General features: G+C 45.7%; 1 protein-coding gene and 1 non-coding gene across 2 annotated transcripts; one reads left to right on the forward strand and one right to left on the reverse strand.

The window, feature by feature from the left end:
* Positions 1–7,092: 7,092 nt before the first annotated feature.
* On the forward strand, positions 7,093–7,687 carry LOC109147369. The gene is made up of 2 exons (XM_019295028.1): positions 7,093–7,579; positions 7,650–7,687. The coding sequence occupies exons 1-2, from the start codon at positions 7,093–7,095 to the stop codon at positions 7,685–7,687; spliced, it is 525 nt and encodes a 174-aa protein (XP_019150573.1).
* A 35,067-nt stretch (positions 7,688–42,754) lies between these two features.
* TRNAM-CAU lies at positions 42,755–42,826 on the reverse strand. The gene has a single exon. It is a non-coding gene; the product is annotated as a tRNA-Met (tRNA).
* Between the last annotated feature and the right edge of the window lie 8,911 nt (positions 42,827–51,737).

A 51,737-nucleotide genomic window follows, 5' to 3' on the forward strand; every position in this document is an offset into this window, starting at 1 on the left:
ACACGGGGTGTTACACTTATACCCGGTACAGTGCCTATATCCAAAGCTCCCTATCGTTTAGCGCCCAAGGAGATGCAGGAGTTGGAGACTCAGTTGCAAGAATTGTTAGACAAAGGTTGCATCCGGCCGAGTACGTCACCGTGGGGAGCGCCAGTGTTGTTTGTGAAGAAGAAAGATGGAAGCATGAGGTTGTGCATCGACTACCGCGAGTTGAATCACGTCACAATCAAGAACAAGTATCCCCTGCCGCGGATAGACGACTTATTAGATCAACTCCGAGGTGCCAAGGTGTTCTCCAAGATTGATTTGAGATCAGGTTACCAGCAATTGAAAGTGGGAGATCAGGATATACCTAAGACGGCGTTCCGAACGCGCTACGGCCACTACGAGTTCACGGTAATGCCGTTCGGGTTAACCAACGCGCCAGCAGTGTTCATTGATCTAATGAATCGTGTATTCAAGCCTCATCTCGACGACTTCGTGATCGTGTTCATAGACAACATCCTTGTGTATTCTCGGGATAAAGAAGAGCATGTGGGTCATCTTCGGACAGTACTGCAGATCCTGAGGGAAAAGCAGTTGTACGCCAAGCTTTCAAAATGTGAGTTTTGGAAAGATAGCGTAGCATTCTTGGGCCATGTGATAGACAGCAGATGTATATCAGTGGATCCAGATAAGATTCGGGCGGTGAAAGAATGGACCGTGCCGACAACCGTGTCGGAAGTAAGAAGCTTCTTGGGTTTAGCGGGTTATTATCGAAGGTTTGTGTTGGACTTCGCGAAGGTAGCTCAACCGTTAACAGAGCTGTTGAACAAGGATATGCCCTTCCAATGGAATCAAGCATGCGAATTAGCGTTCCGGGAGTTGAAAGGGAGGCTCACGACCACACTAGTGCTAATCCAACCATCCGGGACAGAGGGGTTCGAGGTATAAAGTGGTGCATCTAAGAAGGGACTAGGTTGTGTGTTGATGCAAAATGGGAGAGTGATAGCTTATGCATCGCGACAGCTTAAAGTACACGAAGAGAACTACCCCACGCATGATTTGGAGTTGGCAGCCGTGGTTTTCGCTTTGAAGATTTGGAGGCATTATTTGTATGGCGTGCGCTGCAAGATCTTTACGAACCACAAGAGTCTCTAGTATATCTTCACCCAGAAGGATCTCAATATGCGTCAGAGACGGTGGTTGGAACTCATTAAAGACTATGAGTTGGATATACAATATCACGAAGGAAAGGTAAATGTTGTGGCGGACGCTCTGAGCAGGAAGACCAAACATGCCGTTAGTTCCATTTGGGTAGTGGCTGATGAGCTTTGCAAGGAATTGCAAAGGTTGAACCTAGAAGTGGTGGAACAAGGTGAAGTTGAGTCGGAAACTCGTCTTTTAAACCTAAGGGTCATACCTACGCTTTTGGAGGAGATCAAACCGGAACAATGGAAGGATGTTAACTTGATGAAGGCAAGATAGGACCTAGAATAGGGAAAGGGGGGACCGTTTGAGTTGTCCACGGATGGAGAGTTGAGGTACGCAGGCCATCTATGTGTACCTACATCTTGTGATCGGTTGAAGCGTCAGATTTTGGAAGAAGGCCATAGTACACCCTATACTGTACATCTTGGAGGCGACAAATTGTATAAAGACGTGAAGAAGCTTTTCTGGTGGCCTAACATGTAGAAGGAGGTGGCGGAGTTTGTGGGCAGATACTTGACTTGTCAAAAGCTGAAAGCGGAGCGTTGCAGGGTCAAAGGCTTGGTACAACCATTGGAGGTTCCATAAGGAAAATGGAACTCCATATCTATGGACTTCGTGGGAGGCTTGCCAGCAACCCGTTTCGGTAAAGATAAAATCTGGGTAATAGTTGATCGCTTGACCAAGACCGGTCGCCTTATCGCGATGAAAGAAACATGGACAATGACGCAGTTGGCCCAAGCCTATGCTAGTCAGGTAGTGAAGTATCAGGGAGTGCCAAAAGATATAGTCTCCGATCGGGATTCAAGGTTCTTGTGTAACACCCCCTCAAAATAAGCTATAATAAAAGCCTTAACGCATGCAGATACCATAACAAAACACTAGCACAACGGAAGATAAAAAGGGTAACTGGATAACATAAAATCAAAAACAGGGGTGTTATGCCACGCTTATCAACACGATAAACGCTACGGCCAAATCTGCATGGTATACAACTATCCAAAAACTCATAGTCTAAAGCTAAATCGGCTCACAGGCCGTAAAGCAAGGGAAAGATACTACACTATCGGGCACTAGACATCGCGCTCGACTAAACATCACCTGAAAGAACACAAAGATAAACATGGGATGACGCCCGGTCAGCGATTAATGCTGGTAACCCACCAATACATGTGAAATAACATAAATAGGTAAGATATAAGTTGTCAAACCATTTTCGAAACGGAATACAAATATATAAGTGTAAAACCAAGAGTCAAAGCCAACATAAGACTCAACACTCTCAACAAACAACACGGGAACACATCCCAAGACCACAAGAACAACACGACTCACAAAAGAGTTAAGGCCTGATCTATCATCACTCACTAGATCAAAACCCGACAAGTACAACGCAAAAGAATAAGACTTACACACCTGGCAACACACACCAAAGCAACACATGCCTCTGTGACTACACACGTCACAAGAGAAGAACACACAACACCGGCCACAATAGCCCTCGCGACATCACCCATCACGAGTTGGTATGCCTGCCTTATGCCATGTTCCAACCTTATGGCTACCCCCAACCTTGTTTCTTCATTCCAACCATTACCTCCAGGACCCCTGTACTTCTTACTCCAACCTTTTCCCTCCGGGACCGTCGTCCCCAACCAACAAACCACCAACAAAGCCACCAATTTCATAGTACACGAGGTACCGTACACAAACACACGGCAACACATGCCTTCCCAAGAAATACGTGGACCCATCACTCAGGCCACAACTCCATAATCACGTCAGGGCCACCACGAGGACCACTGCAATACCTTGGTGACTAGTGTCCCATGCCACTAATCGTGTAATCCAGGTAAGGCCACACATGCATCACACCTCAACGGGAATCAATCAACGGATTACAACGAAGGTATGAAACATACTCAATCAAGGAATGGGTCACAGCCCAACAACAACAACGATGAATAACACAAGTTATCATCAACCAATAGGAAAGTACAAACAACACACATGCTAGCATTTAGACACCAAACTAGCATGTTTATCAAACGGGTAAACCAAAGATAGTTCCGAAGAACACACAAGACTCATCACGATTCAACGAAACACAATGTTGAACACTTAGCACGATTCAAGACACCAAAGTCCTACATGGATACCTACCATATAGTTCTAGACATACGAAACATCAAGAAGACACTCAAATAGTTCCACAAAAGAACATCGGGAAGTCAAAAGACCAAATACCGAGTCAAAAGAATCACGGGGAACAAATCCCCCATTCATCTCATCATGTTCCCCGCGGGTGGACCCACGGGTAGGCTCCCACCCGTGGTTCCGCCCGCAGGTACACCACCCACTGGCCACGTTCCCCGCGGGTGGGCGGCGGGTGGAGCTCTCCCTGTCATTCCGCCCGCGGGTACATACACCTGTGCAAAAAGATCCCTTCGGGGATTTTCAACTCCAAACTCAAATTCAAGTCCAAAACATGCCAAATCTCACCCAATACAACAAAATGACTTGAATCATAGGAAATGCCAAACAATGGCACACAAGAACCCTAAACACAAGCTCTAGATATGCATTTTCACAAGACAAATGCATAAACACTCACATTTCATAGCAAAACACAAGTAGAATCCAAGAAATCACATATAGGTAAGCAAAATAGGTTTTGTAGAGCATGGGTTACCTCTTGTAGACTAAAAGACTTCACTTTACACCTCAACAAGCTCCCCACAAGGTTCACTTTCCAAACCCACTTCAAGAACAAACCAAAAGATCATAAAGATCCTACATTTAAGAAAAAGACATCTAAGATGGAACAAAAAACACAAGATGGACTTAGATCATACCCTCCTAGATGCCCAAATAGGTGAAAGGTTGAATCTTGGAAGCAAATCTTGAAGTCTTGGCAAGGTCTCAACTTAGCTTGGAGGAAAAGCTACTCACCTTTCTAGAGAGAAGGTAGAGCTAATGTTTTAGAAATTGTAAAGGGTAGAATGAAGATGTCTACTAGGTTAGGTTACAATACTAACACTAGGTGAAAGGTCAAGAATGCCCTTACCAACATTAGAAAGTGTAAGTGTAACACCCCAGATTTTCAAGACATTTAAAACTTATAAAATAAGGGTGAAATCTCATTAAATCCCAAAACATAATACAAGAGTACGGGGTGCTATGCCACACCTGAGCTAGAGAACTCAGGTGCACAGGCTAACTAACTAATATCCTCAATAATGTAAATGCATAAGCATGGCACGCAGGCCGAAAGGGAAGCTATCTACTTCTACGTTCCAAGTTCTAGCGCGCTCCAGTGACTTATTCTTCTGTGCCTGAAAGCCAAATATATCTGTTCAGCGAGAGATGCTGGTAACCCACTCCAATGCGTTGAAATACATTACATATAGAGATATATATATAGATATACGAAAACCATTTTGAGCAGGAAGATATATCCTACGAACTCTAGCTTTTAAATCCGGGGATGACTCGACAGATAGGGCTAGACACAAACAACAGTTATAACAAGCTAATACAATCCACAGCAGGCAAGACAGATAAGGCTGAGCACCATTAATAATCATAACCCAACGTAAACAATCCCCAACATAAATCCCATAGTCATAACCCCCAAGATACTCATAATCACAACTCATCCATATCTCAACACATAGCACACTTTGTTGGCGCCACAGGACCAATCGCATGCCCATACATGAGGGTCAGCGCATATAGCTCTGACACGGCCCCGCAGCACCCTGCCCCGTATCGCAACACGGAGGGGTCGATCGCAACCGACCGATGAACCGCAGCTAATCATAATGTTTGATCGCAACCAAACAGTGGACCGCAGCCCAAGAGGATGTCATCTGACCGCAGCCAGGAAAATATGAACCGCAGCTCATGTGGAAACGTTTGATCGCAACCAAACGGTGGACCGCAGCCCAAGAGTATAAATCTGACCGCAGCCAGCTTCTGAACCGCAGCTCAGGAATAACCAATCCGATCGCAACCGAATTGGGGTATCATGCACACATAACACATAGCAAGCACATGCAACCCACATTAACACATTGGGAAGGGGGAGAAAACGTATAACAAAACCTATGCGTGATCCTTCACATACTAAGAATAATCCTAAGGGGTTCATGCTTCTTCCACCTAGGTCAACGGGATACCAATTCAACTAGCATGCAATATATAATACTCATACAACCTACGAACGGCACCCGAAATATCCAACTAGACATAGGCACGATAGACGGAGTCCGTTGGGACACCACGGGGATCGGGGAAACATCAAACGGGGAAGCCGGGGTCCCGAATGGGGATGATTTCCTGCAGGTAGCCGGTGGGTGGGGGGCCACCCGCCGGCTGCCCGCCGGTAACACTGCTCCGGGCAGCGGGTCGTCGGCGGGCAGCTGCCCGCCCGCCGGCTGCCCGCTGCCGGGACTGCCCTCTTTTGACCGCGGGTAGGTGGCGGGTCCCCTACCCCCCACTGACTCTTTATACACAAAACGCCCCGGGCACCATTGTGGAACCCGAAACCATGCTTAGACACTTTACAACGCAATTAACGATCAACACGTAGACAATTAACGGATCAAATACGAGAAACGTACGGCACATAACCTATCATGCTTTTCTAAACATAATTGTCACCCAAACATGCGATTTCCCCACCCGATATACCAAGAATAATATCATACGATTCAACCTAGGGTTCTAATCACTTTTACATCAACAAGAATACGGTTCGTCTTCTAATTACAAGATTCGGTACAAATAACACATAAGCATCAAGAACGCCATAAAATTATCAATAGCAACATATAATCATCAAGAACTCCACGTAATCGTTAAGAACACCATAATTATCAAGAATCTCCCGATATCAAGATCACCCATGGAATTATCCCATCAATCATCAATAATAACATCACAAATCATCAATACACAATAATATGGGGAAATCATAACTATGAAAATAGGTTTTGTTGAGACATGGGTTACCTCTTAGCCTTAATTAATTCCTTGGCTATGAAGGGTCTTTCTTTAAGCTTTCTTGCTTTCTTGATTTCTTCTAAGGGGATTCTTGGAGCTCTTTTGGGGTGGTGGGGCGTTAATCTTGTGGGGAGGGTTCTAGGTGCCTCTTAAGTCCCCTATTTATATATTTAGGTGTCCTAGTTAGGAACTAATATTATGGGCTTGCTAGTTCTATTTCTTTTGGGACTAAGGATTGGGTTTAGGGATAAGGGCCCGTGGACTATGGTGGGCCTTCCTAATTAATTATTGTGATTTAATTCTTTCTTTTGGGTAATTGGTTAAATGATTTAATTGATCTTAGGGGTCGTAACACGGGGTGTTACAGTAAGGAACAAGGGAACTCCCTTCAAAGCTCAAGGTACAACTTGACTTTGGAGTTGACTAGTCAAATACTAGTCCCCAACTATTAAATTTCTGGATTTTAGGAATTAATTCGTCAATTGAAATAGGATTAATTAATCAATTAATCCATGAATTGAATTTGGATTTTTGGGGTGTCACATCTTGTCACAGTTTTGGAGGTCCTTGCAAGCAGCTTTGGGGACCAAGCTGAATCTCAGTACCGCCTTCCATCCGGGTACAGACGGACAAACAGAGAGGACTATTCAGACTATCGAGGATATGTTGAGGGCATGAATGCTGGATTTTCAAGGATCATGGGAGGATCACCTGGACTTAATAGAGTTCTCCTATAACAACATTTATCACTCGAGTATACGCATGGCTCCTTATGAAGTTCTTTACGGTCAAAAGTGTCGCAGTCCATTGTGTTGGGAGGATAAGGTCAATCCGGTAGCTTTAGGACCACAGTTCTTGCTTGACACCGCATAAAAGGTTAAACAGATTCAGAGCAGGATGAAAGCGGCACAAGATCGTCAAAAGTCCTACGCCGACCGAGCAAGAAGGCAAGTAGAGTTCGCAGTGGGGGATAAAGTCTGGCTAAGAGTATCGCCCAACCGGGGAGTGATGAGGTTTGGAAGGAAGGGCAAGCTAAGCCCCCGTTTCATAGGACTTTATGAGATACTTGAGAGGGTTGGGAACCTAGCTTATCGGTTGGCTCTACCGATGGAGTTGGAGCGAGTCCATAATATCTTCCACGTATCTCAGCTTAAGAAGTATGTCCACGACCCGACACATGTTCTTCCACCGGAAGTAATCCCTTTGGACGATGATATGTCTTATGAAGAAAGGCCGCTGAAAATCTTGGATTTTAAGACCCGGGATACACGTAGGAAATTGGTGAAGATGGTGAAGGTTTGGTGGTCACATCACGGAGTAGAAGAAGCTACTTGGGAGTTGGAATCGACCATGAGGGAGCGTTACCCAGAGTTGTTCTCGGCAGGTACCTTGTCCTATCGTTTGTTAGTTGTTTGTTGCTTGCCATGTGTGTTTGTTCTTGCTTGTTTGTTTAGTTGAGTGGTTAGCTTTGTTAGTTGGTGCTTTGAAGTAGTCGTTAGTTCGTAGTTGTTGGCTAGAAGTTGGCGGTTGTGTTTAGTTTAGAGTTTGATATGCTCAATATATCCGTTGGTTAAATTCCTCCAATTCTTGTTTTAGTATACCTTCTTTCATGCTTTGAATCCTTGTGAATCCTTTTGGGTTTTGACCAAAAGAGATTTTTCTTGGCATTCTTGTCACATAGTTGTTTCATCTCACCGTTTGTCTTAATTCATCGTACCTGAGCTTCGGGGACGAAGCTTCTTTGAAGGGGGAGAGGATGTGACACCCCATAATCCAAATTCAATTAAGGGATTAATTAATTAATTAATCCTAAACCAATTGGTAATTTAATTACTTAAATTCCTGAAAATTCAATAGTCGGGGACTAGTAATTGACTAGTCAACCCCAAAGTCAAGGTTGTATCTTAAGCCTTGTAAGGAGTTCCCTTGTTCCCTTACACCTCTTTATGTTAGTAAGGGTATTCATGACTTTTCACCTTGTGTTAGTAATGCAAGCTAACCAAGTAGACAATCCTCATTTCTCTCCTTACACTTTCCAAACTTTAGCTCTACCTTCTCTCTAAAAAGGTAGATAGCTTTTCTTCCAAGCCAAGAAGCTTTGTCAAATCTTCAAGAGTTGTCTCCAAGATTCTATGTAACACCCCGTGTTACGACCCCTAAAACCAATTAATTAAATAACCCATAGCCCAAGAAAAAGAATAAATTATAATAATTAATTAGGGAAAAAGGCCCACCATAGTCCATGGGCCCTTATCCCTAAACCCAATCCTTAGTTCCAAAAGGAATAGAATTAGCAAGCCTATAATATTAGTTCCTAATCAGGACTCCTAAATAAATAAATAAGGGACTTAAGAGGCACCTAGAACCCTCCCACAGAGAATAACGCCCCACCACCCCAAAAAGAGCTCCAAGAATCCCCTTAGAAGAAATCAAGAAAGCAAGAAAGCTTAAAGAAAGACCCTTCATAGCCAAGGAATTAATTAAGGCTAAGAGGTAACCCATGTCTCAACAAAACCTATTTTCATAGCTATGATTTCCCCCGTAGGATTTCCCCATATTATTGTATATTGATGATTTGTGATATTATTATTGATGATTGATGGGATAATTCCATGGGTGATCTTGATATTTGGAGATTCTTGATAATGATGATGTTCTTGATGATTATGCGGAGTTCTTGATGTTTATATGTCGTTCTTGATAATTGTTTGGCATTCTTGATGCTTATGTGTTATTTGTACCGAATCTTGTAATTAGAAGACGAATCGTATTCTTGTTGTTATAAAAGTGATTAGAACCCTAGGTTGTATTGTATGATATCATTCTTGGTGTATCGGGTGGGGAAATCGCATGTTTGGGTGTCGATTATGTTTAAGAAAAGCATGATAGGATATGTGCCGTACGTTTCTCGTATTTGATCCGTTAATTGTCTACGTGTTAATCGTTATTTGCGTTGTAAAGTGTCTAAGCATGGTTTCGGGTCCCACAATGGTTCCCGGGGCGTTTTGTGCGTAAAGAGTCAGTGGGGGGTAAGTGGGGGGTAGGGGACCCGCCACCTACCCGCGGCCAGAAGGAGCGTCTCCGGCAGCGGGCAGCCGGCGGGCGGCCAGCTGCACGCCGGCGACCCGCTGCCCGGAACAGTATTTACCGGCGGGCAGCCGGCGGGTGGCCCCCCACCCACCGGCTACCCACTGGAAATCATCCCCATTCGGGACCCCGGCTTCCCCGTTTGATGTTTCCCCGATCCCCGTGGTGTCCCAACGGACTCCGTCTATCGTGCCTATGTCTAGTTGGATATTTCGGGGTACCGTTCGTAGGTTGTATGAGTCTTATATATTGCACGCTAGTTGAATTGTATCCCGTTGACCTAGGTGGAAGAAGCATGAACCCCTTAGGATTATTCTTAGTATGTGAAGGATCACGCATAGGTTTCGTTATACGTTTTCTTCCCCTTCCCAATGTGTTAATGTGGGTTGCATGTGCTTGCTATGTGTTATGTGTGCATGATACCCCAATTCGGTTGCGATCGGATTGGTTATTCCTGAGCTGCGGTTCAGAAGCTGGCTGCGGTCAGATTTACACTCTTGGGCTGCGGTCCACCATTTGTTTGCGATCAAACGTTTCCACATGAGCAGCGGTTCATACTTTCCTGGCTGCGGTAAGATGACATTCTCTTGGGCTGCGGTCCACAGTTTGGTTGCGATCAAACACTATGATGAGCTGCGGTTCATCGGTCGGTTGCGATCGACCCCTCCGTGTTGCGATACGGGGCAGGGTGCGGCGGGGCCGTGTCAGAGCTATATGCGCTGACCCTCATGTATGGGCATGCGATTGGTCCTGTGGCGCCAACAAAGTGTGCTATGTGTTATGATATGGTTGAGTTGTGATTATGAGTATCTTGGGGGTTGTGACTATGGGATTTATGTTGGGGATTGTTTACGTTGGGTTATGATTATTAATGGTGCTCAGCTTTATCTGTCTTGCCTGTTGTGGATTGCATAAGCTTGTTATAACTGTTGCTTGTGTCTAGCCTTGTCGGTTGAGTCATCCCTGGATTTAAAAGCTAGAGTTCGTAGGATATATCTTCATGCTCAAAATGGTTTTCGTATATCTATATATATCTCTATATGTAATGTATTTCAACGCGTTGGAGAGGGTTACCAGCATCTCTCGCTGAACAGATATATTTGGCTTTCAGGCACAGAAGAATAAGTCACTGGAGCGCGCTAGAACTTGGAACGTAGAAGTAGATAGCTCCCCTTTCGGCCTGCGTGCCATGCTTATGCATTTACATTATTGAGGATATTAGTTAGTTAGCCTGTGCACCTGAGTTCTCTAGCTCAGGTGTGGCATAGCACCCCGTACTCTTGTATTATGTTTTGGGATTTAATGAGATTTCACCTTTATTTTATAAGTTTTAAATGCCTTGAAAATTTGGGGTGTTACAGTTGGTATCAGAGCTTAAGTTTGACCCTAGAAAAAGACTCTTAGGACCGGACTTTAGGACATTAGGCTTGAACTCTAGGTACCTAGGAACATAGGACTCGGAAATCTTAGGGCGCACGGTGAGATTGTGAAACCTACACATAAATTCCCGCACCTTACCCCTTCCCATTCTAAAGCCCTCCCCCACTTATCACTTCATAAGAAGTGCATCGAACTCTAACCTGACGTTCTTATAAACGATGACCAGAAAGACGATAGCATGGCCCCAAACAGAAGACAATCAAGGACCCCAGAGCCCGCCACTGACAATCCCTTGACCCAGACCATACAACAACTGACGCAAGTCGCGCAGGCACTAAGTGACGCAGCCCTTCGCAACAACAGGCCCCCACCACCTCCATCAAACGCGAACTCAGACATCGCCCGACAAGTCTCAAAACACCGACCACCAACATTCTCAGGAAAAGAACACCCCGCGGTCCTAGAAGAATGGATCTGGACCCTTGACAAGATTCTAGGGGTAGTAGAATGCCCGGAGGGATGTCGCGTAGAGATAGCCTCGTTCTACTTCGGACACGAGGCCGATCTCTGGTGCTGTAACACCCCAGATTTTTAAGACATTTAAAACTTATATAATAAAGGTGACATCTTAATAAATCCCAAAGCGTAACATACGAGTATGGGGTGCTATGCCACACCTGGGCTAGAGAACCCAAGTGCACAGGCAGTCTAGCTACTATCCTCCGAAATGTAAATGCATAACATGGCACGCAGGCCGAAAGGGAAACTATACTACTACTACGCTCCAGCTCTAGCGCGCTCCAGTGCTCTAACCATCAGTGCCTGAAAGCCAAATATATCTGTTCAGCGAGAGATGCTGGTAACCCTTTCCAACGCGTTGAAATACAATACATATAGCAATATATATATAGATATACGAAAACCATTTTGAGCATGAGAATATGTCCTACGAACTCTAGCTTTAAAACCGGGAATGACTCGACAGATAAGGCCAGACACAAGCAACAGTTATAACGAGCATATGCAGTTCACAACAGATAAGGCAGATAAGGCAGAGCATAAACAATGATCATAACCCAACATGAACAATCCCCAACATAAATCCAATAGTCACATCCCCCAAGACACTCATGATCACCACTCATCCATATCACAACACATAGCACACTTTGTTGGCGCCACAGGACCAATCGCATGCCCATACATGAGGGTCAGCGCATATAGCTCTGACACGGCCACGCAGCACCCTGCCCCGTATCGCAACACGGAGGGGTCGATCGCAACCGACCGATGAACCGCAGCTCATAAGAATGTGTAATCTGACTGTAGCCAGGAATTCCCATCTGACTACAGCCAGCCTCCGAACCGCAGCTCGGGAAAATGTCATCTGATTGCAGCCAGGAATTCCCATCTGACTACAACCAGCTTCTGGACCGCAGCCCAGGATATCGTCATCCGACTACAGCCAGGAATTCCCATCTGACTGTAGCCGGCTTCTGAACCGCAGCTCAGGAATAACCAATCCGATCGCAACCGAATTGGGGCAACACGCACACATAACACATAGCAAGCACATACAACCCACATTACACGTTGGGAAGGGGAATAAACGTATAAATAAACCTATGCGTGAACCATCACCAACTAAGAATAGTCCTAAGGGGTTCATACTTCTTCCACCTAGGTCAACGGGATACCAATTCAACTAGCATGCAATATAATCGACTCACAAACCTACGAACGGTACTCGAAATACCAAACTAGACATAGGCACGACAAACGGGGTCCGTTGGGACACCACGGGGATCGGGGAAACATCAAACGGGGAAGCCGGGGTCCCGAGGGAGGGAAGATTCCAGCGGGTAGCCGGTGGGTGGGGGTCCACCCGCCGGCTGCCCGCCGGTCATCACTGTTCTGGGCAGCGGGTGCCCGGCGGGCAGCTGCCCGCCCGCCGGCTGCCCACTGCCGGAACTACCCGAGAATGCCACGGGTAGGTGGCGGGTCCCCTACCCCCACCTACCCCCCACTGACTCTTTTCATCACTTTTCGCCCCGGGAACCGTTGTGGAACCCGAAACCATGCTTAGACACTTTACAACGCAATTAACGACAACACGTAGACAATTAACGGATCAAATACGAGAAACGAATGGCACCTAACCTATCATGCATAATCAACACCCAAACATGCGATTTCCCCACCCGATAATCCAAGAATAATATCAAACGATACAACCTAGGGTTCTAATCACTTTTATATGAACAAGAATACAATTCGTCTTCTAATTGCAAGATTCGGTAGGAACAACACATAATCATCAAGGATACCAATTAATCATCAAAAGCATCATAATTATCAAGAACAACACATAATCATCAAAACCCCAATTAATCATCAAGAACATCATAATTATCAAGAAACTCCCAATATCAAGATTCCTCATGGAATCATTATATCGACATCAATGATAATCATCATCAATCGCCATTTACAACAATATGGGGGGAAACCCTAAGGGGAAATCATAGCTATGAAAATAGGTTTTGTTGAGACATGGGTTACCTCTAAGCCTTAATTAATTCCTTGGCTATGAAGGATCTTTCTTTTAAGCTTTCTTGACTTCTTGATTTCTCCTAGGGGAATTCTTGGAGCTCTTTGGGTGGTGAGAGATTATTGTGGTGGGGATTCTAAATGCCTTCTAAGTTCCCTATTTATATACCATGGGGGTTTAATCCTCCTAGGATTAGGTAATGGGCTTTAGGGGTGGGGGTCCACGGACTATGGTGGGCCTTTTTCCCAACTTGATCATAATAAATTATTCTTTCTTATGGGTCATAGATTAATTAATTACTTGGTCTTAGGGGCCGTAACACGGGGTGTTACACTCTCCCCCCCTTACAAGGGGCTTCGTCCCCGAAGCCCGGTGTCATAGTCCACCCTTTCACCCCTAGACATCTCGTAGCTCGGCCTCCTGGGTAGGAATGTGGCCCTACGTTTATCTTGGTTTGGGGTAGGCTGTACTTTTGGTGGCGTTGTGATATTGAAGTTCTGTGTGTACCTCGGTTTCCTGCGCTGGAACTGGATGCCCTACGAGTGCCCAAGGCGGCCTCGATTGCTGCCACCCTCTGATCGAGTGCGCGTGTGGTGCGAATCAAGGATGAGAACCCTTCTTCCATGATTTGGTTTTGCCGATTGAGCTGTGCGAGAATGCGCTCATTGACTGAGCCTTCGTTTTGACCCCTCGGGTCCCTTCCTGATCGTGGTTGCTCTGACGGGTTAGGCCTGTCATCCTCCTCTTGTTCCTCGTTTCCCTCCGAACCCCCGCAATCCTGCATGGCTCGCTTGAGTTTCTTGTTGGAGATGTCCAACCGGTCAACCAATTCTCTTCGTTCTTCCTCGGGTTTTTGGCAAATCTCTTCGAGGGTGAGGTAATGTCCTCCCTCGGTGTTGTAGATGTCGTTGCGGCGAAGGTTTTGGGCATTGAAAACCATGCCATTGGGGGTTTTGACCTCGGTGTGGCTTAGATCCACCCCCTTTTTCTCCATGATCCAACTTAGGATCATCCCGTAGGGTAGGCTAAGTCGGTTGTTCGTTTTACAGAATTCCATGTGCTTTAGCATGAGGGCCGGCAGGTTGAACTTGATCTTATGTTTTAGGAGATACGCAAAGGTGCACTCCAAACTCCCTACGTCTTTGCTCATGTTATTGGTGGGCAAGAGGCTATCGGTTACGATCATAACCAATATCTTTTGCTCCACCGATAACCATTTTCGGTTTGGTTGAGTGGCCGAGGTGAACCCGTCCTCTTTCCCGAGCAAGTATCCGAGGTAGTCCTTGTACCCCGTAGTTTGGGTGTCAATCCACCCCTTTCGGTCATAGCTGGACACACCCGAGGTGGTCAATTTCAAGAGTTTGGCCAACCGGCCTTCGGAAAGCACAATTTCCTTGCCACGAACCTTGGTGGCTACTTCTACCTCGTCACCCCGTTTGGTGGCCACAAGGTGTTGATAGAATTCCTTCACCAATTCGGGGTATGTGTCCCCTTTGACAGCGAGGTAGGCATCTAGAAGGCCTTGGTGTTTAAGCATATCAACCAATTCCGGAGAAAATTGGTCGGGTTCAACCGTTCAAGTGTTTTACCTCCGATTACGGTGTAATCGGCGTTGTTCCACTCCGGGGTGCGGATTCCGAGGGGTTTCTTTGGCATGCTTGATGGTGGTGATTTTCCGACAGCCTTCCGGTGAGTTTTCCGGCGAGACGGCGGAGCTCCAGCGTGATTTTCCTCGTGGTCGAGCGTGCGGCTGTTCGTGGCGTTCCTGTGGTGGCTCGGCGACGGCTTGGCGAGGAGGAGAGGCGTCCTCGAGGTGGTGCGGCGCGAGGCAGCGGGCGGTGGCTGGGCGATCTCCGGGCGAAGGCGGCTGGGCGCTGCTACGGCGTGAGGGACCAGCGGGGATGGTCGGCCGGCGGTGGCGTTGGGCGGTCACGTCGTCGAGTGGCTGGGGCTGTCACGGCGGGGTACGGCTGAGTGAGGTAGAGAGGGTGTGAGAGAGAGGGGAGAGGGGTTTGGGTGATTTGGGGAAGAAGGAGAAGGGTTTATGATTTGGGGATTTTGTGGGTTTTGGGGTTTTGGAGGGGTTTATCAAGGGAGTGTTCCCTTATGGTTTCAAAAAACACACATGGGCTAGCGGTTAAGGCTTTAACTTGTAGATGAGAGGTCTAAGGTTCCATTCCCAATGATGGTAACATTAGGCATTCCTTGATGGGGTGATTTTTGTCCTTTTCCTTGTGTCGTCTTTTAGTGGGGAAGGGTTGGGTGGATGACGTAGCTTGTGTTTTACTCGCGTAGCGGGATTGGAATTTGAACAAAAATGAATCTTTATTCATAACACTTTCTAAGTCGCTAAGTTAAGTAGCCATAATTCTCCCGAAGTAATTAAACTAAATAAGTGGTCGATGCGATACAGGGAACGGCTACAAGGGGGTGATGTCTTATCCTAGGCAGAATTCGCTTTCGGGATTTTCTTCGGCGGGGTCTGTATGGTCCTTGTCTTCGGGGTTTGGGTCTTCCCCTTCGAGGTCTTCTTCGTTTCCGAGGTCGACTTGCGTTTGGCTCATGACGAATATTTTTCCGGGAGCGCCGTAGCCCCCTTGGTGACCCGTGGTGGTGGGACGTGGCCTTTGGGGTTGAGTGCAATGGAAGGCCTTGTGTCCTTCCTCCCCGCAGTTGAAGCACCTCCAGGGGTTGCCTGCGCAGTCCTTGCCGCGGTGGCTTTTGTTGCATCTCGGGCAAGGAAAGTTCCTTGGGTTCGCTTCGTTGTTTCCCAGGGGCGGCCTTGGGTTGGTCGGGTTGTTTGTCCTCGTGCCGACGTCGATCCTTGTTCTTTTCACTGGCGGTGCCCCACTTCCGGGATTCCTTCTTCACATTTGTTCTTGAACCCCGCGTTGAAGTAGTTGGATTCGGTAGAGATTTGCGGCACTGCCGTAAGCCTCGTTGAGGGTCCGGGGCCTACTCACCACCAGTGCCTTCCGGGCTTCGAAGTTGAGGCCCGATACGAATCTTTCTACCTTGGTTGCCTCGGTGGGGACGAGTTCGGGCGCGAAGCTTGCCAGTTCGAGGAACCGTTTATGGTACTCTACGACGGTGGTCGTTCCTTGCTTTAGATGGAGGAACTCTTCATACATGGATGCTCTTACGTGAGTTGGGTAGAACCGTTCGCGCAGCCGTGCCTTGAGGCTTTCCCAGTTGAACCCCGGCTCTTGTCGGTGGGTGGGTCCCTCGTGGATCCACCAGAGATCGGCCTCGTGTCCGAAGTAGAACGAGGCTATTTCCACGCGGCGTTCCTCCGGACATTCTACTACCCCTAGAATCTTATCGAGAGTCCGGATCCACTCCTCTAGGACAGCGGGGTCTTCTTCTCCGGAGAACGTAGGGGGCCGGTGGTTTGAGACTTGTCGGGCGATGTCTGAGCTTGCGTTCGTCGGAGGTGGTGGGGGCCTGACGTTGCGAAGGGCCGCATCACTTGGTGCCTGCGCGACTTGTGTTAGTTGCTGTAGAGTTTGGGTCAAGGGGTCGTCAGTGGTGGGTTCCGGAGTCCCTGATTGTCTTCTGTTTGGTGCCATGTTATCGCCTTTCTGGTCAGGGTTTATAGGAGTGTTAGATTAAAGTCCGTTGTACTTCTTATGAAGTGATAAGTGGGGAAGAGTAACGTGTGGGGGAGTTTTATGTGTAGGTTTCACAATCTCACCGCGCGTCCTAAGATTCCTAAGCCCTACGTATCTAAATACCTAGAGTTCAAGCCTAATGTCCTAAAGTCCAGTCTTAAGAGTCTTTCCTAGGGTCAAACTTAGGCTCTGATACCAACTGTAACACCCCAGATTTTTAAGACATTTAAAACTTATATAATAAAGGTGACATCTTAATAAATCCCAAAGCGTAACATACGAGTATGGGGTGCTATGCCACACCTGGGCTAGAGAACCCAAGTGCACAGGCAGTCTAGCTACTATCCTCCGAAATGTAAATGCATAACATGGCACGCAGGCCGAAAGGGAAACTATACTACTACTACGCTCCAGCTCTAGCGCGCTCCAGTGCTCTAACCATCAGTGCCTGAAAGCCAAATATATCTGTTCAGCGAGAGATGCTGGTAACCCACTCCAACGCGTTGAAATACAATACATATAGCAATATATATATAGATATACGAAAACCATTTTTAGCATGAGAATATGTCCTACGAACTCTAGCTTTAAAACCGGGAATGACTCGACAGATAAGGCCAGACACAAGTAACAGTTATAACGAGCATATGCAGTTCACAACAGATAAGGCAGATAAGGCAGAGCATAAACAATGATCATAACCCAACATGAACAATCCCCAACATAAATCCCATAGTCACATCCCCCAAGACACTCATGATCACCACTCATCCATATCACAACACATAGCACACTTTGTTGGCGCCACAGGACCAATCGCATGACCATACATGAGGGTCAGCGCATATAGCTCTGACACGGCCCCGCAGCACCCTGCCCGTATCGCAACACGGAGGGGTCGATCGCAACCGACCGATGAACCGCAGCTCATAAGAATGTGTAATCTGACTGTAGCCAGGAATTCCCATCTGACTACAGCCAGCCTCCGAACCGCAGCTCGGGAAAATGTCATCTGATTGCAGCCAGGAATTCCCATCTGACTACAACCAGCTTCTGGACCGCAGCCCAGGATATCGTCATCCGACTACAGCCAGGAATTCCCATCTGACTGTAGCCGGCTTCTGAACCGCAGCTCAGGAATAACCAATCCGATCGCAACAGAATTGGGGCAACACGCACACATAACACATAGCAAGCACATACAACCCACATTACACGTTGGGAAGGGGAATAAACGTATAAATAAACCTATGCGTGAACCATCACCAACTAAGAATAGTCCTAAGGGGTTCATACTTCTTCCACCTAGGTCAATGGGATACCAATTCAACTAGCATGCAATATAATCGACTCACAAACCTACGAACGGTACCCGAAATACCAAACTAGACATAGGCACGACAAACGGGGTCCGTTGGGACACCACGGGGATCGGGGAAACATCAAACGGGGAAGCCGGGGTCCCGAGGGAGGGAAGATTCCAGCGGGTAGCCGGTGGGTGGGGGTCCACCCGCCGGCTGCCCGCCGGTCATCACTGTTCCGGGCAGCGGGTGCCCGGCGGGCAGCTGCCCGCCCGCCGGCTGCCCGCTGCCGGAACTGCCCGAGAATGCCACGGGTAGGTGGCGGGTCCCCTACCCCCACCTACCCCCCACTGACTCTTTTCATCACTTTTCGTCCCGGGAACCGTTGTGGAACCCGAAACCATGCTTAGACACTTTACAGCGCAATTAACGACAACACGTAGACAATTAACGGATCAAATACGAGAAACGAACGGCACCTAACCTATCATGCACAATCAACACCCAAACATGCGATTTCCCCACCCGATAATCCAAGAATAATATCAAACGATACAACCTAGGGTTCTAATCACTTTTATATGAACAAGAATACAATTCGTCTTCTAATTGCAAGATTCGGTAGGAACAACACATAATCATCAAGGATACCAATTAATCATCAAAAGCATCATAATTATCAAGAACAACACATAATCATCAAAACCCCAATTAATCATCAAGAACATCATAATTATCAAGAAACTCCCAATATCAAGATTATCAAGATTCCTCATGGAATCATTATATCGACATCAATGATAATCATCATCAATCGCCAATTACAACAATATGGGGGAAACCCTAAGGGGAAATCATAGCTATGAAAATAGGTTTTGTTGAGACATGGGTTACCTCTTAGCCTTAATTAATTCCTTGGCTATGAAGGATCTTTCTTTTAAGCTTTCTTGACTTCTTGATTTCTCCTAGGGGAATTCTTGGAGCTCTTTGGGTGGTGAGAGATTATTGTGGTGGGGATTCTAAATGCCTTCTAAGTTCCCTATTTATATACCATGGGGGTTTAATCCTCCTAGGATTAGGTAATGGGCTTTAGGGGTGGGGGTCCACGGACTATGGTGGGCCTTTTTCCCAACTTGATCATAATAAATTTTTCTTTCTTATGGGTCATAGATTAATTAATTACTTGGTCTTAGGGGCCGTAACACGGGGTGTTACAGGTGGATCCACGAGGGGCCCGCTTACCGACAAGAACCGGGATTCAACTGGGAGAGCCTCAAGACACGACTACGAGAACGATTTTATCCAACCCACGTGAAAGCTTCCATGTACGAAGAGTTTCTCCATCAGAAACAAGGGACGGCCACCGTCATGGAATACCATAAACGATTCCTCGAGCGGGCACGCTTCGCGCCAGAGCTAGTCCCCACCGAGGTAACCAAAATAGAAAGATTCGTATCGGGCCTCAACTTCGAAGCCCGAAAGGCACTAGTGGTAAGCAGGCCTAAGACCCTCAATGAGGCTTATTCTAGTGCCGCAAATGTAACACCCCTGAATTTCAAGACATTTAAAACTTAATAATAAAGGTAACATCTCATTAAATCCCAAGGCGTAACATAAGTGTACGGGGTGCTATGCCACACCTGGGCTGGAGAACCCAGGTGCACAGGCCGTCTAACTACTATCCTCCGAAATATAAATGCATAACATGGCACGCAGGCCGAAAGGGAAACTATACTACTTCTACGCTCCTGTTCTAGCGCGCTCCAGTGCTCTAATCCTCTGTGCCTGAAAGCCAAATATATCTGTTCAGCGAGAGATGCTGGTAACCCACTCCAACGCGTTGAAATACAATACATATAGAGATACATATATAGATATACGAAAACCATTTTGAGCATGAAGATATATCCTACAAACTCTAGCTTTAAAACCGGGGACGACTCGACAGATAAGGCCAGACACAAGCAACAGTTATAACGAGCATATGCAGTTCACAACAGATAAGGCAGATAAGGCAGAGCATAAACAATGATCATAACCCAACATGAACAATCCCCAACATAAATCCCATAGTCACATCCCCCAAGACACTCATGATCACCACTCATCCATATCACAACACATAGCACACTTTGTTGGCGCCATAGGACCAATCGTATGCCCATACATGAGGGTCAGCGCATATAGCTCTGACACGGCCTCGCAGCACCCTGCCCAGTATCGCAACACGGAGGGGTCGATCGCAACCGACCGATGAACCGCAGCTCATAAGAATGTGTAATCTGACTGTAGCCAGGAATTCCCATCTGACTACAGCCAGCCTCCGAACCGCAGCTCGGGAAAATGTCATCTGATTGCAGCCAGGAATTCCCATCTGACTACAACCAGCTTCTGGATCGCTGCCCGCTGCCGGAACTGTCCGAGAATGCCACGGGTAGGTGGCGGGTCCCCTACCCCCACCTACCCCCCACTGACTCTTTTCATCACTTTTCGCCCCGGGAACCGTTGTGGAACCCGAAACCATGCTTAGACACTTTACAACGCAATTAACGACAACACGTAGACAATTAACGGATCAAATACGAGAAACGAACGGCACCTAACCTATCATGCATAATCAATACCCAAACATGCGATTTCCCCACCCGATAATCCAAGAATAATATCAAACGATACAACCTAGGGTTCTAATCACTTTTATATCAACAAGAATACAATTCGTCTTCTAATTGCAAGATTCGGTAGGAACAACACATAATCATCAAGGATACCAATTAATCATCAAAAGCATCATAATTATCAAGAACAACACATAATCATCAAAACCCCAATTAATCATCAAGAACATCATAATTATCAAGAAACTCCCAATATCAAGATTATTAACATTCCTCATGGAATCATTATATCGACATCAATAATAATCATCATCAATCGCCATTTACGACAATATGGGGGGAAACCCTAAGGGGAAATCATAGCTATGAAAATAGGTTTTGTTGAGACATGGGTTACCTCTTAGCCTTAATTAATTCCTTGGCTATGAAGGATCTTTCTTTAAGCTTCTTGATTTCTTGATTTCTCCTAGGGGAATTCTTGGAGCTCTCCTGGGGTGATGGGGCGTCTGGGCGTGTGGGGAGTTCTAGGTGTCTCCTAAGCCCCTTATTTGTATATTTAGGAGTCCTAATTGGGAACTAATATTATAGGCTTGCTAATTCTATTTCTTTCGGAACTAAGGATTGGGTTTAGGGGTTGGGTTTATATATGAGGGCCTATGGACTATGGTGGGCCTTTTCCCTAATTAGTCATTATGATTTATTCCTTCACTTGGGCTTAAAGATTGATTAATTAAATGGTTTTAGGGGCCGTAACACGGGGTGTTACACTCTCCCCCCCTTACAAGGGGCTTCGTCCCCGAAGCCCGGTGTTATAGTCCACCCTTTCGCCCCTAGACACCTCGTGGCTTGGCCTCCTGTTTAGGGTTGCGGCCTCACGTTTGTCTTGGCTTGGGGTAGGCTAAACTTCTGATGGTGTTGTGATAGGGAGGATTTTGGTGGTACCTTGGTTTCCTGCGCTGGAACTGGGTGCACCGCGAGTGCCCAAGGCGGCCTCGATCGCTGCTACCCTTTGGTCGAGTGCGTGTGTGGTGCGGATCAGGGATGAGAACCCTTCTTCCATGATTTGATTCTGTCGGTTGAGCTGTGCGAGTATGCGTTCGTTGACCGAACCCTCGTCTTGTCCCCTCGGGTTCCCTCCTGGCTGTGGGTGCCCTGACTGGTTAGGCATGTCTTCCTCCTCTTGTCCTTCATTTTCTTCTGTGCCTCCGCAATCTTGCATGGCCCGCTTGAACTTTTTGTTGGAGATGTCCAACCGATCAACCAATTCCCTACGTTCCTCGTCGGGTTTTTGGCAAATTTCTTCGAGGGTGAGATAGTGCCCTCCTTCGATGTAGTAGATGTCGTTGCGGCGAAGGTTTTGGGCATTGAAAACCATGCCATTGGCGGTCTTGACTTCGGTGTGGCTTAGGTCTACCCCCTTTTTCTCCATGATCCAACTTAGGATCATCCCGTAAGGTAGGCTAAGTCGGTTGTTTGTTTTGCAGAACTCTATGTGCTTTAGCATGAGTGCCGACAGGTTGAACTTGATTTTATGTTTTAGGAGATACGCAAAGGTGCACTCCAAGCTCCCTACATCCTTGCTCTTGTTATTGGTGGGCAAGAGGCTATCGGTTATAATCATAACCAATATCTTTTGCTCCGCCGATAGCCACTTTCGGTTGGGTCGAGTAGCTGAGGTGAACCCGTCCTCTTTCCCGAGTAAGTACCCGAGATAGTCCTTGTATCCCGTAGTTTGGGTATCAATCCACCCCTTTCGGTCATAGTTAGACACACCCGTGGTGGTCAATTTCAAGAGCTTGGCCAACCGGCCTTCGGAAAGCACAATTTCCTTGCCACGGACCTTGGTGGTCACTTCTACTTTGTCGCCCCGTTTGGTGGCCACAAGGTGTTGGTAGAATTCTTTCACCAATTCGGGGTAGGTGTCCCCTTTGATGGCGAGGTAAGTATCTAAAAGGCCTTGGTATTTAAGCATATCAACCAATTTCGGAGAAAATTGGTCGGGTTCAAGTGCTTTACCTCCGATTACGGTGTAATCGGCGTTGCTCCATTCCGGGGTGCGGATTCCGAGGGGTTTCTTTGGCATCGCGATAGGTAGTACTTTTCCGGTGGGTTTTCCGGCGAGGTCTCCGGCGAGGTTTCCGGCGAAGTGGGCAGCGCGTTCTTCTTCGTGGGAGAGGAAGGCGGCGGCGAGCTGGGCTCCGGTGAGGGCTCGGCGAGGGGAGGTGGCGGCTTTGGAGTGGGGTTGGGCGGAGCGTGGCAGCGGGTGGCGTCCGGGCGAGTGGCGGGCGGTGCCGGTGTCGCGGGTCCTCTCCGGCGGTGATGGCGGCGTGCGGCGGGGTGCAGCCTGGGCGGTCGGTGGTGGCTCGGCTGCTGGCGGCGGTGGTTTCGTGGGGCCGGTGATGGGGCGACGGGGTGGTGAGATGGGTAGGAAGGGTGAGGGAGAGGGAGTGTGGGAGAAGGGGAAGAAGGAGAAGAAGAAGAGGAAGAAGGGTTTTTGATTTGGGGATTTTGTGGGTTTTAGGGGTTTGGAGGGGTTTAACAAGGGAGTATCCCCTTGAGGTTTCAAGAAACATTCATGGGCTAGTGGTTAGGATTTTATCTTGTAAGTGAGGGGTCCATGGTTCAATTCCTAATGGTAACATTAGGTATTCCTTGATGAGGTGATTTTTGTCCTTTTACTTGTTTCGTCTTTTAGTGAGGAAGGGTTGGGTGGATGGCATAACTTGTGTTTTACTTTCGTAGCGGAATTGAAACTTGAACGAAAATGAATCTTTATTCATAATACTTTCTAAGTAGCTGAGTTAAGTAGACATAATGCTTCCGAAGTAGTTAAACTAAGTAAGTGGTCGACATGACACAGGGAACGGCTACAAGGGGGTGATGGCTTATCCTAGACAGAATTCGCTTTCGGGATTTTCTTCGGCGGGGTCCGTATGGTCCTTGTCTTCAGGGATTGGGTTTTCCCCTCCTAGGCCTTCTTCGTTTCCGAGGTCGGCTTGCGTTTGGCTCATGACGAATACTTTTCCGGGAGCGCCGTAGCCCCCTTGGTGCCTGGTACCCCCGTGTTGGCCCGTGGTGGTGGGACGCTGTCTTTGGGGCCGAGTGCATTGAAAGGCCTTGGAATCATTATATCGACATCAATAATAATCATCATTAATCGCCATTTACGACAATATGGGGGGAAACCCTAAGGGGAAATCATAGCTATGAAAATAGGTTTTGTTGAGACATGGGTTAACTCTTAGCCTTAATTAATTCCTTGGCTATGAAGGATCTTTCTAGGGGAATTCTTGGAGCTCTCCTGGGGTGATGGGGCGTCTGGGCGTGTGGGGAGTTCTAGGTGTCTCCTAAGCCCCTTATTTGTATATTTAGGAGTCCTAATTGGGAACTAATATTATAGGCTTGCTAATTCTATTCCTTTCGGAACTAAGGATTGGGTTTAGGGGTTGGGTTTATATATGAGGGCCTATGGACTATGGTGGGCCTTTTCTCTAATTAGTCATTATGATTTATTCCTTCACTTGGGCTTAAAGATTGATTAATTAAATGGTTTTAGGGGCCGTAACACGGGGTGTTACAGCAAATCTCTATCGAATCCAACTACTCCAATGCGGAGTTCAGGAGCAAATACGAAGGAGAAACACCGGGAGTGGGGCGCCACCGGCAAAAAGGACGAGGAACGACACCAGCGCAGGATCAAACAATTCGGCTAATCAAATACCGCCCCTAGGGAACAATGAAGCTAATCCAAGAAGCTTCCCTTGCCCGAAATGCAACAAAAGCCATAGAGGCAAGGATTGCATGGGCAACCCCTGGCGATGCTTCAATTGCGGAGAGGAAGGACACAAGGCCTTCCAGTGCACTCGACCCCAAAAGCCACGCCCCACCGCCGTAGGCCAACACGGGGGCACCAGTAATCAAGGGAGTTACGGCGCTCCTGGGAAAATATTCGTTATGAGCCACACTCAAGCCAACCTTGGAAACGAGGAGGAGCTCGGAGAAGGAAATCCAATCCCAGAAGACGAGGACCATGCGGACCCCACGGAAGAAAATCAAGAAAGCGAATACTGTCTGGGATAAACCGTCACACCCCCTTGTAACCACCCCCCCTTGTTGTAAAAACCACTTACTTAGCTTAGCTATTTCGGAATTACTATGAATAAAGATTTTGGTCGAATTTCAATACCACCACAAAGGTAAAACACAAGTTATATCACCAACCCAACCCTTCCCCCACTAAAGGACAAAATAAGGAAAAATACAAGGACCACACCATCAATAAATATTTAATGTTACCATTAGGAATGGAACCTTGGACCTCTCCTCTACAAGTTAAAACTCTAACCACTAGCCTATGGGTGTTTCTTGAAACTACAAGGGAACACCCCCTTGTTAAACCCCTCCAAATCCCTAAAACCCACAAAACCCCCAAATCAAAAAAACCCTTCTTCTCCTTCCTCCTCTTCTCCTTCCCCATTCCTTCCCTTCTTCCCCCCTCTCACGCACGCCACCACCCCCCCCCCTACTTGGAAAATCACCAGCCACCCACGTCACCACCCACCGGACGTCGTCGCCACCCGGCCGCTCCCCGACGACCTCGCACCGCCGGCCCGCCGTCCGAACTGCTCCGCCGGAGGTCACCCGCAACACCAAGGACGCCGCCCGCCAACCACCCGAACTCCGCCCGCTGCCATCGACGCCCCACGCCACCGAAGACCTCTACCGCCTCGCCGAGCCGCCGTCGAGCTCCGCCCCACCGTCGCCACCTCACGGCAGCTCGAATCACCGCCGGAAAAGGGACCCGCCGGAGACCCACCGGAAAACTCGCCGGAAAAGTGCCACCAATCGCGATGCCAAAGAAACCCCTCGAAATCCGTACCCCGGAGTGGAGCAATGCCGATTACACCGTAATCGGAGGTAAAGCACTTGAACCCGACCAATTCTCTCCGGAATTGGTTGACATGCTTAGACATCAAGGGCTCTTAGATACTTACCTCGCCATCAAAGGGGATACATACCCCAACTTGGTGAAAGAATTCTACCAACACCTTGTGGTCACCAAACGAGGTGGCAAAGTAGAAATCACCACCAAGGTCCGTGGCAAGGAAATCGTGCTCTCCGAAGTCCGTTTGGCCAAACTCTTGAAATTGACCACCACGGGTGTGTCTAACTATGACCGGAAGGGGTGGATTGATACCCAAACCATGGGGTACAAGGACTACCTCGGGTACCTACTCGGGAAAGAGGAAGGATTCACCTCGGCCACACGACCGAATAGAAAGTGGCTATCGGCGGAACAAAAGATATTGGTTATGATTGTAACCGATAGCCTCCTGCCCACGAACAATAAAAGCAAAGACGTGGGGAGTTTAGAGTGCACCTTTGCCTACTTCTTGAAACACAAAATCAAGTTCAACCTGCCGGCCCTCATGCTAAAACACATGGAGTTTTGCAAATCGAGCAACCGGCTTAGCCTACCCTACGGGATGATCCTAAGTTGGATCATGGAGAAAAAGGGGGTGGATCTAAGCCACACCGAGGTCAAGACCGCAAATGGCATGGTCTTTAACGCCCAGAACCTACGCCGCAATGATATCTACTACACCGAGGGAGGACATTACCTCACCCTCAAAGAAATTTGCCAAAAACCCGAGGATGAACGAAGAGAATTGGTCGACCAATTAGACGTCTCCAACAAGAAGCTCAAACGGGCAATGCAAGATTACGGAATCCTGAAGGGAAACGAGGACCAGGAGGAGGATGACGAACCCAACCCGTTGGTGCAACCACGATCAGGAGGGAACCCAAGGGAGCAAGACGAGGGCTCAATCAATGAACGCATACTTGCACAGCTCAACCGGCAAAACCAAATCATGGAGGAAGGGTTCTCATCCTTGATCCGTACGACACACGCACTAGATCAGAGGGTGGCATCAATCGAAGCCACCTTGGGCACTCGCGGGACGTCCAGCTCAGGAGCAAGAGACCGAGGTAGACCCAAAACCTTTCTATCACAACACCACCAGAAACCCAATCTACCCCAGCTAAGGCAAAACGTGGGGCCACATTCCTAACCGGGAGGCCAAGATGCGGAATGCCTAGGGGGTGAAAGAATGGATTAACGCACCGGGCTTCGGGGACGAAGCCCCTCGTAAGGGGGGGAGAGTGTAACACCCCGTGTTACGACCCCTAAAACCAATTAATTAAATAACCCATAGCCCAAGAAAAAGAATAAATTATAATAATTAATTAGGGAAAAAGGCCCACCATAGTCCATGGGCCCTTATCCCTAAACCCAATCCTTAGTTCCAAAAGGAATAGAATTAGCAAGCCTATAATATTAGTTCCTAATCAGGACTCCTAAATACATAAATAAGGGACTTAAGAGGCACCTAGAACCCTCCCACAGAGAATAACGCCCCACCACCCCAAAAAGAGCTCCAAGAATCCCCTTAGAAGAAATCAAGAAAGCAAGAAAGCTTAAAGAAAGACCCTTCATAGCCAAGGAATTAATTAAGGCTAAGAGGTAACCCATATCTCAACAAAACCTATTTTCATAGCTATGATTTCCCCCGTAGGATTTCCCCATATTATTGTATATTGATGATTTGTGATATTATTATTGATGATTGATGGGATAATTCCATGGGTGATCTTGATATTGGGAGATTCTTGATAATGATGATGTTCTTGAGGATTATGTGAAGTTCTTGATGTTTATATGTCGTTCTTGATAATTGTTTGGCATTCTTGATGCTTATGTGTTATTTGTACCGAATCTTGTAATTAGAAGATGAATCGTATTCTTGTTGTTATAAAAGTGATTAGAACCCTAGGTTGTATTGTATGATATCATTCTTGGTGTATCGGGTGGGGAAATCGCATGTTTGGGTATCGATTATGTTTAAGAAAAGCATGATAGGATATGTGCCGTACGTTTCTCGTATTTGATCCGTTAATAGTCTACGTGTTAATCGTTAATTGCGTTGTAAAGTGTCTAACCATGGTTTCGGGTCCCACAATGGTTCCCGGGGCGTTTTGTGCGTAAAGAGTCAGTGGGGGGTAGGGGACCCGCCACCTACCCGCGGCCAGAAGGAGCGTCTCCGGCAGCGGGCAGCTGCCCGCCGGCGACCCGCTGCCCGGAATAGTATTTACCGGCGGGAAGCCGGCGGGTGGCCCCCCACCCACCTGCTACCTGCTGGAAATCATCCCCATTCGGGACCCCGACTTCCCCGTTTCATGTTTCCCCGATCCCCGTGGTGTCCCAACGGACTCCGTCTATCGTGCCTATGTCTAGTTGGATATTTCGGGTACCGTTCGTAGGTTGTATGAGTCTTATATATTGCATGCTAGTTGAATTGGTATCCCGTTGACCTAGGTGGAAGAAGCATGAACCCCTTAGGATTATTCTTAGTATGTGAAGGATCATGCATAGGTTTCGTTATACGTTTTCTTCCCCTTCCCAATGTGTTAATGTGGATTGCATGTGCTTGCTATGTGTTATGTGTGCATGATACCCCAATTCGGTTGCGATCGGATTGGTTATTCCTGAGCTGCGGTTCAGAAGCTGGCTGCGGTCAGATTTACACTCTTGGGCTGCGGTCCACCGTTTGGTTGCGATCAAACGTTTCCACATGAGCTGCGGTTCATACTTTCCTGGCTGCGGTCAGATGACATTCTCTTGGGCTGCGGTCCACTGTTTGGTTGCGATCAAACACTATGATGAGCTGCGGTTCATCGGTCGGTTGCGATCGACCCCTCCGTGTTGCGATACGGGGCAGGGTGCTGCGGGGCCGTGTCAGAGCTATATGCGCTGACCCTCATGTATGGGCATGCGATTGGTCCTGTGGCGCCAACAAAGTGTGCTATGTGTTAAGATATGGATGAGTTGTGATTATGAGTATCTTGGGGGTTGTGACTATGGGACTTATGTTGGGGATTGTTTACGTTGGGTTATGATTATTAATGGTGCTCAGCTTTATCTGTCTTGCCTGTTGTGGATTGTATAAGCTTGTTATAACTGTTGCTTGTGTCTAACCTTATCGGTCGAGTCATCCCCGGATTTAAAAGCTAGAGTTCGTAGGATATATCTTCATGCTCAAAATGGTTTTCGTATATCTATATATATCTCTATATGTAATGTATTTCAACGGGTTGGAGTGGGTTACCAGCATCTCTCGCTGAACAGATATATTTGGCTTTCAGGCACAGAAGAATAAGTCACTGGAGCGCGCTAGAACTTGGAACGTAGAAGTAGATAGCTCCCCTTTCGGCCTGCGTGCCATGCTTATGCATTTACATTATTGAGGATATTAGTTAGTTAGCCTGTGCACCTGAGTTCTCTAGCTCAGGTGTGGCATAGCACCCTGTACTCTTGTATTATGTTTTGGGATTTAATGAGATTTCACCTTTATTTTATAAGTTTTAAATGCCTTGAAAATCTGGGGTGTTACATTCTACCTTTCATACATTTGGGCATCTAAGAGGGTAAGATCTAAGTTCATCTTGTGTTTTGGTGTGTTCTTGAAGTGGGTTTGGAAGGTGAGTCTTATTAGGAGCTTGGTGAGGTGTTAAGTGAAGGTTTTTGTCTACAAGAGGTAACCCATGCTCTACAAAATCTATTTTGCTTACCTATATGATGATTTCTTAGATTCTACATGTGATTTTGGTATGAAATGTGAGTGTTTATGCATTGTCTTGTGAAAATGCATATCTAGAGCTTGTGTTTAGGGTTCATGTGTGCCAATGCTTGGCTATTCCTTTGATTCAAGTCATTTTGTTGTATTTGGTGAGATTTGGCATGTTTTGGACTTGAATTTGAGCTTGGTGTTGAAAATCCCCGAAGGGATTATTTTGGGGTACAGGTGAGACGTGGGTATGTACCCGCGGGCGGAACCACGGGTAGGGGCCTACCCGTGGGCCCACCCGCGGGGTACACTTTGGTGATTAGCGGGGATTTGTTCCCCGTGATTCTTTTGACTCGGTATTTGGTCTTTTGACTTCTCGTTGTTCTTTTGTGGAACTATTTGAGTATCTTCTTGATGTTTCGTATGTCTAGAACTATATGGTAGGAATCCATGTAGGTTTTGGTGTTAAGTGTTCAACATTGTGTTTCGTTGAACCGTGATGAGTCTTGTGTGTTCTTCGGAACTACGTTTGGTTTACCCGTTTGATAAGCATGCTAGTTCGGTGTTTAAATGCTAGCGTGTGTGTTGTTTGTACCTTCCTATTGTTGATGATGACTTGTGTTATTCATCGTTGTTGTTGGACGGTGATCCATTCCTTGATCGAGTATGGTTTCATATCTTCATTGTGATCCGTTGATTGATTCCTGTTGTGGTGTAATGTGTCTGTGGCTTTACCTGGAGTTCACGATTAGTGGTATGGGACACTAGTCACCAAGGTATTGCAGTGGTCCTCGTGGTGGCCATGACGTGATTATGGAGTTGTGACCTTTGTGTAAGGTTCACGTATTTCTTGGGTGGCATGTGTTACCGTGTGTGTGATCGGTACCTCGTGTACTATGAAATGGTGGTCTTGTTGGTGGTTTGTTGGTGGGGGACGATAGTCCCAGGAGGAAAAAGGTTGAACTAAGAAGTACAGGGGTCCTGGAGGTAACGGTTAGAACTAGATATAAGGGACAAAGACATGTGTTGTTGTTGTGTAGCCGTTGTTGTGAGTTCTCTTTTTGTGACGTGCGTAGTCACAAAGGCATGTGTTGCTGTTGGGTGTGTCCTTATTCTTTGGAGTTATGCATGTTGGGTGTTAATCTATTGTGTGATGATAGATTATTCACTTGAGCCTTACTTGTGTTGTCATTGTTATTTCTTGGCGTGTCGTGGGATGTGTTCCCTTGTCTTATTGTGAGTGCTTTGAGTCTCGTGTTGACCTTTCCTCTTGGTTTTGAACTTATATAAAAGTATTCCGTTTCGCAAATGATTTTACAAACGTATATCTTATCTATGTATGATATTTCACATGTATTGGTGGGTTACCAGCATTATTCGCTGACCGGGCGTCGTCCCATCTTTTATGTGTTTCTTTTAGGTGATGTTTAGACGAGAGCGTGGTTTAGTGCCAGCTAGTGTAGCTCCTTCTTGTGTTTTGTGGCCTGTGAGCCCAGTATAGACTTAGTACTTGAACATGTATGGTTTTAGATGTTGAATTATGCAGATATTAGCCTGTGCGTTCATCTCTGGATGAGCGTGGCATAACACCCCTTTTACTTCGAGTTTATATATTCCTCTTTGAGTCTTCCGCTGTGTCTAATGTTTTGTTTAAGATATCTACATGTTTAAGGCTTTAAATAACATGGTATTTAGGGGGTGTTATAGTTGGCATCAGAGCATAGGTTTGAGCCTAGGAGGGTTAAGTCTAGACTTCTAAGTGGCTAAGTATGGTTTGAGACCTTAAAGTGACCCTAAGAATCTAAGTGTTAGGCTTAGGACTCTAGGTTGCGCAGTGAGCTGAGTGTTGCTTTCAGTTATTTGCTTGTTTGTTGTCTTTTGGTAACCGTGTTGTTGTTGTAGAAGTTTGCGATGTCTCCTCGTCGTCGTATCGTGTCGTTTGAAGAAGTGTGTGATGCCGCCAAGAGACCCAGAACAACAGGAGTTCGTGATGCCCCTAGTATAGTCGAGCAATGGATTCAAAGTGGCACGTCCACTCGAATATGTCCCAGCGCAGCTACCTTGCCGTCATTCCGTGATCCAAGAAGAAGTGGTGGGTTGGGGGCTCAGAGTTTGTCAGAAGAGTTAACCCAAGAGAGGACCCTCATCCTAAGCGAGGCTCGGGCGGGGGACAGTGATGTAGTGATCAGAACGTTTTTGGTGCATGCCGTTCCAGCAGTAATCTTGTTCGATTCCGGGGCGTCCAACTCGTTCATATCCCCGGAACACGTGAAGAAGTTGGGCCTAACCGAAGGTGTCGTGGTGAAGCTTAATGTCAAAGTGGCATCAGGAGAAGTTAAGACTCATCAAGCTTAATGCCTAACCGAACTAGCATGCTTATCAAACGGGTAAACCAAACGTAGTTCCGACGAACACACAAGACTCATCACGATTCAACGAAACACAATGTTGAACACTTAGCACGATTCAAGACTCCAAAACCTACATGGTTTCCTACCATATAGTTCTAGACATACGAAACATCAAGAAGACACTCAAATAGTTCCAAATTTCAATGCATAAACACTCACATTTCATAGCAAAATCACATGTAGAATCCAAGAAATCGTCACATAGGTAAGCAAAATAGATTCTGTAGAGCATGGGTTACCTCTTGTAGACAAAAACCTTCACTTAACACTTCATCAAGCTCCTAATAAGGCTCACCCTCCAAACCCACTTCAAGAACACACCAAAAGATCATAAAGATTTTATCTTTAAGAAAAGACACCTTAGAAAACACTAAAAACACAAGATGAACGTAGATCTTACTCTCCTAGATGCTCAAAGGTATGAAAGGTAGAATCTTGGAGACAAGCCTTGAAGATTTGACAAAGCTTCAACTTGGCTTGGAAGAAAAGCTATCCAACTTTTAGAGAGAAGGTAGAGCTAAAGTTTGGAAAGTGTAAGGAGAGAAATGAGGAGTGTCTACTAGGTTAGCTTGCATTACTAACACAAGGTGAAAAGTCATGAATACCCTTACTAAAATGAAGAGGTGTAAGGGAACAAGGGAACTACTCACAAAGCTTAAGGTGCAACCTTGACTTTGGGTTGACTAGTCAATTACTAGTCCCCGACTATTGTATTTTCAGGAATTTACGGAATTAAATTACCAATTGAATTAGGATTAATTACTTAATTAATCCCTTAATTGAATTTGGATTACGGGGTGTCACAGATGTAGTTATGTTTCGGGGGAGTGTTGTAAATAAACATATGTGGACATTACGTACTAGAGAAATTTTAATAATATCTCTCACTTTACTCTGTTGCATTCTTGTGATGTAAACAATATAATTTTTCACGGGATAAAGTTAGAAATTGTACCCTTTTCTATTCTTTCAACCTCATCCAAGTTTTCCTCAACAGAGATTGTGTGATTAGGTGCCCTCAACCATTCTTGTGCATAGACTGGGTTTCCACAATTTTAGGTGTTAAGAAACACCTAAAGGCATCTAATACCCTACCACTAGTACTGAATGCACTCTTAGAGGCAACTGTGGATATGGATACAACTAGCAGATCCCTTACCATTTTTGTGAGAATAGGAAATATCTCACTATTCACCTTCCACCGCCTAAGCACATCAAATTCAGCAGTTTCTTCCTCTTCCACTATATTTGCACTCAAGTAAGTATGCAATTCAATCTACTTACTGCTTCCACCACCACTCTCCATTTTCTGTTATTTAGTTGGCCTTTCAACCAAGACAAAGTTTTTCAAACTGTATGTAACACCCCAAAAATTTGAAACTTATTAAAACTTATATAACAAAGGTAATTTCTTATTAAGTCCCAAAAGTAAGAATAGGAGTACGGGGTGCTATGCCACACCTGAGTTAGGGAGCTCAGGTGCACAGGCAACTAACTAAAATCCTCAAAGTAAGTCAGTACATAAGCATGGCATGCAGACCGAAAAGGGGAAACTAACTACACTACGCATCAGATCTCTAGCGCGCTCCGGTGTGTACTCCTCTGTGCCTGAAAGCCAAATATATCTGTTCAGCGAGAGATGCTGGTAACCCACTCCAACGCGTTGAAATATATTATAAATAGATATATATAGATATACGAAAATCATTTTGAAGCAGGAAGATATGCACTTAAGAGACACTAATTTTAAAACCAGGAAAGGACTCAGCAAATAGGGGTAAGCACAACAATTATTGTTAACAGTTAAGTAGAATCATCATAAAGAATACGCAACTAAAGTCACAGTCTTATGCCCACATTAATCATCATTCTAATCATCATTCAATCATCAATTGTGACACTCAATCACACTGCTCTGGCGCCACGGGACCAATCGCATGCCCCGAACATGAGGGTTAACGCGTATAGCGTTAACACGGCCCCGCAGCACCCTACCTCATACCGCGGCATGAAGGGAGTTGATCGCAACCGACCCACAGAGGACCGCTGACGAACTCAACGTCGGACCACAATCCGACACACCGCTGACGCGCACAGTCGGTGGACCGTGGTCCCCTTTACAAGGGGGGACTTACGACCCTACACACCGTTGACGCGCACAGTCGGTGGACCGTAGCGGATCAAGCCCGAAACATCGCTAAGCTAGACTCAGTCGGTGGGCAAAGATCCTCGGAGACTACGGCCCTACACACCGCTGTCCTATCATTCGGTGGATCGCAGCCAGCCGTAGCCCTACACACCGCCTGATTACTCAGGTCGGTGGACTACAACCTTCCTTGGTTTATTGGCCCTACACACCGCCTGGCGCGTCCAGGTCGGTGGTTCATAGCACCGAGGCCCATGTGGACCGCAGCCCAAGAAGTGAATCAATTTGGCCTTAGCCACTTCTGAGCCTTAGCTCAGGAACAAATCCATTTGGACTTCAGCCACTTCCGAACCTTTAGTCTGGGAACAATCCATTCGGTCTTCAACCGACATCCGAACCTTAGTCCGGGACAATCCATTCGGCCTTCAGCCGACTTCCGAACCTTAGTCCTAGAACAATCCATTCGGCCTTAAGCCAACTTTCGAACCTTAGTCTGGGAATCACCCAATTCGCCTATAACCAAAATGGGGGATCATGCAACACATAACACATAGGAGCACGTAATAGCATATTGGGAGGGGAAAGACATATAAATAAACTTACGTCTGATCATTCACATACTAAGAATAGTCCTAAGGGTTCATACAACTTCCACCTAGGTCAACGGGTTACCAATTCAACTAGCATGCAATCCCTAAGACTCATTTAACCAACGAATGGTACCCAAAATATCAAACTAGACTCAAGCACGACAAACGGGGTCCGTTGGGACACCATAGGGAGCGGGGAACATCAAACGGGGAAACCAAAGACCCGGGGTGGGTAACGGACCAGCGGGTAGCCGGTGGGTGGGGGATCACCCGCCGGAGATCACTGCCCGGCAGCGGGTTACCGGCGGGCGGACGCCCGCCCGCTGCCCGGCGGTGATCTTCGAGCAGCGGGTAGGTGGCGGGTACTGTAACACCCCGTGTTACGACCCCTAGCCCTAACCAAATATTTAATCACTTACCCTAAAAAGAGAATTAAAAACCCATTAATCAACTAAGAAAGGTCCACCATAGTCCATGGGCCCACATCCCTATAACCAACCCCCTTAGTCCTATAAGGAATAGAATTAGCAAGCCCATAGTATTTAGACCCCAATTAGGACTCTTGGGAATATATATATATAAATAGGGTCATAGGAGGCACCTAGATCACACATCACAAATAATCTTTCACCACACAAGAAGTTCCAAGAATCCCCTTAAGAGAAATCAAGAAAGAAGAAATCTTAAAGAAAGACCCTTCATAGCCAAGGAAGTTAATTAAGGCTAAGAGGTAACCCATGTCTCAACAAAACCTATTTTCTTCGCTATAATCTCCTTCCTTGGCCTCCCTCTATATTCTTGTGTCTTGATTGAATTCTTCTTTGATAATTATGTTATGTTCTTGATTATTGATAAAATGATTTATATGCTTTCTTGATAATCTTGATAATCTTGATGTTAAAAAGAAGTCCTTGATTATGATGTGATGATTCTTGACGAATCTTGATATTTTCTTGATGTTAAAGATAAAATATGTTCTTGATGATTTGGGTGGGATTAGAGCCCTAGGTTGGATTTGGAATTTACATTGTGATGTTCTCGATTTATATTTGGGTGGGAATTCGCATGTTCAGGTGTTGTTTATGTTTAGAAGTCGTAATAGGATAAGCCCTACAAGATTCTTGATTTTGATCCGTTAATTGCTTACGTCGTATCGTTATTTGCGTTTAAAAGTGTCTAAGCATGGTTTCGGGTTCCAAGAAGGTTCCCGGGACGAGTATATGAGTAAAGAGTCAGTTGGGGGGTAGGTGGGGTGGGAGAACCCACCACCTACCCGCTGCCCAAAGGGGCACTGCCTGGCAGCGGGCAGCCACCGGGCAGCCGACTGCCCGCCGGCAACCCGCTGCCTGGAACAGTGCCCTCAGGCGGGTAGCCGGCGGGTGACCCCCACCCGCCAGCTACCCGCTGGTCCGCACCTCACCCCGGGTCCCCGGCTTCCCCGTTTGATGTTCCCCATCCCCCGTGGTGTCCCAATGGACCCCGTTTGTCGTGTCTGAGTCTAGTTTGATGTTTCAGGTGCCGTTCGTAGGATAAAATAGTCTTAGGAATTGCATGCTAGTTGAATTGGTAACCCATGGACCTAGGTGGAAGTTGTATGAACCCTTAGGAATTATTCTTAGTATGTGAATGATCACACGTAAGTTTATTTATATGTCTCCCCCCCCCCCCCAATATGCTATTACGTGCTCCTACGTGTTATGAGTTGCATGATCCCCCGTTTTGGCTATAGGCCAATTGGGTGGTTCACGGACTATGGTTCGGAAGTCGGTTGAAGACCGAATGGATTGTTCCCTGACTGAAGTTTCGGAAGTGGCTGAAGGCCAATGGATTGTTCCTGAGCTAAGGCTCAGAAGTGGCTAAAGCCAAATTGATACACTTCTTGGACTACAGGTCCAAATATGGGCCTCGGTGCTATGACCCACCGGACCTGAACGCGCCAGGACGGTGTGTAGGGCCAATAAGCCGAGGAAGGCTGTAGTCCACCGACCTGAGTAATCAGGCGGTGTGTAGGGTTACGTGTAACACCCCGAAATTTTTAAACTTTTGAAGCTTATATAATAAAGGTAAATTCTTATTAAATCCCAAAACATAATATAAAGAGTACCGGGTGCTATGCCACACCTGAGCTAGAGAACTCAAGTGCACAGGCTAACTAACTAATATCCTCAATAATGTAAGAGCATAAGCATGGCACTCAAGTGCACAGGCTAACTAACTGATCCAAGGCTCTAACGCGCTCCAGTGTCTACTCCTCTGTGCCTGAAAGCCAAATATATCTGTTCAGCGAGAGATGCTGGTAAGCCACTCCAACGCGTTGAAATACGATACATATAGATATATACATAGATATATGAAAAACCATTTCGAAGCATGAAGATATATCCTGAGAGACTCTAGCTTTCAAAATAGGGAATAAACTCGACAGATAGGGATAAGCACAACCAACGGTCATAATCAAGCATGCACAATTCACAAGCGTAGGGAACAGATTCGATAGATAGAGATAAGTACAGCCAATAGTCATAATCAAGCATATACAGTTTATTAGCATGTATCCTATGGTCACGCTTTCATAACAATCATAACACCAAACCATCCATATCTCATCACATAGCACACTTTGTTGGCGCCACAGGACCAATCGCATGCCCATACATGAGGGTCAGCGCATATAGCTCTGACACGGCCCCGCAGCACCCTGCCCCATATCGCAACATGGAGGGGTCGATCGCAACCGACCGATGAACCGCAGCTCATCATAATGTTTGATCGCAACCAAACAGTGGATCGCAGCACAAGAGTAGTCATCTGACCGCAGCCAGGAATATGCACCGCAGCTCATGTAAAACGTTTGATCGAAACCAAACGGTGGACCGCAACCCGAGAGTGTAAATCTGACCGCAGCCAGCTTCTGAACCGCAGCCTAGGAATAACCAATTTGATCACAACCAAATTGGGGTATCATGCACACATAACACATAGCAAACACATGCAACCCACATTGACACATTGGGAAGGGGGAGAAAGCGTATAACGAAACCTATGCGTGATCATCCACATACTAGGAATAATCCTAAGGGGTTCATACTTCTTACACCTAGGTCAACGGGATACCAATTCAACTAGCATGCAATATATAAGACTCATTCACCCTACGAATGGTACCCGAACATCAAACTAGACATAGGCACGATAGACGGAGTCCGTTGGGACACCACGGGGGTCGGGGGAACATCAAACGGGGTAGCCGGGATCCCGAAGTGGGCTATTTCCAGCGGGTAGCCGGTGGGTGAATGGTCACCCGCCGGCGACGAATTTCCGGGCTGCGGGTGCCCGGCGAGCAGGCGGCTACCCGCTGCCGGCGACGTCAAAACTGGCCGCGGGTAAGTGGAGGGTCCCCTGCCCCCACCTACCCCCCACTGACTCTTTTTCACAAATAACGCCCCGGGAACCTTTGTGGAACCCGAAACCATGCTTAGACACCTTTAAACGTAAATGAAGATAACACATAGACAATTAACGGATCAAAAGCAAGAAACATACAGCACATATCCTATCATGCTTTCTAAACATAATTAACACCCAAACATACGAATTCCCACCCAATATATCAAGAATAACACCATACGAGTTTCACGATACATCCTAGGGCTCTAATTATATTTAAATCATCAAGAACGTAATTCATCTTTTAACACTAAGAAACAATACGATTTATCAAGAATATCACACAATCATTAGGAATCTAGGTTTATCAAGAATATCACACAATCATCAAGAATCTCTTTCCATCATCAAGATTATCAAGATTACCCAAGAAAGCATAATATCAATTATCAAGATCACACCATCAATATCATAAACGAATCATTAATACACAAGAATGTAGATGGATGCCTAGAGGGAGATCATAGCTAAGAAAATAGGTTTTGTTGAGACATGGGTTACCTCTTAGCCTTAATTAATTTCCTTGGCTATGAAGGGTCTTTCTCTAAGTCTTCCTTCTTTCTGGATTTCTCCTAGGGGAATTCTTGGAGCTCCTTGTTTGGTGAGAGATTATTGTGGTGTGGGTTCTAGGTGCCTCCTATGTCCCCTATTTATATATATCTAAGAGTCCTAATTAGGGCCCAAATACTATGGGCTTGCTAACTTTATTGCTTTTAGGACTAGGGGTTGGGTTTTTAGAGGTGAGGCCCACGGACTATGGTGGGCCTTTTCCTAATTAATTATTGTAATTTAATTCTTTCTTTGGATAATTGGTTAAATGATTAATTGGTTTTAGGGGTCGTAACACGGGGTATTACATTACGGCTGGCTGCGATCCACCGAATGATGGGACAGCGGTGTGTAAGGCCATAGTCCCCGAGAATCTTCGCCCACCGATTGAGTATAGCTCAGCGGTAAACCGGGCTTGATCCGCTACGGTCCACCGACTGTGTGCATCGACGGTGTGTGGGGTGGTAAGTCCCCCCTTGTAAAGGGGATCGCGGTCCACCGACTGTGTGCGTCAGCGGTGTGTCGGATCGTGGTCCGACGTTGAGTTCGTCAGCGGTTCTCAAAGGGTTGGTTGCGATCAACTCCCCTCATACCACGGTACTGAGGTAGGGTGCTGCGGGGCCGTGTTAATGCTATAAGCATTAACCCTCATGTTCAGGGCATGCGATTGGTCCCGTGGCGCCTTCAATGATTATGTGATATGAATGATGATTGATTGATGTTGTGTTTTTGGAATTGGGAAGTGCTCTGTGACCTTAGATGCGTATTCCTTATGATGTTATCTCTACTTAACTGTTTATTATTGTTTGACGTGTTTGTCCCTATTTGTTGAGTCTATTCCCGGTTTTAAAACTAGTGTCTCTTAAGTATATATCTTCCTGCTTCAAAATGATTTTCGTATATCTATATATATCTATCTATAATGTATTTCAACGCGTTGGAGTGGGTTACCAGCATCTCTCGATGAAAAGATATATTTGGCTTTCAGGCACGGATGAGTAGACACTAGAGCGCGCTGGAGATTGGAAGCGTAGAATAGATAGTTTCCCTTTTGGCTTGCGTACCATGCTTATGTATTGACATTATTAAGGATTCTAGATGGTTAGCCTGTGCACCTGAGTTCTCCAGCTCAAGTGTGGCATAGCACCCCATACTCTTATGTTATATTTTTGGGAATTAATGAGAATTTGCCTTTATTATATAAGTCTTAAAAGTGAAAATTTTAGGGGTGTTACAGGTACACCTACCCCCCACTGACTCTTTCATCACAAATTTGTCTTGGGATCCTTTGTGGAACCCGAAACCATGCTTAGACACTTTTAAACGCAATTAACGACACCAAGTAGTCAATTAATGGATCAAAAGCAAGAATTACTTATAACTCATCCTATTACGACTTCTAAATATAAACAACACCCGAACATGTGAATTCCCACCCAAATATATATTAAGAACATTACAACACAAATTCCCAATCCACCCTAGGGCTCTAATCCCTCCCAATTCATCGAAATCACAATTTCAACTTTAACATCAAGAATTATCAAGTTTTGTCGAGAATCATCACATCAATATCAAGAACCTCTTTTTATCATCAAGATCGTCAGGATTTCCAAGAATACACATAAATCATCTTATCAATCATCAAGAATATCACAAATAGTATAGAGGATTTAATCAAGTCACAAGCATATAGAAGGAGGCCAAGGAAGGAGATTATAGCGAAGAAAATAGGTTTTGTTGAGACATGGGTTACCTCTTAGCCTTAATTAATCTCCTTGGCTATGAATGATCTTTCTTTAAGATTTCTTCTTTCTTGATTTCTCCTAATGGAATTCTTGGAAATTTTTGTGTGGTGAGAGATTATTGTGGTGTAAGGTCTAGGTGTCTCCTATGTCCCTATTTATATATTTAAGAGTCCTAATTAGGGTCTAAGTGGTATGGGTTTGCCAATTCTATTTCCTATAGGATTAGGGGATTGGTTTTATGGATAAGGGTCCTTGGACTATGGTGGACCCCTCTTTAGCTAATTAATGGATTTAAATTCCCTTTTGAGGGTGAGTACTTAATTAATTAATTTGGTTTAGGGGTCGTAACACGGGGTGTTACACTGTAGGTAGCTGCATAGTCATTAAACAGCTCATCCAATGCACCTTGAACCTTTGCAAAGTAAGATTTGTTTTTTCTTCAACATACAACACGGCAAATTGGTGATCCAAAATATTGACATAAAATATCAAGACACTCATTTTTTCTAGATCCCTCCAAAATTTTTCAAACTTTAGTTTCATTTGAGACCCCCTTACCTAAAAAAAAAAATAGAACATAGAATCATAGACAAGAAAAACTCATAGACATATGCAATCATAAATCTTTGAATATTATACACAGAAAAATCATAAACAGTTTACCTTTACATAGCTATATCCCCTACTAATGTTTTTATAGTCAAAATACAATCTATATGTAATACAAAACGTGTAATATAAATCAGAAGGGCATTAACCATTTGGTCCATTAAAGATTTTTTCTATTATTCTATTTGATATCAATTTGTATTTTTCTTATGTGTAATTGTTTTATATACGAAACTGAAAATTTATATGTTCTATTTTATATTTAGAGTAAATACCACCTATGGTCCCTCGAGTTTGGTGGCATCGCCATCAATGGTCCCTAACTTCCGTAATTACCATCCGTCATCCTCCGGCAAGAGTATGATGTAGTTATGTTTCGGGGGAGTATTGTAAATAAACATATGTGGACATTACGTACTAGATAAATTATAATAATATCTCTCACTTTACACTGTTGCATTCTTGTGATGTAAACAATATAATTTTTCACGGGATAAAGTTAGAAATTGTACCCTTTTCTTTTCTTTCAACCTCATCCAAGTTTTCCTCAACAGAGATTGTGTGATTAGGTGCCCTCAACCAATCTTGTGCGTAGGCTTCCACAATTTTAGGTGTTAAGAAACACCTTAAGGCATCTAATACCCTACCACTAGTACTAAATGCACTCTTAGAGCAACTATGGATATGGATACAACTAGTAGATGCCTTACCATTTTTGTGAGAATAGGAAATATCTCACTATTCACCTTCCACCGCCTAAGCACATCAAATTCAGCAGTTTCTTCCTCTTCCACTATATTTGCACTCAATTAAGTATGTAGTTCAGTCTACTTACTGCTTCCACCACTACTCTCCATTTTCTGTTATTTAGCTGGCCTTTCAACCAAGACAAAGTTTTTCGAACTGTAGTTTCAGAATGGACATATTTTGATACAAATTGCGAAATAAGGGGATGAAGACCGCACAGAGGTGACATTGTAGGTAGCTGCATAGTCATTAAACAGCTCATCCAATGCACCTTGAACCTTTGCAAAGTAAGATTTGCTTTTTCTTCAACATACAACAAGGCAAATTGGTGAGGCATGTTCTCAATCTTATCATTGGGATCCAAAATATTGACATAAAATATCAAGAAACTCATTTTTTCTTGATCCCTCCAAAATTTTTCAAACTTTAGTTTAATTTGAGACCCCCTTACCTAAAAAAAAAAAAAAATAGAACATAGAATCATAGACACGAAAAACTCATAGACATATTCACTCATAAATCTTTTAATATTATACACAGAAAAATCATAAACAGTTTACCTTTACATAGCTATATCCCCTACTAATGTTTTTATAGTCAAAATACAATCTATATGTGATACAAAACGTGTAATATAAATCAGAAGGGCATTAACCATTCGGTCCATTAAAGATTTTTTATATTATTCTATTTGATGTCAATTTGTATTTTTCTTATGTGTAATTGTTTTATATACGAAACTGAAAATTTATATGTTCTATTTTATATTTATGTTCGTAGATTTGATGAACTGTAGTTGTCATTTGAAACTTGAAGGAATTTAATGAAATTAGTAAATTTAAATTCAGAAAATTATATATCTGACGGGTTTTTAAAAAATTACACGAGTTGGGTTTCCAAATATTACCCGTGAACTAGTACTCTCCCGAAGTTTAATGATTTACGTGATCGAATTTACTCAATAATAAATATTTCTACTATTAGAATTAAACGAATTAGATATGCTAGGAATTAATCCCTATGCCTTTCCCATGCAAAGAAAGCACTCTACCATTTGAGCTACATCCCCTACTATTATACAAAATACAATTTATATATAAATCACGAAAACTATTTCAAAAAATGTCGACACACTATTATCAGAGCCAGGTTTCAATCCTGGGACCTGTGGGTTATGGGCCCACCACGCTTTCACTGCGCCACTCTGATTTTGCTTTGGTGCAACACGAATAAAGATATATCTTGTACTTTAATTTTTCCACAACTTGGTTTTCGCCAGAGCTTATTTAGTGAGGTTTAAACAAAGCAAGAATATGATATAGTTATGTTTCGGGGGAGTGTTGTAAATAAACATATGTGGAAATTACGTACTAGAGAAATTATAATAATATCTCTCACTTTACTCTGTTGCATTCTTGTGATGTAAACAATATAATTTTTCATGGGATAAAGTTAGAAATTGTACCCTTTTCTTTTCTTTCAACCTCATCCAAGTTTTCCTCAACAGAGATTGTGTGATTAGGTGCCCTCAACCAATCTTGTGCATAGGCTTCCACAATTTTAGGTGTTAAGAAACACCTTAAGGCATCTAATACCCTACCACTAGTACTAAATGCACTCTTAGAGCAACTGTGGATATGGATTCAACTAGTAGATCCCTTACCATTTTTGTGAGAATAGGAAATATCTCACTATTCACCTTCCACCGCCTAAGCACATCAAATTCAGCAGTTTCTTCCTCTTCCACTATATTTGCACTCAATTAATTATGCAGTTCAGTCTACTTACTGCTTCCACCACCACTCTCCATTTTCTGTTATTTAGTTGGCCTTTCAACCAAGACAAAGTTTTTCGAATTGTAGTTTCAGAATGGACATATTTTGATACAAATTGCGAAATAAGGGGATGAGGACCGCACAGAGGTGACACTGTAGGTAGCTGCATAGTCATTAAACAGTTCATCCAATGCACCTTGAACCTTTGCAAAGTAAGATTTGCTTTTTCTTCAACATACAAAAGGGCAAATTGGTGAGGCGTATTCTCAATCTTATCATTGGGATCCAAAATATTGACATAAAATATCAAGAAACTCATTTTTTCTTGATCCCTCCAAAATTTTTCAAACTTTACTTTCATTTGAGACCCCCTTACCTAAAAATAAAAAAAAATAAAAAAAAAAAAAAAAGAACATAGATGTAACACCCCGTGTTACGACCCCTAAAGCCATTTAACTAATTAATCAATAGCCCAAGAGAAAGAATAAATTATAATGATTAATTAGGGAAAAAGGCCCACCATAGTCCATGGGCCCTCATATATAAACCCAACCCCTAAGCCCAATCCTTAGTTCCAAAAGGAATAGAATTAGCAAACCTATAATATTAGTTCCTAATTAGGACTCCTAAATATATAAATAGGGGACTTATGAGGCACCTAGAACTCCCCACAAGATTAACGCCCCACCACCCCAAAAGAGCTCCAAGAATCCCCTTAGGAGAAATCAAGAAAGAAAGGAAGCTTAAAGAAAGATCCTTCATAGCCAAGGAATTAATTAAGGCTAAGAGGTAACCCATGTCTCAACAAAACCTATTTTCGTAGTTATAATTCCCCTTTAGGGTTTCCCCCATATTATTGTATATTGGCGAGTTATGATGATTATTACTGGTAATTGATGTGATGATCCCATGGGGGATCTTGATAATCTTGATATTGGGAGATTCTTGATGACTATATGGAGTTCTTGATGATTATGTGTTGTTCTTGATAATTGTGTGATGCTCTTGATGTTTATGTGTTATTCTTATCGAATCTTGCAATTAGAAGACGAACCGTATTCTTGTTGATATAAAAGTGATTAGAACCCTAGGTTGTATCGTATGATCATATTCTTGGATTATCGGGTGGGGAAATCGCATGTTTGGGTGTTGATTATATTTAGAAAAGCATGATAAGTTATGTGCCGTTCGTTTCTTGTATTTGATTCGTTAATTGTCTACGTGTTGTCGTTAATTGCGTTGTAAAGTGTCTAAGCATGGTTTCGGGTTCCACAACGGTTCCCGGGGCGTAAAGTGTGTGAAAAGAGTCAGTGGGGGGTAGGTGGGGGGTAGGGGACCCGCCACCTACCCACGGCCGTGAAACACCGCCCGGCAGCGGGTGGCCGGCGGGCGGGCAGCTGCCCGCCGGCGACCCGCTGCCCGGAACAGTAAAGTCCGGTGGGCAGCCGGCGGGTGGCCCCCCACCCACCGGCTACCCGCTGGAAATTATCCCACCTTGGGATCCCGGCTTCCCCGTTTGATGTTCCCCCGTTCCCCGTGGTGTCCCAACGGACTCCGTTTATCGTGCCTATGTCTAGTTTGATGTTTCGGGTACCGTTCGTAGGTTTATGAGTCTATTATATTGCATGCTAGTTGAATTGGTACCCCGTTGACCTAGGTGGTAGAAGTATGAATCCCTTAGGACTATTCTTAGTATGTGATGGATCACGCATAGGTTTTGTTATACATTTTCTCCCCCTTCCTACTGTGTAATGTGGGTTGCATGTGCTTGCTATGTGTTATGTGTGTGTGTTACCCCAATTCGGTTGCGATCGGATTGGTTATCCTGAGCTGCGGTTCAGAAGCTGGCTGCGGTCAGATTGATACTCTTGGGCTGCAGTCCACCGTTTGGTTGCGATCAAACGTTTCTATACGAGCTGCGGTTCGTCCTTTTTCCTGGCTGCGGTCAGATGACATTCTGTTGGGCTGCGGTCCACTGTTTGGTTGCGATCAAACACTATGATGAGCTGCGGTTCATCGGTCGGTTGCGATCGACCCCTCCGTGTTGCGATACGGGGCATGGTGCTGCAGGGCCGTGTCAGAGCTATATGCGCTGACCCTCATGTATGGGCATGCGATTGGTCCTGTGGCGCCAACAAAGTGTGTTATGTGTTGTGACAGGGACGAGTTGTGATTACGAGTGTCTTGGGGGATTAGACTATGGGATTTATATTGGGGATTGTTCATGTTGGGTTATGATCATTGTTTATGCTTTGCCTTATCTGCCTTATCTGTTGTGAACTGCATATGCTCGTTATAACTGTTGCTTGTGTCTGGCCTTATCTGTCAAGTCATTCCCGGTTTTAAAGCTAGAGTTCGTAGGACATATCTTCATGCTCAAAATGGTTTTCGTATATCTATATATATCTCTAGATGTATTGTATTTCAACGCGTTGGAGTGGGTTACCAGCATCTCTCGCTGAACAGATATATTTGGCTTTCAGGCACAGAGGACTAGAGCACTGGAGCGCGCTAGAACTGGAACGTAGAAGTAGATTAGTTTCCCTTTTTGGCCTGCGCGCCATATTATGCATTGTGTTTCAATGGATACTAGTTAGACAGCCTGTGCACCTGGGTTCTCTAGCCCAGGTGTGGCATAGCACCCCGTACGCTTGTATCTATATCTTGGGATTTAATAAGATTCTACCTTTATTATAAGTTTTAAATGTCTTAAAAATCTGGGGTGTTACAGTTGGTATCAGAGCCTAAGTTTGACCCAAGGAAAAGACTCTTAAGACCGGACTTTAGGACATTAGGCTTGAACTCTAGGTACCTAGGAACATAGGACTCAGGAATCTTAGGACGCGCGGTGAGATTGTGAAACCTACACATAACTCCTCTACACTTTACCCTTCCTCATTCTAAAACCCTTCCCCACTTATCACTTCATAAGAAGTACGTCAGACTCTAATTTAACGTTCTTATAAACACTGACCAGAAAAACGATAGCATGGCACCGAACAGAAGGCAATCAAGAACTCCAGAGCCCGCCACAGACGACCCCTTGACCCAAACCCTACGACAGCTGACACAAGACGGCCCTTCGCAACAACAGGCCCCCACCACCTCCATCAAACGCATACTCAGACGTCGCCCGACAAGTTTCAAATCACCGACCACCCACATTTTCGGGAGAAGAGGATCCCGCGGTCCTAGAAGAATGGATCCGAACCCTTGACAAGATTTTTGGGGTAGTAGAATGCCCGTAGGAACGCCGCGTAGAGATAGCCTCGTTCTACCTCGGGCACGAGGCCGATCTCTGGTGGATCCACGAGGGACCCACTTATCAACAAGAACCGGGGTTCAATTGGGAGAACCTCAAGACACGACTACGAGAAAGATTCTACTCAACCCACGTAAAGGCATCCATGTACGAAGAGTTCCTTCATCTAAAACAAGGAACGGCCATCGTCGTGGAATACCATAAACGATTCCTCGAGCTGGCACGCTTCGGACCAGAGCTAGTCCCCACCGAGGTAACCAAGATAGAAAGATTCGTGTCGGGCCTCAACTTCGAAGCTCGGAAGGCGCTAGTGGTAAGCAGACCTCGGACCCTCAACGAAACTTACTCCAGCGCCGCGAATCTCTATCGAATCCAACTACTCCAACGCGGAGTTCAGGAACAAATACGAAGAAGAAACACCGGAAGTGGGGCACCGCCAGTGAAAAGAAATAGATACGACACCGGCACAAGGACGAATAACCCGACCAACCAAAGACCGCCCCTGGGAAACAACGAAGCTAATCCAAGAAGCTTCCCTTGCCCAAGATGCAACAAAAGCCACAGGGGCAAGGATTGCGCGGGCAATCCCTGGCGATGCTTCAACTGCGGGGAGGAAGGACACAAGGCCTTCCAGTGCACTCGACCCCAAAGACCACGCCCCGCCACCGTGGGTCAACACGGGGGCACCGATCATCAAGGGAGTTACGGCGCTCCCGGGAAAGTATTTGTCATGAGCCACACTCAAGCCAACCTCGGGAACGAGGAGGACCTCGGGAGGGGAAACCCAACCCCGGAAGACGAGGACCATACGGACCCCGCAGAAGAAAACCAAGAAGACGAATATTGTCTAGGATAAGCCGTCACACCCCCTTGTAACCCCCCCCCCCCCCCCCCCCCCCCCCTCTTTTGTCATAAAGACCACTTAGCTTAGCTATTTCAGAATTATTATGAATAAAGATTTTTGATCAAATTCCAATTTCCACTACAAAGGTAAAACACAAGTTATACTATCAACCCAACCTTCCCTCCACTAAAGGACGAAACAAGGAAAAAGACAAAAACCACACCATTAAGAAATACTTAATTTTACCATTAGGAATGGAACCTTGGACCTCCCTTCTATAAGTTAAAGCCTCAACCACTAAGCCATGAGTGTTTCTTGAAACCTCAAGGGAATACTCCCTTGTTAAACCCCTCCAAATCCCTAAAACCCACAAAATCCCCAAATCAAAAACCCTTCTTCTTCTTCTTCTTCTTCCTCCCCACTCCCTCTCCTCCTCCCTCTCACACACCCCGCTGCCCCACCATAGCAACCACCCACAATCACCTCACGCCATCGCCAATCGGACGCCGCCACCGCCCGGCCAGTCCCTGCCGACCTCGCCCCGCCTTGCCGCCGTCCAAACCGAGCCACCGGAGACCACCCGCTATCCACCCGAACGCCACCCAGTTGCAACCCGCTGCCCAAACGCCACCCCCATGCCGTCGCACCAACCCAGAACCGCCTAGCCGCCACCACCTCGCGACGCTACACCGTCGGAGACCCCACCGGAAAAATCATGCCAGAACACCACCGCCATCTCGCCGGAAAACACGCCGGAGGCCCACCGGAAAACTCGCCGGAAAACCGCCGCCGCCTCGCCGGAAAAGAAGATCGCCGGAAAAACGCCGGAAAATGTTGCCATCAACCGAAGCACCACGATGCCAAAGAAACCCCTCGGAACCCGCACCCCAGAGTGGAGCAACGCCGATTACACCGTGATCGGAGGTAAAGCACTTGAACCCGACCAATTCTCTCTGGAATTGGTTGATATGCTCAAACATCAAGGGCTTTTAGATACGTATCTCACCATCAAAGGGGATACGTACCCCGAATTGGTGAAGGAGTTCTATCAACACCTTGTAGCCACCAAACGGGGTGACAAGGTAGAAATCACAACCAAAGTCCGTGGCAAGGAAATTGTGCTTTCCGAAGGCCGTTTGGCCAAGCTCTTGAAATTGACCACCACGGGTGTGTCTAACTATGACCGAAAGGGGTGGATTGATACCCAAAATACGGGATACAAGGACTACCTCGGGTACCTACTCGGGAAGGAGGACGGGTTCACCTCGGCCACACGGCCAAACCGGAAGTGGCTATTGGCAGAACAAGAGATATTGGTTATGATTGTAACCGATAGCCTCTTGCCCACCAATAATAAAAGCAAGGACGTAGGGAGCCTAGAGTGCACCTTCGCTTATCTCTTAAAACATAAAATCAAGTTCAACATGCCGGCACTCATGCTAAAGCACATGGAATTCTGCAAGACAAACAACCGGCTTAGCCTACCCTACGGGATGATCCTAAGTTGGATCGTGGAAAAGAAAGGGGTGGACCTAAGCCACACCGAGGTCAAAACCGCCAATGGTATGGTTTTCAATGCTCAAAACCTTCGCCGCAACGACATCTACTACACCGAAGGGGGACATTACCTCACCCTCGAAGAAATTTGCCAAAAACCCGAGGAAGAGCGGAGAGAATTGGTTGACCGGTTGGACATCTCCAACAAGAAGCTCAAGCGAGCCATGCAAGATTGTGGGGGCTCGGAGGGAAATGAGGAACAGGAGGAGGATGACGGGCCTAACCCGTCAGTGCACCCACGGTCAGGAGGGGACCCGAGGGGACAGGACGAGGGTTCGGTCAATGAGCGCATTCTCGCACAACTCAACCGACAGAACCAAATCATGGAAGAAGGGTTCTCATCCTTGATTCGCACCACACGCGCACTCGATCAGAGGGTGGAAGCAATCGAGGCCGCCTTGGGCACTCGTGGGGCATCCAGTTCCAGCGCAGGAAACCGAGGTACACTCGGAACTTCTCTATCACAACACCATCAAAAGTTCAGCCTACCCCAAGCCAAGACATACGTAAGGCCGCAACCCTAATCAGGAGGCCGAGCTACGAGGTGTCTAGGGGTGAAAGGATGGACTATAACACCGGGCTTCGGGGACGAAGCCCCTTGTAAGGGGGGGAGAGTGTAACACCCCGTGTTACGACCCCTAAAGCCAATTAACTAATTAATCAATAGCCCAAGAGAATGAATAAATTATAATGATTAATTAGGGAAAAAGGCCCACCATAGTCCATGGGCCCTCATATATAAACCCAACCCCTAAGCCCAATCCTTAGTTCCAAAAGGAATAGAATTAGCAAACCTATAATATTAGTTCTTAATTAGGACTCCTAAATATATAAATAGGGGACTTATGAGGCACCTAGAACTCCCCACAAGATTAACACCCCACCACCCCAAAAGAGCTCCAAGAATCCCCTTAGGAGAAATCAAGAAAGCAAGGAAGCTTAAAGAAAGATCCTTCATAGCCAAGGAATTAATTAAGGCTAAGAGGTAACCCATGTCTCAACAAAACCTATTTTCATAGTTATAATTCCCCTTAGGGTTTCCCCCATATTATTGTATATTGGCGAGTTATGATGATTATTAAAGGTAATTGATGTGATGATCCCATGGGGGATCTTGATAATCTTGATATTGGGAGATTCTTGATGATTATATGGAGTTCTTGATGATTATGTGTTGTTCTTGATAATTGTGTGATGCTCTTGATGGTTATGTGTTATTCTTATCGAATCTTGCAATTAGAAGACGAACCGTATTCTTGTTGATATAAAAGTGATTAGAACCCTAGGTTGTATCGTATGATCTTATTCTTGGATTATCGGGTGGTGAAATCGCATGTTTCGGTGTTGATTATATTTAGAAAATCATGATAAGTTATGTGCCGTTCGTTTCTTGTATTTGATTCGTTAATTGTCTACGTGTTTTCGTTAATTGCGTTGTAAAGTGTCTAAGCATGGTTTCGGGTTCCACAACGGTTCCCGGGGCGTAAAGTGTGTGAAAAGAGTCAGTGGGGGGTAGGGGACCCGCCACCTACCCACGACCGTGAAACACCGCCCGGCAGCGGGTGGCCGGCGGGCGGGCAGCTGCCCGCCAGCGACCCGCTGCCCGGAACAGTAATGTCTGGCGGGCAGCCGGCGGGTGGCCCCCCACCCACCGGCTACCCGCTGGAAATTATCCCACCTTGGGATCCCGGCTTCCCCGTTTGATGTTCCCCCGTTCCCCGTGGTGTCCCAACGGACTCCGTTTATCGTGCCTATGTCTAGTTTGATGTTTCAGGTACCGTTCGTAGGTTTATGAGTCTATTATACTGCATGCTAGTTGAATTGGTATCCCGTTGACCTAGGTGGTAGAAGTATGAATCCCTTAGGACTATTCTTAGTATGTGATGGATCACGCATAGGTTTTGTTATACGTTTTCTCCCCCTTCCTAATGTGTAATGTGGGTTGCATGTGCTTGCTATGTGTTATGTGTGTGTGTTACCCCAATTCGGTTGCGATCGGATTGGTTATCCTGAGCTGCGGTTCAGAAGCTGGCTGCGGTCAGATTGATACTCTTGGGCTGCGGTCCACCGTTTGGTTGCGATCAAACGTTTCTATACGAGCTGCGGTTCGTCCTTTTTCCTGGCTGCGGTCAGATGACATTCTGTTGGGCTGCGGTCCACTGTTTGGTTGCGATCAAACACTATGATGAGCTGCGGTTCATCAGTCGGTTGCGATCGACCCCTCCGTGTTGCGATACGGGGCAGGGTGCTGCGGGGCCGTGTCAGAGCTATATGCGCTGACCCTCATGTATGGGCATGCGATTGGTCCTGTGGCGCCAACAAAGTGTGTTATGTGTTGTGACAGGGACGAGTTGTGATTACGAGTGTCTTGGGGGATGTGACTATGGGATTTATAATGGGGATTGTTCATGTTGGGTTATGATCATTGTTTATGCTTTGCCTTATCTGCCTTATCTGTTGTGAACTGCATATGCTCGTTATAACTGTTGCTTGTGTCTGGCCTTATCTGTCGAGTCATTCCCGGTTTTAAATCTAGAGTTCGTAGGACATATCTTCATGCTCAAAATCGTTTTCGTATATCTATATATATCTCTATATGTATTGTATTTCAACGCGTTGGAGTGGGTTACCAGCATCTCTCGCTGAACAGATATATTTGGCTTTCAGGCACAGAGGACTAGA

Source organism: Ipomoea nil, unplaced genomic scaffold, assembly GCF_001879475.1.
Source record: "Ipomoea nil cultivar Tokyo-kokei standard unplaced genomic scaffold, Asagao_1.1 scaffold1993, whole genome shotgun sequence".
Taxonomy (NCBI): domain Eukaryota; kingdom Viridiplantae; phylum Streptophyta; class Magnoliopsida; order Solanales; family Convolvulaceae; genus Ipomoea; species Ipomoea nil.

Coding starts and splice junctions, on each gene's coding strand:
- LOC109147369 (XM_019295028.1), top strand. CDS start 7,093: ATGAAAGCGGCACAAGATCGTCAAAAGTCCTACGCCGACCGAGCAAGA. Junction 7,580..7,649: donor CCCAGAGTTGTTCTCGGCAG/GTACCTTGTCCT, acceptor TTGTTTGTTTAG/TTGAGTGGTTAGCTTTGTTA.